This window comes from Camelus dromedarius, chromosome 3, assembly GCF_036321535.1.
Source record: "Camelus dromedarius isolate mCamDro1 chromosome 3, mCamDro1.pat, whole genome shotgun sequence".
Taxonomy (NCBI): Eukaryota; Metazoa; Chordata; class Mammalia; order Artiodactyla; family Camelidae; genus Camelus; species Camelus dromedarius.
Window position 1 is genome coordinate 993,026 of NC_087438.1, and position 68,744 is coordinate 1,061,769.

Consider the following 68,744-nt stretch of genomic DNA (forward strand, 5'->3'; position numbering starts at 1 on the left):
TCCATAATGAGAAGCCGGCGGAACCAGTGGGGTGGGGAGGGGAGTAAAAGCCACGTTGGCTTTAGTTTATAGGAGAGAAATCCAACCCGATGCGGTTTCAACCCCGCGAAATGCTGATCCGTGCGCGTGCCGCCAGCCCAGCAGGGCCTTCGCAGCCCAAGGTGCCCTGCGGCCTTAGGCCCGGCAGCGCGCCCTACCCAGTGGGAGCGCTTTGGGGAAAGCCCCACGAGGCGGTGAGAGTAGATCAGACAGTGCAGGAACACATGGAAAACAAGGGAGACTCAAAAATGAGCATTGCCGGCAGGTGGGCGATGCCCCTGGGGACGGCGTCCTAGAGTAGGAGGCCGCAGCCGCCCAGGAGCGCCCGCCCAGTGCCCGGGGAAAGGCTGCTCCGTCGTTCATGCTCAGGCTGGCTGTCCATCCGTCTGCAGCAGGAGCTCAAGTGAAACCCTGGGCCCTGCTCCGTGGATCAGGTTAGGGTTATGAAAAGTTATTTTCAGGTTTCTGGTGGCCGTTCAGTCCTCCTGCTAAGTCAGGAGAATCTGGGCCTTTCCTGGGGGGCTGGCACCACTCCCACAGCTGGGATTTGGGGCGGAAGAGGCCCGGTCTAACCTTGGTGGCACCAGGGGCAGGGCTTATGTCATCGTCTGGTCAGTTCGGGCTCCCAGGGCAGTGGGGCACCTGGATGCCCATAGCCCTCTGCCCTCGAAGGCCTCATCTGGAGGGCTCTTGGGGCACAGGGCACCCTTGTCACCCCCTCTATAAATGCAAGGACCGAGTGCAGTGGGCCCCCAAGCTCGTGACTCCCCGGCCGGCCGTCCTGGGTGCGCTTGGTCCTGTTGCTCCCGTGTGTCCATGTCCAGTGTCACGTTCTGTGGGAACCCCTGCAGGAAGCAGTTCCGCCTCCCCTGCTGGGGAAGCCCGCCTGCCCGCTTCTGGGGTGAAGGCATCTCAGGGGTCTGGGCTGGTGGCAAAGGGCCAGGGCCAGTTTCATCTTGGCTACTGCCACCCTGGGGGACCTGGGCTGGACGGGCTGCACTCCGGGCCATCACGGAGGGGCAGGGACAGGAGAATCCTGCCAGCTGGGGTCCTGGATGGAGGGTCATGCCAAAGACCTGCCCCTGGGGCAGCATACAGCCCACCTACCTGGGCCCTCTCCCTCCCCACTCTGGGTGACGGTGCTGCTGACTCCAAAGCTGTGCGCTCTCACCGTCTCTCAGAGACCATCCTGCTGGGCAGTGCGATGCCCTCTGCTCCTCGTACAGAGTAGCCTTCGTTCCTGCGGCATCAGTGGAACCTGCGACCTGGTCACAAATCCACGCCGGCATGACTTAGCTCTTTCCCACAGGGGCGACCTGGGTTTCTAGGTTCTTCTGCCTTCAAGAACCAATGGGAGGGAGAGACATCCCCTCCCCCATCTCAGCGCATCCTTCAGGCCCCCTGCTAATTTCCAACACCCACGTAAGCTGCACATCGGGGCTGACGCCAGGGCGGTTTCACAACGCTCACCCCCCAGAAGCTGGGATTCCACCTTCAGGGGTTGAGAACAGTGGGTCGGCCAGGGTGGGGGCTCTGACTGCAAGCGCGGGTGTCTAAGTCACCGCGGAGATGTGGATGAGCACCCCGGGGCCGCAAGGGCATGTGTCCTGCACTTCCCGGGACGGCGGTGGCAGCCACCCCTCCAGGCCCTCCTCCACCCCCCGCACTTGCCCCTCCTTGGGGCCTCTGGGGACCTCGGAACGCTCTCTGCGCAATGGCTTTGTCTTGACCCCCGCGTCAGCGCCCACCTGGAGATCAGGGACTAGCTGGCTTCACGCAGAACACAGGGGGTCTCCTTCAGTTCCACACGTGCCCGGCCTGCCCTGCCTGGAGGGGCCGCTCCCCCAGGGGGGCTACCAGTTGCCTTTGGTGCAAGGGGGTTGGGGGGCAGGGTGGATGCCTCTGAGGATCCGGAAGCAGGAAGCCCCAGAGGGAGGAAGAGGTGTCCATGGGGAGGGGTCACCATGGACGCTGAGACCTGCAGACCCTCCCTACTGATCACAAGGGCTCCTATTAAAGGTCTGGCCCTCCAGGGGTCGTGGACAGAAGCAGAGCAGAGGGTTGGCCTCAGGTGTGTTTGTTCCCACATAGTTATGGGTTAGGTAGGTGCACACCAGGCCCTTCCCAGGGTCCCATTGTCTCCGCTTGGCAGGTGGAGGGCACAGCCGGCCATCAGCTCTGCAGGCACCCCGGGCAGCAGTGGCCCCACACGCCCGCATGTGCGTCCGTGGATGGGGATTGGCCTGGACGCTCACTGACCAGCTGTGAGTACTTGGGAGGGGCCCTGGGAAGGAGAAAGCAGTGGATGTGCATGAGGGTTACCGCCCTGGGCCAGTGGCGGGGGCCGAACCGTCCTGACCGTGTCCCCGCGTGGGCAGTGACTGGCTGGGCTGGAAGTCCAGGGGCATGGTCCCAGCTGCGGCCTCTCGGCTCCTCTCCCTGGAGGGTGGCCTGTCAGGCTGCCGTGGGCAGTCGTGGTGGGCCAGCTCAGCCTGCACTGCAGCAGAGCCTGCTCCTGGGTCTGGGGGGCGGCAGCAGCCCCGGCCCGCGGTGCCTCCTCCTGCCGCGGGTTGGAAGCCGGGTTCACAGGTGTTTTCTGGCCCACTTCACTTGCAGCCTGCCTGTGGGTTCTGCCTCGGCTGCACAAATGTTGTTGAAGGGGCGTCACGGGCCCCGCCGAGAGCTGCGTGGCCGCCCGGCCGATTCCCCAGTGTATCTCTGACTGGGGAGACCTTCCAGCGGGGCCGCGGGGCCGCGGGAGGCGAGTCTGCCGGGTGGGCGCTGGCCTGTGGAGGACGCGCAGAGACTTCGTCCCTCGGCAGCTGTGGCGTCTCCCCCGCCCTGCCCTTCTGCCCGGAGAGTCTCCACTGCCCGGGTGGGATCCAGGTGCCGGGGCCAAAGCACGAGGGCCGGGACCTCTGAGCTCCGTCCAGTGGTAGTAGGGGGGGGGCGCACGCCCCGGGCAGCTGACGGGACAGCCCTCCCGCGGGGGCTGCACACCCAGGTCTCCAGGTCCCAGCAGTGGGGGGGTGGTGGTGGGGCGTGCGTGTCCCGGGAAAGCCCGGTGTCCATAGAGGGCAGTCTTGGCGCACTGAACGGACGGCCGCCGCGCCCAGGGCCGCTTGTGTTCTCACTTAGCAGAAAAATGTGCTATAGATTCGCCATTACAGCAAAATCAACATGGCTTTTTTATTAAGAATGTCCCAGAGCCAGCTATTTGTGTTTGTGTCACAGCTGTGGATGGTGTTCCTTTCAGGACAAACAGCGTTCCCTCTTTGCTGCAGAAGAAGGCTGTGTTGGTTGGAAGTGAGAGCGAGCAGCTGCAAAGCTGAGCCTGCCTGGACGGTGAGAAAACACTGGGCACAGCCGGCCCCAGATGGAGGGGAGCAGCGGGACAGCGCGTCCACTCTCCGGATTTCCTGGCGGGAAGAGGGAAGCCCCATCTGCAGACTCGGACACAGAGGCCTGGCCTCTGGGCCAGGGAGAGACGGGCAACGGAGCCTGTCCCATCCCTTGCTCCTCCTGATGCCACCATGACCACCATGCCACTGCCAGGTCAGGCCCGGCCAGGGCCAGAGCACCTGCAGGTCCGCTCTGCAGAGTGTCTGGCACTGACCCCAGGAGGCGCGTCCTGGGGGGCGGCACCTCTGCAGCTCTAGAGGGCAGTCCTTTCACCAAAAAGACCAGGTTGGACCCACCGATGAGCCTAATCTTTTAGAGGAAGTTGACGGGCAGAGAAAGAATTATCAGGGAAGGGAGGGACTTTGAGTAAAGCAAATTGGATGGGGGTGGGCCTCATCCAATCAGCTGAAGGCCTTTAGAACAAAGACAGGTTTCTCCTCAGCCTGTAACACAGAAGTCCTGCCTGAGTTCCTGGCCTGCCAGTCTGCTCTGCAGATTCCCCGTCAGCCCCCAGCACATCCTGAGCCGCTTCCTTAGAGTCTGTGTGTAGAAGAACACATACATGACTACTGGTTCTGGTTCTCTGAGAGCTCTGGCTACTTCAGCCCTGAGGACACCTGTGTCCTCAGCCAGTGGGCCAGAGCGAGATCACACGGCCATGCCGAGCTGCTCTGCAGGCCCGGACAGTGGACGTCTCATCTGTCCTACCCCCGAGGTGGGCGGGGGGCGCTGGGGCGTCTGCTGTGTCCTCTGCGCTCTGCAGTCCACGCAGTCCAGATGCGGTGGGATCACAGAGGACCAGGAGCTCCGAGCTGCCCCTACCCCCCTATGACACGAGTCTGGAATGGTCCCGAAAGACCAAGGTGATTTCTGGAGCCCACTTTGCACGCTTGAGAGCTTCACCTGCAGGGACCTGGCTCCAGGTTGTTTTCAGAACGTTCAGATAAAGGAGAGGAGCGAGCCTTCCCATGACTCATCCGTCCCCCAAATTCTGCTTTTGTTCGATTACCCACGACCTCACAAGGAACGAGGCTGACAGAGTTTTAAACTCCTTTTGCTCACGGTCATCACTGGCCCTCTATATGGCCAGGTTTGAAGGAACAATACAGTGATTTTAAGAAAAAAGGAAACAATTCTAGGTTGAATGGGAAATGCATTCCTAATGAAATCTGTTACGTTTCTAGGTACGTAGTGTCCTCCTATGAGTGAAATGAAACGCTGCGGTGGATCGGGCACGCGCGGTTGACCGAGTGCAGCATCGCCGACAGACAGAGGCCCCAGAGCGCTAAGCGAGCAGGGGCACTTCAGAGTCAGCTCCATGTTCTACGCACGGAACTTGTTGCCCCACGTGCTGAGAAATCAGGTGGCTTCAAAGGGGGCTCTACTTTTTTTTCTTTTAAAGCAGAAAATCAGGTGCCTCACTTCGGCTAAGCTATTGTTTTGGTTGGGAGTGAGAGAAAGAGATGAAAAAACACTTCATTAAAAAGCAGCAAAGCCGATGGAAATTAAATCCTATAAAAATAGAAGCCACATCTGGACTAACATCTCGAGAGCCAACCGGGTATCTGCACCAATGAAGCACAGCCCTGTCCTAACTCCTGCCAGTTCGCTTGGTGTGACGCAGAAGTGAAGGGTCCTTCCTGCAGGAAGGACCTGCACCCGGTGGGGGCGTCAGATGGGGCGACACCTGGAGACACGCACCCGGGGGCCAAGGGAAGGTTCCCTGGGGATCTGTGAAAGCACCTCCGCCTGGTCTGACTGTCGCAGGTGGTGGCCGAGGGGCTGGTCCCTGGCCTAGGGGGTGGGGGTGGCAGCAGAGTCTCTGAGGGTGTGGTCCGGGTTCCTGCGCCCACCTGGATGGAAGCAAGACCCCTGCTACGGGACCGGGAGCCCACCAGCCCCGGAGGAGGGTGCAGGCGAGACGCCGGGTGGCAGGAGGCAGGGAGGGGAGGCTCACCTGTCAGGTCAGGGAGCGGCACCCACGTCTGGATTAGGGTGTCCGGGGGAGCCCCGACTCTGCTGTGGTTGTCCAGGGTCAGCTCAGACTGTTGGAGGCTGCCTGGGAGGCTGAAGGTCCAGGGAAGCCCTGTTTGTCCAGGGAAGGGAGGACAAGGCTAGAAGAAGACGGCTCGTCTGCCCAGCATAGTGTCCGGGTGCTGGCGACCTGGGGTCCTGAGCTTGCGGTCACAGAAAGAGCTGCAGCTCTGGGCACCGAGCCAGCAAGGATGGGGACTGACATGGAGCAGGACTGGCAGGGATGGGCGAGCCACTGTGAGGGCAGCCGGGAGGAGTGAAGCAGCTGCCTTGGTCCCTCCGCTGCCCCCGGGCCTCAGTGACCGCCTCTCAGTGGAGGCCGGACTTCCTGAGGGGATGGCGAGGATGTGCCGCCACCACGATAGTGATGGCCTGGTGTCTGGACAGCGTCCACGGGCCGGCGAGCTGTCCACTGAAGAAGCCAGGACACTTGTTTCTCACAGTCCTGCAGGCTGGATGTCCAAGATCACAGTGCCAGCTGATTTGGTTTCCGATGAGGCCTCCTTTCTGGCTTTTAGACAGCCACCTTCTCGTCCTCACATGGACCCCTGGCGTGCGCGCAGAGCAAGTGAGCGAGAAAGAGAGTTTCTGGTGTCTCTCACGAGCCACCAGTCCCATCAGATCAGGACCCCGTCCTTATGGTCTCATTTATCCTAATCGCTTCCTCAGAGCCTCATCTCCCAGTACAGCCTCACTGGGGGGCTAGAGTTTTAACTTACGAGTTTGGGTGGAGTGGGGGTTGGGGGTGCACGTTCAACCTGCAGCTGAATTTCCCACGTAAGAGCCGTCAGCCACGAGGCCTGGACTCCTGGCTCCTCCGTCAGGTCACAGCTGCCCTGGGCATCCCTTCTGCACCTGTGTCCCCTGTGTCCCCTGTGCCCTGGAGGAGAAGTGCTGGAAACCACCCCTCAGACCCCCTTGGTTCACGGCGAATGCCCAGCACAGCGAGGAACCGGGGGTGGAAGGGAGGGAGGAAGGGAAGGGGGAAGGGAGGAGGAAGGGAAGCTCGTCTCCTGTCACTGGCATCCCAAATCCCGCGCTCCGAGAGCACGGTCATCTGCAGAGACGACATACAGAAGCAGAGGACAGAAAGAAATGGCGCGGTTCAGCTCATGTGTGTTAGTGAGGTGAAGCCCCGAAAGCAGCGTGGTTGGAAGGGAAGAGAGGGCAGCAGTGCCCACTGACGGAGGGCAACTATCACCCCAGCCAGCGGGGAGTGTGCTCCCTGGGTGAGTGGACACAAAGAACAGTTCAGGGCCTGGTGGAGTCAAAAGGAAGGTGCCCGAAGCAAAAACAGACACACAGATCAACGGAACAGGATAAAAAGTCCAGAAATAAATCCACGCATTTATGGTCAATTGATCTATGACAAAGGAGGCAAGAACACACAATGGAGAAAAGACAGTCTCTTCAGTAAGTGGTGCTGGGAAACCTGGACGGCTCCATGTAAAAGAATGAAACTAGAACATTCTCTAACACTGTATGCAAAAATAAACTCAGAATGGATTAAAGACCTAAATGTAAGACCAGATACTATAAAACGCCTGGAGGAAAACATAGGCAGAATTGTCTTGGACATAGATCACAGCAATGTATTTTTGAACCAGCTCCTGCAGTGATGGAAATAAAAGCAAAAATAAACAAATGGGGTCTAATTAAACTTAAAAGGTTTTGCACAGCTAAGGACACCATAAATAAAATGAAAGAGAGCCTACATAATGGGAGAAAATGTTTGCAAATGATGGGACTGACAATGGGCTAACTTCCAAAACATACAAACAGCTTATACACCTTAATATTAAAAAAAAAACAAGTAACCCAATCAAAAAATGGGCAGAAGACCTAAATAGACACCTCTCCAAAGAAGACATGCAGATGGCCAACAGGCATCTCTAATTGTTAGAACAACGCAAATCAAAACGACAACGAGGTATCACCTCACAGCAGCCAGAACGGCCATCATTAAAAAGTCTACAAGTAATAAATGCTGCAGAGGGTGTGGAGAAAAGGGAAACCCTCCTACATCGTCAGTGAGAATGTAAACTGGTGCAGCCACTATGGAGGACAGTACAGAAGTTCCTTAAAAAACTAAAAATAGATTTACCATATGATCCAGCAATCCCACTCCTGGGCATATATTCAGAGGGAACCTTAACAAAAAGAAACATGCATCCCAGTGTTCACAGCAGCACTATTTAAAATAGCCAAGGCATGGAAACCACCCAAATATCCATCAACAGATGACTGGATAAAGAAGATGTGGTATATTTATACAATGGAATACTACTCAGCCATAAAAAGAATAAACGAATACCATTTTCAGCAATATGGATGGACCTGGAGATCATCATTCTAAGTGAAGTAAGCCAGAAAGAGAAAGAAAAATACCAGATGATATCACTTATATGTGCAATCTAAAAAAAGGGGACACGAACGAATTTATCTACAAAACAGAAACAGACTTACAGACAGAGAGAATAAACTTATGGTTACCAGAGGGTAAAGGGGGATTTCAAGAGTGAATGAACACAGTGGAACAGAACTCATATTTAAATCTGTAATTTAAGAAATATAAGAAAAGCCATTCTCCATATTGAAAGATGTTATCATGTGTCCAAGAAAATGGACTTGGAACATTAAAATCAAATACAAAATTGGTGGTAGGCAGCTAAAATAGCTCTTAGAAGGAAACTTGTAACTTTAACACCAAAACCAGACATAAAGGAAAGTCTCTCAACAGTTTTCTCCGCTTCCTCCTGGAGAAGCGAGTGAAAGAGGGGTATTGAGGTCAAGGTAAGTAAGGAAAAAAAGAAATGATAAACGTAGACAAGAAAATCAATGAAGTCTAAGACAGCCAACAGAGAAAAATCTACAAACCCAGAATCTGTTCTTTGTAAAGGTTGATAAAACTGGTAAGACTTGAACAGAACAGATGAAAAAACAGAAGAAGACAGAAATCACCAGGAGCAGGAGCAGAGGCGGCACCACCCCAGACCCAGCGGGCACCGAGGGCACTGCGGGCATGGGAGCGGTCCTGTGCTCGAGCACCTGACAACCTGGGTGAGCTGGCACCTTCCGAAAGGCACAAGCTTCCAAAGCAAACTCCAGGAAAACTAGAAAATGTGCAGCCTTGTGTTTGTTCAAGACAGTGGGTTAATAATTAAATAGCTTCTTACAAAGGAAATAAACAAGTTTTTACAAAGAAAACGCCAGGCCCCAAATCCCTCACTGGTGAATCCTATCAAGCACATGAGGGGGCGACATCAATCCTACGGAAACGCGTTCAGAAATCAGGGGAGGTGTCACTTCCACGCGTGTTTTATGAGGTTACTATAACCAAGATTCCACAGCCAAAGACATCGCAAGTTTATGGAGCAGTATCTTCTGTGAATATAAATGTAAAAGTCATTAGCAAAACACGAGTATGTCAAATCCTGTAACACGTAACAAGATTAATACACCAAGATCCAGCTGGCTGTGTCCTGGGCATGGAAGGCTGGTCTAGCATAAGAGCAATCAAGGCAGCTCACCACGGTCAGAGGTCGAGGGAGAGCAGCTATCAGCTATTTCAGCAGATGCAATAAGCCACTTGACAAAATGCAACCGCTGTTTATAACCTTAAAAAACTCTTAGCAAACGAGGAAAAGCAGTTTTTCCAACTGGATCGAGGGCTCTCAGGGCAGCTCATCAGTGCTGCACAGAGGTCTTGCCCGTGCAATCAGACAGGAACAAGACGCAAGAAGTCAGATTCGAACGAATGAGGGAAGGCGCTGAACACCAGCTGGTCTACACTAAGCGATTCCCCTTATGTGAGATCCTTGGCCAAGCCGTGCTGGTGAGCCCAGACCTCGGGCAGGCGGCTGGGGCAGGGGGGGCTGCCGGGAGCGCCCGCCGTGCGGAGGTCAGTCCCCGTTCCTACAGAGCCCATGTCTGTTTTCTCAGAAGGCTGGGGTAATATATAATAGTTTCCTTTTAACCCTGTATGTGATCTCCGAGTTTCCAGAAGCAACTATGAATTGTGCTTGTAATTCAAAATATCAAATGACCCAGTGCAGTCCCAGAAGTCAGACTATGATCTGCAGTGATCTCATCCTGCAGATTCTTAGATCTCCTCCTGCAGAGGAGCGATGTGAAGGCCGCCCGTCTTCCGAGCTGCTTGGGGGGCTCTTTCTAGAAGAGCGATGTCTCAGAACGCACTGGGGTGAGGGGGGAGGTGGGGTGGGGGGTGGGGGTGCTGGGCTCCGACGGCCATCGAGTTGGTCGGAAACTGGACCCCCAGCGCCGGGGGGGAGGTGCTAGTTGGAGCTCCTCGCATCAGACCCTGGAGGCGAGGGCCGCGTGCTGTCCTTTCTTCTGCGGTGCAGGGTCCTCACGGGGTCTCTCTAGGACGCAGTCCTCAAGCTGTCGTGGGTGCGCCCTGGTTTGGGCACATGGGGCTTCCGGGACCTCGCAGTTGGTCCACCTCCGGTGGCTGCCACACCCACACACTCTTTTGGTTTCTCCCCCAGCGCCCGCCCACCCTGGCCACGGTGGGGGCGGGGAGGGGCAGGCTCAGTCCCATGGCCTCCACCCCTGAAACCCTGAGGGGGACCCAGCTCTTTTCCTGGGACAGATCACTCTGTCTCCACTTCCCTCTGGCCCTCTCCCCCAGACCCCCACCTGGACGGTCGGGGCAGGACAGGGTGGGCGGCAGTGTCTGTAAGGACTCCCCGAGCCTCAGAGCACATGGAATCGCCTCCTCCAGGACCTCCCAGAGACAGTGGGCAGGGAGCCCACTGTGAGCACAGACCTTGCCAGGCGGAGACGAGGGACCTCAGGAGCCTGGCTGGACGTGTGTTAGTTGGGGGTGTGCACTCAGCCCGGAGGACGTGCACCCCTGTTTCACCCAGAGAGCCCCTGCGAGTCCCCGCGTGGCTGCAGCAGCGAGCGGCCGCTGTGCTTAATGAGACAGAGGGCATGTGCCGCGGGCTGAGCAGTGTGCCCCCCGCCCCACAAAAATTCCACAGGTGACCCCTGGCCCCACTGCAGCCGTGCTGGAGATGGGCTGTAAGGAGGCCACTGGAGTTAGAGGGGGCGGGCGTGGAGGCCCCAATCCCACAGGACCCTGTCCTTAAAAGAAGCAGCGACCAGCACACGGACACACAGGGAGGGAGGACCGCTGAGGACGCTCCAAGGAGAGGGGCTGCTGCAGAAGCCAGTCCCGCTGTAGCCTCGGTCTCGGGCTCCAGGCTCCAGGACGTGGGAACAGAAATGTGTGATGCATGAGCCGCCCAGCATGCGGTTTTCTGTCCTCGCAGCCCCAGCTGACCAAGCTGGGTGATGACCAAGGAGGACAGTGGCTCGGGGAGTGGGTGGGATCTTGGGGACGTCAGGAGACCCAGCTCCTCACCCGGCCAGGCGGCGTGGAGTGAGTCTGCTGCTGTCGGTGTCCGATTCTTTGTCTCAGTGGTGGACACTGAAGGACACGGCCCTGCCTCTGCTTCTGCCATCGCCGAAAGTGAGCGCCATGAAACACCGGCTGGTGCGAGGCCATGCCTGCTAGCCCGGAGCCGCTGCAGAGGCAAGGGGGCCCCACGCAGTGGTAAGCTGGCTCCGAGGGGCGGCAAAGCGTCAGGTGTCTCCCCGGCTCCAGACGTGCAGGTGTGGAGGCTGGGCTGGGCCTTCCTGAGCCACCCCGGGACTCCCCCGCCCTCCAGCCAGAATGCTGCTCTTGCGGGGTGACCACAGGCTGCGCTGAAGACTGACATCTGTCCACTGCTGTCTGTCCCAAGCCAGCCCTCTGTCCTGGAGAGGGCAGGGTGTGTGTGTGTGCATACACATGAGTGTATGCACATGGTGCATGTGTGTGGGCGTGTGCACACATGTGTGGCTAGACGTGTGATGTCTGTGCATGTGTACATGTTTGCACCTGTGGTGCACACACGGGTGTGTGTGGGCATGTGTGTGCACACGGTGTGTGCGTGCATGTGTGTATGCGTGTGCATGTGTATCCAGTATATGGCATGTGCACATAAGGGTAGGTGTGTGTGTACATGTGAGTGCATGTGGACACCCACATCCATGTGTGTGTGCATCCGTGTTGCACGCTGCGGTGCTGTCCGGGTGCCCTTTCCCAGGAGGAGTGGCAGTTCCAGGTCTCACCCTCATCCCCATGGGCCAGGGGCTGGGTTTCTGTCCCCTAAGCCCCAGGCCCGTTTTCCCCAGACAGCCAGATAGATCAGGCTGGCTCCACCGGGGGTAACCAGTTCCCCGAACTGACTTGTTTCTCCTGAACACGAGCTGCTGTTTGGTTCTAATGAGTGGCTTTTCCTAAAGAGAAACAATAACGGCGGGGAACCGTAAGGAGATTCTGCAGACTTGTAATCACACGTGTCAAACACCGCGCCGCGCTTTCCCTGGAAGGCAGAAGCCCTGGGAAATAACACGGGGCAGGTGCCGCCACGGTGCTGCCTTGACAGAAGTTAATTCTAAACTAAGTGTTCCCTGAAAGGAAAGCGGCAAACGTTTCTACATGTCGATCATTTGTCCTTGGAGGGCACGGAACAAATACGTTTTTTAATGCGCGACACCGGCATTATTCCGGGTGGCCTCGGGCTATGTGCTGTTTTCCAGTTTGCGGAATTGGAGGCAAAGAAAACAGCTCCGCATTAAGAGGAACGCGGAGTGCCAGCTAATCGTCGCCTCGTGGAAGTCACCTGCCAGCAGAGGCACGGGGCCCGGCGCCCGGAGCCGGGGGGAGAGGCCGGAGGCAGCACACGATGGACGGGCCTGAAACGGCGGGTGGCGGCCGTGCTCACTGGAGGGCTCACTCCCGGATCCAGAGAGGCAAACAGCGCCACCAGAGCGGGGCTCCTTACGGCTGGGGCACCCGCCACCGTCCGCTCACAGCCTCTTCTGCACATCTGGGGAAAGCCAGCTGCACTCCCCTGGGAAAGAGCACAGGGAGCAAATGCTGCACACAGGTTCAGGGGCCACAGAGCCCGGCTCCTCTGGGGAGGCACCCTTCAGAGGAGGGCAGTGTCTGTCCTGGGGGCAGCTCCCCTCCCAAGGCCACAGGCCCCACGGGGTGGGTTAGCTCAACCCCGGGTGTCTCCTCTCCAAACTGGCCTTGGGATGTTTCCACGCTGCGGCTCTGGCTTGCAGCCACGCCCACACCTGCACTTTCTGGGAGAAGCTGGGGGTGGGGGTGCCCAAGAGGGGCCAAGGTGGGTGCGCAGCTGCTGCCGCGGCAAGCAGGAGTCCTGGCTGGGGTTTAAACTTGGAGGTGCCCTCACTTTTCCTGAGGACTGTGTCTCCATCCGCCTGCCCTGGAGCCAGGGTCCCGGCCCTCTCAGCCCAGACTCCCGGGGGCCTTCGTCACTGGCCTCCAGCCACCCTCCTCACCCCCAGAACAGTCTGGGAGGGCCCAGCTCACAGGGCAGACAGTCCCCTGGACCTTGTTGGGGGGGGGACCCCGACAGCGTCGCCCGGGGGACGTCAGAAGCTGACTGGTCCAGGCTGGGGCACATGTGTCCTCCTGCCCACGGCCTCCTGAGTGCCAGCTCTGGGCCCCCAGGACGGTGCCTGTGGCTTAGGGTGACGGTGCCTGGGGTTGTGAGTCGAGGAGCCGGAAAATGCAGCCCAGGAATTCCCGCAGAAACATTCTAGATCTCTGCCCTCCCCCTCCCCTCTTCTTCCCCAGGCCCCTCCCCCGGCCCCTGCCCAGTACCCCGGTTCCTGCAGGGATGTCCCCCTCTCACCCTGCCTCTCCTGCATTCACACATGCCCACAATGTGTGTGCACGTGACTACGGGTCCAGCCAGGATATGGCCTTGTGGTCCCTTCCTCCTGCAGGCTGGGCCACACTCAGCTTTCTGGCCTGGAGGTGCCCTGACCTCAGCCCTGGGAGAGTCACACTCAACCCTGACCAAGTGGAGCGTCTGATCCTTGTCTCAGGAATGTCATGGGGACCCTGAAGGCAGCCCAACTAGGGTGCAGCTGGACAGCAAACCCTTGGGACAAGCCTGTGGCGTCCTCAGTGCGGGATCTGGCCACTCCACTCCCCTCCCCTCCATGCTCCAAAATCTGCAGTTCGGTCAAAGCAGTTTTCCTCTGCTGTGCAATTCAGATGGGCACACTCATGTACAAACATGTCCACAAGCACATATACCATGTGAACGCACACACGCACACACATGTGCTCATACCACATGCATGCAGACACCAACATGAGAACACACACGTACACCTCCCCCCCACAAGCACACCACACAGTGCACACCCACCCGTGTGCATACGCCACACAGCGCGTGAAGGCATCACATATGTGCATGTGCATATATGCAGACACACATGTGCACACACGTGCACACGTGTACCACTCACGTGTGCGCACACACACGTTCTGCCTTTCTGAAGGGGTCCCTTCTTTGAAGGTTGGCCGTGCCCCCTGGGGTGACCGTGTCCCTGGAAGGCCCTGTGGGATGGTCCTGAACCTGGGCTCTGCACCCAGTGTTACTAAAGGTTCTGGGAAAGGCCAGGTGTGCTTGGAGGAACGTGTCCCAGGACGTGGTTTTTAAAACAACGTGTCACCCCTCTGTTTGCAGGTCACAAGGACCAGAGTCACTCCATGTCGCCCCAGGCTCTGTGTTGGAAAGGGTGGGCTAGTGAGGCCAGATTCTTATTAATGCGGGGAATCGGGGCTGGGAGTCTGGCTAGTGCGCCTGCTCCGTGGGCCCCGGCTCTCACCTGTAAATAACAGTGGTGGCAGGTCCCCTGTCAGCACCGCTGATGGACGGTCCCTTCCCCGCCATTACAGCCTGTGACTGTGGGAAAATTAATTTAAGTGGTAGTTAATTTCTAATGAATTCCACTCAAGCGGCTAATATGGTCCCTCAGTGCTATGGTAACCTTCATGGATCATTGCGTTATGTAAATAAATTCTACTTTACGCCAGTTTATTAGAAAAGAGAGTGAGACTGGGGAGTCTGGCGAAATCTTGTCTGCAACGTGCACAACGAACCCTCCCCAGAACTTTCAAAGGGGGAGAAACGAAACCGCGTCCGGAGTTCTCCCGCACACTGAGCCCCCCTGGGTGACTAAGCCACCCGCCTTCGTGCCCTGGGGGAGTATTTCCCAATTTGCTTTGTTGCTGTGTTCCAAGGAGGAAGAGGGGTGCTTTGGCCTTAGAACTGGGGTGGATTCCATAACAAACCTCCAAGTGTCTTCTCTGAAACCTCCAAGGCTGGCCTGGGGAGAAGTCTGCGGGCTGGGGCCCGGGGCGCAGGCAAGGACAAAAGGGGAGGAAAGCTGGGCAGGGCGGAGGCCCCCGCCTCTCCGTGGGTGGACGTGTGCTCCGGGGAGGGCGGGGCAGGGGGGCTTCGGCACCCCGCAGGGAGTAAGCGTGGAGCCACTCGCTGACCCTCCAGGGGCCAGTCTGTGTGCAGAGGGGCTCCGGGCAGAATCCGATGAGGGGCGGGGACCACAGCCGGCACCCAGGGGTGTTGGAGTTCACCCGACGACTTGGGGTCACCTCTCTGTGTTTCCAGCTCAGGCAGCCTTAACAACAGACTTCAGAGGGGTGGCTTAAACAGCAAGATGTCCTGAGGCTGGACATCGGAGACCATGGTGCGGGTGGACTCCGTCTCTGGCAAGCGCTCCTTCCAGATCTGCAGACGGCCGGCCGGCTGCTGCCCGTGTCGGAACTACAAACACAGTAAACGGTACGAAACAGCAGTGCCGCTGACCGCGTCCCCGCCCCCCAGAGGAGCTGCGCCTCAGTCTCTCCAACCTCTCTCCCCACTCTCCTGGCCTCCCCCAGGGCTGGTTTCCAGTGATCCCTCACCCCTGTCCTGGGAGAGCTGCCCCCTCACCCTGGGCGTGGGGGTGGCCGTCTCCCCATGCAGGCCCCAAAAGGCATCCTCCAGAGCCCCATCCACGTGCCTCAGGTGCCAGGCCGCGGGGTAAACACACGCGTGAGACAGGGTCGTGCTCTGCGGCAGGAACACCGAGGGTGTGACGGCAAAGGAAGCGGGCCAAGCCCGCCCCAGCCTGGAGCTGCTCCTGGCAAGTCCCGGAGGACCTGGAGGAGGCAGTGGCTGGGGACAGGCAAGCCGCCTGGGTTCCTGGGTCTGCATTTGCTCCTCAAGGAAGCAGGGGTCTGATCAGAGCTGGAGGGGCCAGGCCATTCCTGGAAGGGGCTGGCTTTGAGCTGTGGGGTCCAGCAGGCTCCGGGCACCATGTATGTGAGGGGCCCCTGCAGCGACCACTGGACCCAGCGGGATGTGAGGGCGAGGGGCGACCCGGCAGCAGCCTTGGTCTGGGGGTGAAGCCCCCAACCTCGTGGGGCATGGGTGCCCCTGTGTGTGGGCCTGGTTGCAAAGGACGTGCAGGGGCAACGGAGCCCCACTTGGCCACCCGGTGTATCGGGCCTTGGACCTCAGAGGTGGCCATCTTCCACCTTGGGCTTGGATTCTAGTTTCTGGCACCTGAAATAGAATTCAGTTCTAGAAAGATTACAGCTAATATTGAGAATATGCAAAAAAAAAAAAATAACCTGTCACAAATTCATGGTAACAGGCAAAGGGCTCAGTCCACAAACTGTCAAAGGCTGTGGCCGGGCAGGATGGAGGATCAAGGCCACACGCCCTCCCCTAGCAGCTCCCTGACCCCCCATCAACCCGTGTCCCCCACGCAGGACCAGATCAGTGTGGAGCCGCAGCCGCGGGGGCAGGGAGGATGTTGAGGACCAGAGCTCCTTCCTGCGGCGGCCCTGGACCGAGGACGCGGGTCGTCCCTGGACCGAGGACACGGCCCTGCACAGTGAGGTGAGCACATAGCCTGGGCTCCGTCTGCTGTCTCAGATTCAGACGCCCCGTGACTCGATGGCACTCGTGATCGGGTGACTCAGGGCTGTGCTCCTGGCTGAAGTCACCTCTGCATTCTTAAGGGGGCGAAAGGCCGGCTCAGACGCCGGCGTCTTTCCCAAGTTCTCTGTCCCTCTGTCATGGGAGGTTCTGAGATTCCACTTTTTATTTATTTATGTATGTATTTATTTTTAGTGTTATCTCAGGAATGTATTTTATTTTATTTATTTAGTTTTAAAATTTTCATTTTATTTTATTTTTTATTTCTTACTGCCACCACCTTGTGCCCTGAGGTTGCCGTTAAAATGGCAACCAGGCACCACGAATCCAGGTGCTGAGAGGACAGAGAACGACCGGGAAACCTGGGCACGGAGAGCCGCCGCAGCAGCCCGCAGGGCCCCCGACGGCCCTGCCCACACAGGCGCGCCACCACTGAGCGTCTGGCTCACACCGCTGCTGCTCCCAGCCCCCCGGGTCTTGCCGTGGACACAGTGTAGAGCTGAACACGTGGCTTCAGGTGACCCGGTGGGACTATTTTGCTGCAGGAACTCACACACCTACCAAGTGTTTAGCAGAGCGTGTGATGCAAAACGGATAAATCAGTGGAGTCCAAAGCCTGACTCACTGACCAGAGAAGACCCCTTTCTTCTATCGCGAATGTCATGTTAGGTGATTAAACCGATAGAAGTGCTAAGTGAAAAACTGTGGCTTCGTTTTAGGATAGGTGATTACACGTTATTATTATTACTACAGAAAGAACCATTGTGTCTTCAGGCAGAAATCGGAGGAGAAAGCCACGCTCTAGACGTCCCGAGAGCCAGCGGACGGGCTGCCAGGGCTTCTGCACAGTAACCCCTATTATGTTGGGTAAAACCGCACCCCGGTGTCAGGAAAAGCACGCATCACTTTCTGAGGAGGAGGCGATGAATCTTTCATGATGCCAGCCAGGTGAGGAATCTGCCTGAGCCCCGCACGTGGGGGCTGCCTGGCTGGACCCCTGAGGCGCGCCGGGGCCAGCTTCCTGACAGCTCTTTCTGCGTATCCACACAGCCAAAGTCAATTTCTCATGCAATGCAAAACAGCTCCCTTTGTTCTGTAAATGTCTCATTTTTTTCCCTGTGTTTTTTAAAACAGAAAAATGACAAGTAGGAACTTGGAGGAAAAAAAAAAAACCAAAAACCTGACCTCTAATTGGAAGTCATAACCACTGATTACAAAATGGGACAAAACACCTCATGAATGAAAAAGGGAAAGAAAAATATTCATATAGATGCAAAAAAATGCCCTAAATCAAAAGTAACGCTTGCAATAGCTTATACCAACTTGCTGAGGAAATCGGGGCAGGACCGCGTGGGGACAGAATGGGGGTGCCCCGCGTTTGCCAACAGGAGCCACCATCCAGACGCAGCCTCAAGTTAGGACGGTGCACAAAACCGGGGCAGGCACGGGAGCTACAGGGCCTTGCTTGTAGATTCAAGGACGAAACCAAAGGGTGGTTCAGGAGCTGAGGGTCGTGCCCGATTCCTAGGAGAGAAACTGGCTCTGGGGTCCGACAGACAGACAACACCGCAGCCTCGGGCGGCGTGCGTTTTGAACAATTCAAGTATATCATCTATTAACGAGAATTTAAATGAAATTTGTTTAAAAAAATTCGATACCACTTGCAGTGCATTGAACAGCACCTCCCCCCCAAGTGTATGTCTACTCAGCCTCTGAGAACGTGACCTCTTCTAGAAGCAGGGTCTCTGCGGATGTGATTAGGGATCTTGAGGTGAGGTCATCCCGCTTTCCGATGCTTTCACTTGCCAAGTCTGATCACTTGTTACAGCAGCGCCAGGGGAGTGGTCTCGCCCTCCCGTAAGAGCAGTTAGTGAAATACGTTAATTTCTTCTTTATTTTCCATCTTAAACGTGTACCCACTTGGCGTGCACGAGGGAGGGCTCTTTCTAAAGCCAGTCGGCACGTAACGCAAGAGAATAAAATACGATTCTACTCCTGTCCACCCTGCCACGCAGGAGGAAGGCGCACAGCCACCCGGAGCTGCTGTGTCAGAGGAAGGATTTCTCACTGAAAACACAACCCTGATGTTTCTCTCTCATTCTTCCCAAAGAATAAATTCTTCCTCACGATGAGAAAACTGATTCAATGAGTTCTTAAGGCTTTAAATGTTAAATTTAGGGAAAGTTCATCTTTTCAAGATCTAAATTTTGCAGCAACAACCAGAAGTCAAGAACGGCCTGGGTGACGGGGGGAGGAAGGATGGGGTCCTTCTCAGGAAAGCATCCAGAGGTCGGAGGAAGGTCTCAAACAGCCTGCCTGGTGCGATCTGATTCGAAAGCGTGTTCAGTCGGGTGGGGAGGGAAGTGCCTGCTGGGGGGTGAGGCGGGGGTGTGAGGTTCTCTTTAAATCTTCTTTGTGTTTATTTACATTCTTCTTTTTAATGAATACGTGTTCAAAGGTCTTTAGAGCAGAAATGAAAACCCTAAGGCCTCGGCAGGCTGCTTGCTAAGCTGACACCACGACGTCCACTCACACACGACGTGGGCTGGGGGTCAGAGACCACTTGCCGTAGAGAGTGTTCCAGAACAGGGTGGGCGAACGTCTTCTGGAAAAGGCCAGAGAGCAGAATTGTAGGTCCTCCGAGACGGCTGCTCAGCGTGCCTTGCAGGGGGAGCGCCCACCAGGAGCGTGTCCCAGTAAAACTTTATTGACAAGACAAGACAGGCTGTGGCCAGGGCTGCCCACCTCTGGCTAGACAAGCGAGAGGCAGCTGTCTTCTCCACCGCACGTTGCAGGGTCAGAGCAGGGCAGGAGGGGAGAAGAGGAGCTACCATGTGACCCAGCAGTGCCCCTCACTCCTGGGTGTTTACCCAAAGAAAACAAAAATACCAAAAAAACTCTGTTATATGTGGAATCTAGGGGAAAAAAACACCCCAAACTGATAGGAGAGAGTGAGCAGGCGGTGGCCAGAGGTGGGGGTGGGGGCGGGCGAAGTGGGTATAGGAGGGGTCAGAAGATAAGATACAAACTTTTAATTACAAAATAAATGCACGTCCTGGGGATGTCATTCACCACGTGGTGACAGAAGTTAGTAACACCATAGTGCGTAATTGAAAATTGCTAGAGTAAATCTTAGAAGTTCTGATGGTAAGAAAAAAAATGCTGTAACTGTGGGCAGTGACGGATGCGGACTAGACTTACTGTGGTGACCATCCTGTAACACACAGACACTGAATCGGTGTTGTACACCTGAAGCTGATACACTGTTATATACATCAATTACACCTCAGGAAAAAAGACAGAAGCGTTTAAGAATGGATTATACTGGGTTCAAACATCTAGCGAGTTCTGTGGCTCATGGTCCAGTGACCCTGCAGCCCCCAAAAAGAAAGGAGGAAGGGAACCGTGCAGATGCGGGCAGGTGCCTGCAGCCAGGTGCAGGCAGGAAGTGGCTCACTAAGCCAGCTTAAACCAGAAAGGGGAGAGGGTCCTGGTGGGGCAGGGAGCTGCAGGGTCTGAGTGCAGAGCAGGGCCTGGGTCAGTCTCTCTTCAACGAGACCTGGGAGCTGCTCCAACCGTGGGGGTGGTCCTGGCGTGGGCACCTGGGTTGGGCCCCGCACACATGGACCCTGACTGGACAGAGCCCACAGTGTTGGCGACCACGCCTGCTAAGGAAGGGGCCACGCCCCCTGCAAGGGAGAGAACTGGGGACGGGATGGGGGCCTGCCCGGGCTGGGTGTCTCTTTCCCTCTCACACTCTTACACACTCAAATTCTTTTCAACAAGCAGATTGTTCACAAATTTTTACGTTTTCCTCCTAGGTATCAATTATAAAAGTAAAATATAAACATAATTCCTCAAGAAAAAAACCCAAAAACCTACAGCAAAAAATGAAGCCTTTCGCTCCATTCCCGCCCCCTCCTGCTCTCCCCTCCAGGGGCACAAATAATTGCTGTTTTGGTGTTTGTTGTCCCAGAACTTTCCTTACACTGTTACTTAAATATTTTTACTTGGAAAAACATGTGGTTAGATTCAAAAGTTTTTTACATAAATGAAAACATGCTTTGCACACTGATGTCCGATTTTTTTACATTTAACACTAAGAAATATGACCGGCTGGCATCTGTGACAGCTGAGAGCCCTGGCGTTTGTCTGAGGCCAAGTGCCCTCCCCTCCCGGGATCATGTCATCTTTGACTTAACCTTCACCCCCTCTGGCTTTGACTAGTTTCCATTCATCTGTCAAGACAAACGCTGCTGCTGAGAGCAGCCTTCTGGATTCTTCTTTGTGGGCAAGTATTTTGCTGATAAGGCCCAGAGTGGGGTCGGGAAGGACTTGTGTTTACATGTAGAAGTCGCCCGTCTGGCCTCTGGAGGCACCACTACCAGCGGGCTACAGGAACTTCTGTTCACAGCCAGCTTTCCACCTGGATAACCAGGAAACTAACTTTTGCACATCTAATGGCAAACACGCACTTCATTTAATTTTATTCTCATTTCCTGATTACTAGCGAGATCGACTGTAGTTCACGTGTTTGCTCGGACACCGCCTGTCCCTGTCTTTGCCCCATTTTTGTTGGCTCCTTTGATCTTTCTTACGGGTATGCAGTGCCTTTTGTACCTGAGATCTTCACCGTTTTGTGCGGGCTGTCTGTGCATGGGTTTCCCCGCCTGTCTTGCTCTGTAGAATGTGAGTCTCCCCTTGGCCTGAGGAACTGGCTGAGGCCCCAAGCAGAAGGTCGCGAGATGGACAGAATGTGTCAGAACATGTGCTCAGACCTCAGACCAAATTGAGACTGATCACTCCAGCAGAGAATGACTCAAAGCTCAGAGGCAACCCTGTGACAGGGGACATCAGGGCCCTGCATGTCACTGGCTCCAGGTCAGTCTGCAGAGTCCCTGACAGCAGTTCCACTGCCTCAGTTCACACCCACTGCACACACGTGTGTACACACACACACCACCCATGCATACACAGACACACGTGCACAAACTCTTTTCAAGTCTCAGACCACGGATGACAACATGTTTAACTGATACCCAAAATACCTTTATGTATGTATAAACAAGTTAAACTTCCCGTGACTTAAAGATTTCTAAGGGCCTTGGGACAATTGTTGGGAATAGCGTTCGAATCCCGGGGAAGCAGCGGTGTGGCTGAACGCAGAGACAGGACTGAAAGCACCACGAGGAAGGTCTCTGTGCGGAGCCTGCTCTGACGCGGCGGGATCAGGCCAGGTTTCTCTCCATCCTGTTATGCCCTCTACCCCAGCAAACACAGCTCCTACAGGAGGCAAAAGGCGCGCCCCCCCAGGTGGGGCTCTGGCCTGACTGGCCCTGGGGCTGCAAGAGGTGAGGTGCCAGCGGCAGGCCAGCAGATCTGAGTCCACAGGAGGTTTACACTTTTCCTTTCCATGAGGCGACACCACCTCCTAAGGCAGGGGCACGACTCTGCACGGGGCTTGGCAGTCCGGGGGCCTACATCCGTCTCTGCTTGTGCTTCGGGTTGGTCTTGCAGTAGACGAACCAGCGCCCGCGCCTCTTCACCAGGTAGCAGTCCCTGCAGCGCTTCTTGAGGACGCCCTTGGTCTTGAAGCCCAGAGCGGGCTGCAGGCCCAGCACGAGGCGGGCGGACAGGAGCGGGGCCGCAGGTGCGGCGCGCAGGGGCCCCAGCGAGAGCGAGGAGAGGGGGCGACCGCACAGACGGAGCAGGGGGCCCGCGGAGGAAACCACTTTCCTTAGGAGAGCAGCTGCCATGCTGTGGCTGGACCTGGGGGAGAGGGGAAGGCTTGTACGGCTTCCAGCGCCTCCTGCGTCCCGTTCAGACGTCCTTTCCCCGCGTCCCTGCGCTCGGGATCACGGGCTCCGGCGCCGCGCTCGGGGTCCAGCGCGCCCCGCGCCCCGGCCCTGCCCCCGTCCACGGGACCCCTGGGCGGCCAGTCCGCGGGGTAGGGGGCAGGGGGCAGGGGGCACGCGGTCCGGGCCGGGGCCGGGCCTGCAGAGTCAGCACCAGTGAGGCCGCTGCCCACTGCGGCGACCTCGGCCCAGAGCCCACCCGGGAAACCGAAGCCAGGGATCCCCGGGACGCCCCCTCCCGGAGCCCCGAACCCCAGCCTGCCCTGCCCCCAGCCCTGGGGACCCCAGGGACAGCCCCACCTGGAAAGAACGCACCCGCGCCCGCCGGCAGAGCGCCTCGCCAGCCCCTGCGCCTGCGCCCTCGCCCGGGCCTGCGCAGTGGGGCGGCGACGCTGCCGCCCGGACTGTTGCCAGGAAGCAAGATGGCGGCAGGGTCACGTGGCGGTCCCCGCCGGGCTGGGCGCAGAGGCGGAGCCGCGGGATGCTCGGGCCCGAAGGCTCTGAGTTTCTCCTCCGCAGACTGCATTCCCTTCCCAGGCCCCCAAGCCCTCCGCCCCAGACGCCCCCAGCCCTGTGGACCACCGGGAATTTTAGGTTTGGGGGTGTTCCTGGGAGGGGGGGAGGGGTGCAAAAATGAGAATTAAAGTAGGTATCTAGAATGAAAAAGAAGTCACAACCAAGTAGACGTTTTAAAAACTGATAAATAGCAACGTCAGAACAAAGTCTAGAAAAACCACATGCTTGTATTAAGTGGACATCCTGGGAGAAATGTGGCGACGCTCAGGAAAACACGTGGAAATAGGCCCTGATCCGAACCGGTTGCAATTAAATTTTTTTTCCTCCAACATTTTATGAAAACTGTCCAACATAGAGAAAAGTTGAAGGACATTTATGGCGAACACCCAGGTACTCACTGCCCAGATTCCATGATGATACTGCCGCACGTGCCTTTCCGCGATGGGTCCGCGTGGACACATCTACTCTCCATGCACACGAAGGTGAGCTGCAGACGGAGTTCACCTGCGCGGCTCCATGGCACTGCAAGGCGCACTGCTGACTTGGCAGAGCGCTGTGGCACCTGCCCAGGTGGTGAGCTCGGGCCTGCCTCTGAGCACCGATCTGGGGATACCTTTCCGTTCCGGGAGGTATTCTGTGCACTGTAGCCTCTCATCGCCTCGTCGGCTTCTCCACCTCCCCAGAGTCCAAGCTGTGGATGCCCTCAGCTTCTGAGGGGTGGGGTGCGTGACCCTACCCCAGCTCTAGGACTGTCCCCTGCGCCCATCATCCTCGCCCTTGGTGGGCCTGGCCGTGTAAGCTGACCCTCCCGACGAGTCTGTGCACAGGCGGTTTGGAGGAGGCCATGAGAAGCAGGAGAGAAGCAAGGCCGGAACCCTGAGCCGAGGTCCTGCCTGTTCGTGCTCCAGAGCAGCAGGCCTTTCGGGGCTGACCTGCATGGGGATACCATTGACTGTGCCTTACTGGTAGTTGCACTGGGCTCTGCTGCAGAAACCCCAAAACAGGTCATCCCCGCGGCCACACAGAAAAGCGCACCGCGTAACATGATGTACTTCCAAGTTCCTCTCTAAGCAAGGACCCTTCTTCAATATTCACCAACATTCGCTATGTAACCCCCACATGATTATCGATTACCATCGAATGTAAGCACTGCATCTTCCGTATCCATGTTCCCTCGCCTGCCCCTGGTAAGTGGAGCAGTCACTAAGTGCTAACGTTGCACGCAGCTTCCCGCCTTACCCCGCCGGGCTGAGCCCCCGCCCGCCGCTGCACCTGTCCGCCGCACCTGCCTGACCGCACTGCGCCTGCGCTCCTCCCAAGGGCGAGATAAGTCCCGACCAAGCCGGCCCTGCGGAAGCCGTGCGCATGCGTCGGCGCTCGGAGCGTCGGCGCGCGGGGTCGAAGGTCAGCCGGCAATATGGCGGCGGCGGCGGTGACCTTTCTCCGGCTGCTGGGCCGGGGTGGCGCGGCGGCGCGGAGCCTGCCCAGGGGCGCCCGGTGCTTCGGGGTGCGGACCTCGCCGTCCGGGGAGAAGGTCACGCATACCGGCCAGGTAACCGCCGCGGCGCGGAAGGGCGCCCAAGTGGGCCCCCAGATCCCGCGGTCCAGTACCCTGTGTCCCTGGTCCCCCTGGTCCCCTGTGTTCCCCCGCGGTCCAGCTTCCCGGGGCCCCAGGCCCCACAGTCCCTTCCTCCAGTGCCCCTGACGCCCCAGGCCCAGCGCCCGCGGTCCAGTCTCCGGTGTCCCGCCCCGCATTGCTCCCGGCCCAGCCCCCGCAGGGGTACCGAGGGGCTCAGGCGTGCACGGCGTGTTCGCAGCTACTGTAGGGTCTGGTCCTAGAGCTTCTGCGACTGTAAAACAAGGCTGTTCCCCGGGGTAGCTCCTTGGTTACTGTGGGCAGGCTGCCGCCGGAGTCAGAAAGTGCCGATTGTAAGGGTCAAGTCTTATAATGTTTGTACAGTATTAAATACCACATTTTTACAACTCGGGGTCTGCTGTACCCTAAACTACAAAAACAGAGGTAGACGATAATTATAACCTGAAAGATGAGACAGTGGGTTCCTACGTTGTCAAGACATCACCAGGCAGGTTCAGAGAGAAGGAAGCTCTGGGCCCTGCCTGCTTGGAGGTTGGGGTGCCCCCCTCCCCTGAGCTGCTCTCTCCTCTACTCCCCCCCCCCCCCCGCTCCTTCCGGTTCGCATTGCTGCCTGTTGTCCTCTTAGGAATCCTGCTGTAAAATGCTACACTCACGCCCCATGTGTGTGATCCTGAACGGCCTAACCATTAAGGAAACACTTTTCCTGTGAGGTTTATGATTGATGTAAGATACAGAACTGGGCAGTAAAAGTCACACACTGTCTTTTTCTTTGCAGGTTTATGAGGATGAAGACTACAGAAAAGTTCGATTTGTAGGTCGCCAGAAAGAGGTACGTAAAAGATGTAAAAGAGAGGTGAGCTCATAAAACTTACGTAACCAGCAAGACATGAAAACGAATATGTGGACTTTAAGTAAATTCAGGTTGTGAGCAGTTCAGGAGCTCTGGAATTCTGCGTTTCTTCTAAACGTTAAACATGTCTGTTTCTGTTTTTCCCCCTGAAATACGCAGCGTGACGCCCTGCAAGGATAGTTGTGGGCTGTGTATAAATGGGAGCGACCTTTTTTCCATCCCTGCGCTACACCCCCTTTAAAAATTGCTCTTCCAGTCACTTTTGGAGCTGTGTTTTCTGTGGTTCGCTCCCCATACATTAGACTGGCTCTTTCAGGGACTTGAGTGGTCAAGCTGAAGACGGCACGGGGCGGGTCTTCCCTGAAACACCAGTGCGACTGCTGGGCGCTGGGGTCCTTCCGCCTCAGGAGCCTGCTCTCTTCCTGCTTCCTCCCCTCGTGCCTGCCGGCTCCGGAGTCTGCACCCCCTCCACCGCCCTTCTCAGCTGTCCCTGAACTGCGTCTCCCCTCTGACCTTGGTTACGTCGTCCATTCCCGTGTCTGGTTACTACTTCCAGGCCCGCTCCGGCTGTGCTCTGGGGCGGGGCGGGTGGCGGGAAGGAGTCTGGTGCTCTGGATGGAGCACTTCCGGCAGATGGGGTCCTGAAGCCCTGGGGCCAGCCTTGCGGCCTGGCCCCCAGCTCCCAGCTCAGCCTGTCACAAACTCCTCTCTGCTGGGAGCTCTCCCTTTGGCTTCTGGCTTCTGATTGTCCTTGCAGGGGACAATGGGGGAGCAACTTCAAACCAAACCAACCAAACCAAACGTCTAAGATCAGAGCTAGTGAGGCCAGTGACAGCTGAATGGAGGAGGCAGTGCTGGTGGTGTCCCCTTGCCGTGACCATCTGCTCACTCCGGTCCTGAACCGCTGCGACCCTTGACCCCATCCCCACCCGGGGTTTCTGGGACCTTTTCCTGTGGCAGATCATGAGTGTTGGGGGACACTTGTCCGTGTTGTAAATCTTGCAGCGGGTCTGTCACGATGACTAGGCACCCTGCTCTGGCCCTTGTTTTTACAACAGAAAGTGGTGTTTCGTAGTATTTAAAATTGTTTTTGTTTTCCAAGAGAGCATTGTTTTAAAAGACCTTTAGGTATACTGACAAGTTGCACAGAGTGTGTAGTGTTCCCACGTGCCCCCCTTCCCCCCGCAGTTCCCCTGTCATGCACATCTTGCCAGAATGTGCTGCCTTTGTTAGAACTGACAGCTTTGAACGCTTGCAGACTATTGATACTTTACGACTAACTCGAGTCCATGGTTTACCCGGACTCGGGTCCCTCTCTGTGTTGCACGTTCTGTGGATTTGGCCAAATGCACAGTGCCTTGTATCCGATGTTGTGGCGTCACACAGGGTCTTCCCCTGTGCTCCGCCTCCGCCTGCCTGTCCCTGACAGCCGCTGATCTTACTGCCCCTACAGTTCCGTGTAGTTTTAGAAACGCGTGCTCCTGCCCGTGGTCTGAGGAACAAGAGAGCAGGAAGCTGGACGGTTGAGCTGCCTTTTCAGGGGCCTGGGGCTCTTTGCATCCCCACCGTTTCAGGAACAGATGTTAATCATGGGTTTGGGGTCAGGTCGCAAGGGAGCTGCCACCGTGAGAGATGGGCTGTCCTGCGTCAGTTGAAGGTGTCAGACACCTGTGATGGGCCTGGGAGCTGGTTAGTGTGGCCTTTGTGACACATCTGTCACTCGGGGAGACTGTGTATCATTTATGCTGAGGCTTCATTGGAGTGGCACATGGCTTCGTGTGGCAGAGGCGGGGAGGACATCACCCGCCCAGAGCCGTCATCGCAGGGCTGGTTCGGGGCTGGTAAACTAAACAGCGCCCGGCCGCGTGGCTGGTGTGACCTGGCGGAGCTGCACTTCGGGTAGCTCCCTGCTCCCTCTGCAAATAGAAATCTAAGGAGAAGCCTTACAGAAGTGTCATCTGTGGTTGGCAAGGCTTTCTGAAAACAAGGGTGTTGCCCACGTTCTGTGGGCTCAGGACGTCAGCTGGGAGAGGGTGGGGGCCCCGCATCTCCTTGTGAGTGAGGGACTCTGCTCGGGACCGTGCTCCTGGACGGACGGAGCCAGCAGGCCCCTGAGAAACAGCTGCCAGACTGACTGCTCGTCCTCGTTTCAAATGTTATTAAAACTGCATGGTCTCCCCCTGCCCCCCCCTTATTTATAGAGATTGGTCTGTGCTGACTCTCTTGTTTCCTCCTCTTCGCTGCAGCGTTTGGCCTCTCTCTGCAGGTGGGATTCTGGGCCTGCAGGGTGGGTGGCCCTGACCCTCCAGGACCCACCTGGCACAGCCCTTCTCACCTGTGTGATGGACAGATACTAAGATCATTCACCTCAGATGGCGTTTACTCGCGAGCATCTCCTCTGCGTCCAGCCATCTCTCCCGTCGCTGTGTTGTCTCCAGGGGCGTCTGCAAGGGGACGGGGGTCCCACCCTGACTGGATTTGTCCTCTGTCACTGTGTCCCAATCCCATGGCCCTCTGGCCACCAGAGATGTGTGACCTTCAAGATGTGGTCGTGCTGTTTTCCATCCTGGGTGGGTTGATGGTGTGGAGGAGACACTGAGGTTTCAGAGGTGCCGGCGGGTGGGTAACCCTTGGAGCCCAGCTGTGGGACACAGACCTCGGCTGCTGACCCGGCGGCCACCGCAGGCACTTTCAAAGGGAGAGGCCGGGGCAGGGAGGGGTGCTGGGTTTTCCTCACGGGACTGTGGAGCACCTGGGGTGCAGGGCCAGCTGGGCGTGGGGGCAGGCTCCTGACTGGGGCTCCGAGGCACATCTGGGACCATGTGGGCCCGTCAGCTCTGTCCTGTGCCCCAGGTGCTCAGGACACCACGTTAGTGCTGTCTCCCCCGTGCCCACCGAGGCCGACTCCAGGCGTGTCCCCTGTCCAGCTTTTCACGTTGGCCGCGGTAGGGGGTCGTGAGATGAACTGTTTGCCAAGCCAGGATGCGCGAATGGCTGCTTTGCAACTTTTGCAAAAATGAAGCTGCGTGCAGTGGGGGGAATTGTGCAGTGGCCTCCCCCCAGGTGCCTGGTCAGTCCCAGTGCTCATGGCCAGGGTGCTCCCGGGCACCCCTGCTGCCTGTCCTGAAGCCGGGCTGGGACGCGGTGTCCTCGGGTCCGAAACCCGCCAGGGCACACCCCCAGAAGGTGTCACGTCTGCAGCGGCAGCGCCACACCCGAACTTAACCGTGGTTCTTTGAAATTAAGTATCTTGGTGGTGATAAATAGTCCCAATCGTGTCATATTTTTAATGATTTTGCAGCTTGTTGGACTCCGAATCCAAATGAGTTCTGTGCATTGTGGTTGTCAAAGTGCTCAGTTTCTCTTAACCTGCAGGCGCCCACACGTCCCTCCCCCCGCCTGGGGGGCCCCTGTCGTCCAGGGCCCACAGTGGCCTGGCCGCGGCCGTCTCTCCCGGCGGCCCTGCCCTCTGGAGGGGGCAGCCGGCTAGGAGGCAGCAGCGGCAGCAGATCTGACCCTAGCGGGGAGCTGCTGCGGTGGCGGCGGGCCCGTGGGCCCTTGCCTGGGCACTCCTGGCTCTGGTTCCGGTTCCTCTGCTGTGGGCGACCGTCTCCGGGTCTGCAGCTCTGGCGGGAGGGTCGATGCTCTCCCTGCTCTTAGTGTGAGCGCTGGTGCGGGGCGGGACCGGCTCCCCGCCGAAGGCGGCCGAGAGCTCCCTTCTTTCCCTTCATTTACCACCTTGAAAATAATGCGTTGATTCCCTGCAGTAAGGAAGCAAATGGTTTAAAAACCTCTCTGGGGACCATGGATGTAATCGTATTGTTGTGTTTCGGGCCTTTGCAGTCATGGTGCCCTCGTCCCCCAGGAGCCCTCGGGCCCAGGTGCCCTCGCATCCAGGTGCCCTCGCCCCCAGGACCCTCGCTTCTCAGGTGCCTCGTCTGTCACCCCTTGTGGAGCAGCCGTCGGGGTCTGGGGCTTCCTCCCCCAGCACAGCGTGGCTCAGGCTCACCTGTCACGTGTCCTGCCTGGGGCCCAGAACCAGCTGAGTTTTCAGAACCCTGTCCTGTCAGAGTGAGTGGGAGAGGCGGGGCTCCCTGCCCTGGGGCTAGTCGCTGCCTCTGGTCTTTTCCAGCAGGTGAGGGGTGGGGAACAGGCGACAGGCCGGTGGGGTGGGATGTTAGTATCCGCGAATCCAGTCAAAGGCAGGTGAGAATTTCCTGTTCTTGCAGTTCTTGCAACTTTTCTGTGAGTTTGAAATTATAGCCAACTGAAAAGCGACTGCGCACGTGTGTTAAGTTGCCGTGTGCCTGGGAGATGCACGGTGATGATACTTCAGTCGAGTGGAGCGGTCTGCGCCCTTCCTGGGAGTGCGCGAACATCCGTGGGCGCTGCCTGCGTGACTTTAAACTCCGTGCACGTGTCTAGTTTCTGCACTTGTCTGTACAGGCTTTTCTGTCTCTCTTGCTCCAGGTGAATGAGAACTTTGCCATCGATCTGATAGCAGAGCAGCCTGTGAGCGAAGTCGGGAGTCGAGTCATATCGTGTGACGGCGGCGGGGGCGCCCTGGGCCACCCGCGAGTCTACATAAACCTGGTAATGCACAGCCCGACCTGTCCTGTCCTGCCCACCCCCCACGGCACTCTCCCGCCTGGCCTTGGCGCAGACCGCACGAACGATAGGGACTGAGCCACGGTGTCCAGGGCACCTCTTGTCTGACCCATGTGTGATGCCTTAGTGTCACCAGCGCTGCGCCACCTTCCTCCCAAACACGTGGGGTGTGTCTTTCCCCAGGAACCCTTGCCTCGGCGCCTGTGTTTATGTCCCTGAGGGATGCACACATGGAGCCTTGGAGAGCCGCACGCAGGGCAGGGGCCGAGGAGGCCCCACGCAGTAACGCCCGCGTGCGGGCGGGGGAGGGGAGGCTGTCGGCAGGACCCACCGCCGCCCCTTCTGCTGAGTCCAGGCTGGACACCAGCCCTGCGGGTGGGCCTCTGCTCAGCACCCTGCCCTCCAGTCCTTCCAGGGTGCAGCCTGCCTCGTGGGCTGGGAGGGTGGACAAGGACTCAGCCGTGGGGCCGGCAGTGGCTGCGTGCTGACACTTTTCTGTCCTTGCGGCATTGCTGGAGGTGACTGCATGTTCCAGGGCGAGGAGCCTGTGCCCCAGCAAGTCGGGTGGAGCCGGGGACCCCCGGCACAGCCACGCACGCCCGGCATTTGGCAGTGAGCTCAGAGCTGCCCCAGCACCCCTTGGTGGCGGTGTGTACTTCTGGGGTCTGAAGTCTACACCTGTCTAGATTTGAAGTGGAACTTAAACAGGAACTCTTTCCTTTTGAATTTTTTAGGACAAAGAAACAAAGACAGGGACGTGCGGCTACTGTGGCCTGCAGTTCAGACAGCACCACCACTAGGGCGGCGCGGCAGGCCGGCGAAGGGGGCGCTCTCCTGGACGGCCGCGCACGGCTCAGCTCTCCCCGACGGCTCGGAAGTCGCACATTCACCTAGGAGGGGGGCTCGGAGAAGGTCCCCTCTGTGGTCCTGTCCCCTCTGGGGTCCTGCCGGGTGCTTCTGGGCTGCGGGGAGGGTGCCATGGCCACGCGAGGCTGGAGCTCCTGGCCCGTCTCCGACCTGCGGTCACACTTTCCTTCCGTCTGATGGGTGGTCCAGCGTCTTCAGTCCCAGGAAGTTCAATATCCATTTGAAGGTGGTGGTAGTCACACGTGGGCCGGGTTAAGTACAGTCTGAATATTTTAAAGAGTCGTAATTATGATGTATTGTAAAACAAAAATAAAAATAAGGCTGAAGAAAGAAGGAGGAGGCTTGGCTGGGAATCGGGGGGGAAGGTGATGACAAGCCGAGGGGTCTCCCCAGAGCAGAGGCCTGGGTTGAGGAGAGCCTGTGGGTGGGTCACAGGGGCACAGTGAGTGAGAGAGCACATTCACCTGGTGAGAGGGGACACGTGGTGAGTTCTGATTATTGTAAATGAGGCGGTGAAACTCTAAACTTTAGAGAAGAGAAACCCATTTAAGCTTCTGGATGAAGAACAGAACCATAATGGGAGCTACCAGAGGGGCGCCCGGTGCTCCATGGTCAGACCTGGGAGCCGGACGACAGTGCCCACCGTCAGGGGTCCTGGGCGTGGCTACAGTGGTGTTCACCCGTCAGGGAGGGGCATCTCTGTGGACAGGGAGGATTAGGGGGCTGCTCCTGGCTCCAGGCAGTCCCTGGGGGGGGTGGTGAGTGGGGCCGCGCAGCTCCGTGGGCTGGTGTGCGCAGTGGGTACAGCCCCAGCTCCTCGGGTGGGAGCTGCCGGGCTGGGCGGTCCGGCGGTGGGCCTGGGCTGGCCCTGCGAGTGGTCTGGGAGGTGGAGGCTCGGAGAGGAGGTGGGGATGGGCGTCCTGGGGTCTCGGTGGGGCCGGGGGGTGGTGCTAGGGGGAGCCTGGAGTAGGTGAGAGCCCGTCAGCCTGACCAGGGCAGTGGGTGCACGATGATTTCAAGCACTGAGAACATGCCTGAGTGGGAAGGGGCCGCTGAGGGGGCGCGGCTGGAAATGGGTGCAGAGAGTGCATGGGGTTGGGGTGACAGGTCCCGCACACAGGGAGGCCTCGGAACCTGGGCCAGACGGCGCAGCGGCCGGTGGGAGGGCCAGGCCGAGCCCCGGGCTGCAGGGGTCCTTCTGCCTGTGACCTGCCGAGGGTCTAGGCTCACGTGGGTGTCGGCTTTTGCCCGGTGCTTTCCCTTCACCTCTGGAACTCGGTGCTTTTTCCTGTAAGCGCCTGACGCAGTGAACTGCACTGATGGCTCTAAAGTGAACCTCTGCTTTCCCGGGGGAGCCCAGACCCTTCCCTGTGCTGTCCCCTCTGTCTGTCCTGAGGTCTTGGCACCAGGGTCGTGCTCACCTGCAGTTGGGGGGCCCCCATTTTCTGATCAAGAACCCCGGGAAGTCCTCTGGGCCTGGCCTGGCCAGCTGTGGGCAGACCGGCCGCAGCTCTGACTCCCGTGGTGGTTCAGGGCTCCGCTTTCTTCTCGAGCTGGTTTTGGTAGCTGGTGGCTTTTTCCCCTGGAATTTCACTGTTTTACCTAAGTTTTCAACGTTGCTGGCATGAAGCTGCGGGGTGTCTACGCTCCCGTCCGTGACGGAGGCTGTGCTCTTGGTTCTGTGACTCACCCGTGCCCGGCACGAGCCTCTCACGAGTGTGAGTCGTTTTCGTCTCGAACAAGACATCCTGCCTTGAGTCTCCTCTGTTGGTGTGTCGTTTGGCTGCACCGACTTCATTAAGTATTTTCATGGTTTTTTTTTTTTCAGTCCTTCTCAACATTAATGTATGTTTATGTTTTTGTCTCCAACATACAATATACTTGGTATATTGTACACTAAATACACCTGGTTTTTATCCAGTTTAAAATCCTGTCTCCCAGCTGGAGAGTTCAGTCCATTTTTACGTCATGTAACGGCTGACGTGTTGAGGTTCAAATCCACCGCTTCGTTCTGTCCCGTCTGTCCCAGCACTTTTTTGCTTCTCTTTCTCCTTTGCTTGAAAGAATTTGTGTTTTCATTCTCTTTTCCCTGTAATACAAGTTGATTTTTCTTCAAAACAGAAAAGTCAGGTGAACACTGGGAAACATGATGGCAGCTCATTAGATTAAAAAATTCTTAACACACCAGTTGCAGTCGGTGTCAGCGGCTGCCTTTGCACGTGACGACCACCGGGCTTCACCACCTACCCTCCTCCCTTAGAACCCTCTGGGAAGGTCCTCCGTTCCCCCATGGGTCCCATGCGGGTGGGAGGGGTCAGCCGCTGCGCCCAGGGCTGGGGACCTGATTGCTTCTGCTGCTCCCCCCATCCCCAGCAATGAGCAGGAGCGGGTCCGCTTGACGTCCTCCTTGCACAGTCCCTGCGCTTCCAGGCCCTGCTTCTGCCCACCCAGTTGGATCCACCTGCAGGGCCGCTCTAGGGGGTGAGTGAGCAGGGATGGCAGGCAGGCAGCTGGCTGTCAGGAGTCAAGTGCACTTTCCCATGAGCCAGGCTGGGCCTGCCCCCCACGTCGTGTTTGGACTGCAGGTACGAAGGAGTTGCAGCGGGCTCTGCCGTGTGAGGGGTGTGAGGTCAGGGATCCACCCCAACCTCAGCCCCAAGCGTGCAGATGGGTGATGACCAGAGTCTGCCCCGGCCAGTCCAGGTGTGCACACCCACGGCACCTGTGCGAGGCCAGGTGGGTCAGGGCCTCGCCCGGGGCGCTGAGGTCACTGACATGGGGGTGAGCTCAGTGCTGTCCTGGGGGGCCCAGGCCGCCCCCTCTGCCTGGCCATGCTGGGTCCCACTGGGCCAGAACGAGGGGCGGGGGCTCCTGGGAGGGCTTCACCTGTACGTGCGCAGCGGTTCCTTGGTTTTATGGCGGATGTTTGATCTGGTTCCCCATCCTGCAGTGAGCTGGTGACTCACGTCAGCCCTCGGGTGGCTGTCATGGGTGCAGGGCCCCTTGTCCCGGCTTCAGTCACCTGCTGCCAACTTCCTTCTGACAGTACTAAGTGGGTACTTTCAGAGGTAATTCGTAAGTGACACATTTCTAGGCATCCTGAGCAGTGCGATGCGGTCTCCCATCTCTTGCCCCGTCCCGTCCCGCCCACGAGAGAATCGGCCCTGTGCCCGCGTGTCCACCCGGAATCACTTGCCGCTTCTCGGTCGGCAGCTGTGGTGTCTCGATACAGCGGTGCTTGTGTTCAGGTGACCCTGGTTTTGCCTAGCAGTGGCCCCGGCATGTAAGCGTATGTGCGGGAAAACACAGCAGACGTGGGGCGGGGCACTGTCTGTGGCTTCAGGCCTCCTCTGGGCATCTTGGAAAGTATCTGCGGGTGAGGGGGGGGCCAGTGAGTCTGGGTATCCAGGCAGAAACGTGCTGTTTCCTGTGGCTGGTGCTTCACTCACTCTCAGGGAGGCCGGAAGCCTGAGTCATGGGGTCCCAGGGCCTCTCGGGGCCTCGATTCCCCCCGAGGGCCAAGCCAGTGGTGTTTCCAGCCCCCCCAGCTTCTGGAGGTGCCCACAGTCCTTGGAACTCCTGGGGTGGTGGTCCCCCATCTCTGCCGCCCCTCCCCACGTCTTTGTCTCCACGTGGCCACCTTGTAAGGACACCTGTCCTTGGGTTTAGAATGGCCTTGTCTTAGTTAATTACACCTGCAAAGACTGATTTCCAGATAAGGTCCAGTCAGAGGTTCTAGGGGGGCATGAGTCTGGGGGACGCTCACCCCCAGGACAGGGAACAGGGTGTGCTCTCACTGCTCTCCCAGGACAGCGCTGGGAAAGCAGGCGGGAGGAAGGCTGGGTTCTGCGGCCACTGCCCGGGAGGGGTGGCGGGGCTTGTGCTCGGATGCCCGCCGGGTGCGCAGTGCAGGCTCCACACCCGGGGACCAGCCCGCTGACACTGAGGTGGGCGTCACTGCCCAGCGCCCCCCCGGGGCTCAGCAGAGTGGTGCCGGGGAGCGGCTTCCCCAGGCGAGGAGACAAAAGTAGGGATGTTTTCTTTCTCTCTGTGAAACAATCTTCGGAATAAACACACACACTGGAGTATTTGCGGAAGAAAGTAAGTAAGTGGCATGGCCGCCTGCCAGTTCACCTCGAGACAAAAAAACGGCAAGAATTGTTTCTGAGGTGAAATGGAAGAAAGGCAAACCCATTCACCGGGAGTGCTGGGGAGCAGGGTTTCATCGGGGGTCCAGCTGCCCCGGGGAGGGGCCGCTCCCACCGAGGGTCAGACGTCACGTGGTTTGTGACCCTGCAGCTCGGGGGCATCGGTGTCTCCAGTTCAGTGCACGGCAGGTGCATGTGTGCCCGTGTCCCTGTGCCCACCTTCCCGGGAGCCTGCCCGCCCTGCCCCTCCCCGCACGGTCCCGCCCGGCCCCGCCCCGCCGTGCAGGTGAGGAAAGTAAGCCAGAAGAGGGTGCAGCTCCGGAACGTCTGTGAATGGCCCAGACCGTCCAGCACCCCCAGGACCGCAGAGGGGCTGGTCCTCGGCCCTGGAGCTGGATCTGCACCGGACCGGGTTGACTCGCCTTCCTCTCCTGGGGTCACTGAAAGCAAAAGTCCAAATGCAACCGGTTGACTTTTGCCGAGAGGAACCGTGTCACCTGGATGGAAGGTGAGGTTTTATGCAGCGAGTCCATGGAGACGGGACCCCACGCAGACCCCAGGGCGCTCGCCTGCTGTGGAAGCAGCGATTTATCAGCAGGTTCAGGGGCCTCACTGAGGTCTGGTCTTGTAAGTGCCCTTGGCTTCCTGGAAACAGGCCCCCCAGCCCCGTGGCCTCCAGGCTGAAACTACGGTCAATTCTCAGCACAGCCCAGAGGAAAAATACACTACCTGCCCCTGGGAGCCCCTTAGACACACCCTCCTCCTCCAGGTGTCAGGGCCCTCCTGACCCCTGCTGCACAGGCGGGGTGGCTCGGAGGGCAGGTGGGAGGCCGCACCGGGCACCCAGGATCTGGCTCCGGCCGCGGGAGGGACGGCAGCTGTGCAGACAGGTGGACGTGACGGTGTCCACAGGAATGAGGCGGGGATGCTGAGGAAGGGGTCCTGCGGGACTCCGTCCACCACTCGAGGGGCCACAGCACCCCTCGCTGAGAACTGCCCTCCATGCACCAGGACTGACATCGGGAGGTGCTGTCCTGCCACCGGGCCCCGTGCCAGCAGGTGACAGGACTCCAGGACAGCGGAGACCTTCAGGACCCAGGGTGTGGTTCCGAGTGACCAGTATCCACCCGCTGCTCTCCGAGGCTGTGGTCAGAGCTTTGGGACAATTCTTCACACGAGGACAAGAAAGATGGACAGAAGCTCAGAAGTTACCTGACTTGCACGGCAAAAACAAAACCAAAACTGACTCTGTCTCCATCTCCAGGTCTATGGAGCCTGGAGAGAGGGCGAGGCTGGGTGTGGAGGGACCCCCACCTGCGTGATGCGATCAATACATGGTCCTTCCCAAGGACACGTTGGCCCGTCTGCGGAGTGACTGGGAGCTGGGGAGGAGATGGCTTTTCCTGGACTGTGGAAGGCGGGTCTGAGGAGACGCCTGGGACAGCTGCACTGAGCAGAAGGACCGGGAACGGATGCCCAACCCGCCTTCCCAGGAGCAGCAGGCCACACAGTTCACCTGGAAAGGAGGGGCACGCGGAGTTAGGACTGGCCACTCCTGGACCTTTGGAAATGACATTGACCTGGCTGTGGGTCAGGCCTGGAAGAGGTGGAACTGGATGACCCGGGACAAAGCATCGGCTAAAGGATAGGCCGGGGGGATCAGCACCAGCATGGCCTCGGGCGGGTGGCTGTCGGCTGTGTGGGGGTCTCAACACCGTGTGTATATACCCTGCCCAGTGCTGGCACCGCGGGCCCAGAACCTGCCATGGGGGAGGGACCAAGCTGTGCGAGGGCCTCTCGGGGGCCCCTCCCTCCCACCAGGCCTGGCAGAGGCTCGTCTCCCCAGCTCAGAGACCAACGCTGGGCGCTGGCTGTGCCACCTTCCCTCACGGGCCAGCCAGGGCCTCGGTGAGCCGGTTCCATCAGGCCCCCTCCACTCTGGAGTGGGGATTCCTTCCCACTGGGAGCGGCACTCCCTCCCGGTCCCTAAAGGAGTCTCGCCCGTGAACCGGTGTCTGCACTGCTGGGCTTCATGTGACCCCAGCACCACATCTCACCAGGCTCTCGCCCCAACATCCAACCTGATGGAAGGGAGACACCGAGCTGGACGCCAGGTGAGATGGCACTTTAGGGTGAGGAGCTCACGGGACCCTGCTCTGCAGGGAGCAGCTGGGAAACATGGGGCCGTCTGTACAAATGGCGGCCGTCGGACGAGGTGGCCACTGCCACTTAAACCCACACAGAGTATGGAACGTGATGGCCTGATCGATCGTGTCCAAGTGTCATTTTTTAGGCTGAGTTCTTTTAGCAAAATGACTCTCTACCCACCTACTTTAAATTTTCTCCGACGTGTCAGTGCCGTCTGCTGGGCAGAGGCGCAGAGGTAGGCGCTGTCACTGCAGAGAGAATTACCTGCCAGAACTACACTCATCCTTCTCCACCTCGTGTCCAGACGTGGGCGTGAGAGGCTTTCAGACGTGAGGACTTTGAGGCCCTGTGAATGGAGGGTGGAGCGTGCGTGGCTGCCCCCTCCTGAGATCTGGAGCCTCGTGGACGGGCTGCGACGTAGGTGAAACAGGCTCACTGGACTCCAGCCCCCAGACACGTTGTTTCAGGGCAGATGTTGTCTTCAGGGTGGACACAGCAGCATGCGGGGAGCAGGACAGACTGGGGGGCAAAGGTCAGCACCCCGGGGCGGCTGTGTCTGCCCGGGGCTCTGAGGGAGCTGGGGCCCCCGTGCCCACGGGACATGAAGACAGGGACTGCCAGCCTTGGCCGGGAGCCTGTCCTTGGGGGACGGTGCACCCCGACCTCTTGGGGGCCACACTGCCTCTCATTTCTCCTTAGGGGATGGAGGGCGCAGGCTTTGAGGTCAGACCCGTCCCCGGGGGATCCACCACCTGCTCACCTGTGTGGAGCTGCAGGACCGGCCCCACCGTGGGGGTGCCAGGGGCACCCTCGAGTCCAGGAGAGATGGACAAAGGCCACCAAACGTGTTTCCAGGACAGACACAGAGACGGGGGCAGGAGAGAGAGGAAGGGCGCCTCGTGAGGAGAGCTGTTGGAGTGACCGGGACGGAAGGCCTGTCCCCTCCGAGGAGACATCTCCATGTCAGGAGGTGGGCGGTGCTGCAGGGGCCGGGGTGGCCGAGGGGGCTGGTCACTGCACTGGGGGCTCCTCTCCCAGGCAGACCTGGAGCGGCAGGGCGGGGGGGTGCACCTGCCCCAGAGCACCTGCCCCAGAGCTGCCCCCTGGGCCCCCGCCTCCCCATCCCCCCGACAAAGCGCCCCCCCTCTGTGTCTGCTGGCTCTGCGGCTCAGGAGTGAGGACAACGGAAACGAACACCACTTCCTCAGACTCGGCTGGGTACGTGGGGGCCTGCTGGATTTCAGGTTTTCGCCTGGATCCGCGCTTACCTTCCAGTCCCTGAAAGTCTGTGGCCTTGAACCCTCCGCTTTGTCCTGAAACCCTTGAGGTTTCATCTGGAACAAGTATTAATTCTCCTGTAATAAACTTAAAAAAAAAGGCAAACCGTCTGCAGTTTAGGGGTTTCTAGAGAGGATGAAGAAAGGCCCCAAAGCCACAGCCAAGTCCGTCTCTCCCGGGCGGAGGGCGCGCGGCGCTCACATCGGTTACCTGCTCTGCAGCCGCCCCGGCCGGACCGGACCGCTCGGAACCCGGCGGCCTCTGGCTACGGCGGTCGACTTTCTGCTGCGACCTGATCTGAGGAAACACTTCACGTAAAGTGAGATGCTCAGGGACCCACCTGCTCACCTGGGGGACCTTGCCTGCTCTAGACCCACTGGGTATGGACACCGTCGGCCCAGCCTGAGGACAGGCCGCTGGACGGGGTCTGGGTGTGGGCCCTGCCAGCCCCGGCCTATCCACCAGGGGGCAGTGGTGCATAATCGTGGCCGCCGGTCCCGGAGGGTCGGCCCCTGGGCCGTGACCACAGAGCCCAGCAGCCCTTTAAGCTGCTGACACCCGGCAGGTCCACAGCAGAAAGGCTGAGACCCTTCGGGAATGATGCGGCCTCTCAGACCTGCGGGGAAGAGGCACGGATGCACGGGCCCACATCCTGAGGAGTCTCAGCTCCATTCTGCAGACAAAGCCGCGGAGGCCCCGCAGGAGGCTGGTCCTGGCCTTGACCCTAGGGCCGGTGCTGGGTCCCCTGGTCCCCTCCCCAGCGTGTCCTTCAGCTCCAGCGACCCGCCGGAGCCGTCTGGCAGGACGTGCTGACCCCGGGAGGCTTCCTCTGGCCAGCCCAGTGGCACGTCCAGTCCCGCGGGTGGGCACTGGGAGGCGACTGTGGAGGGAGGGCTGCTGGGCTGCAGCTCCTGTCATGAGGCCCACGGGCTCTGCGGCCGTAGCAGGGCTGGGCTTCCAGGTGGACACCACCTCCTGCCTGGTGTCTCAGCCAGGAGGCACCTCCTTCCCAGGGGGATGATTGGCCGGGCCTAGAAGCGACCTTGCCAGCCAGGACCCCCACGGCGGGCCGGACCTCCTGCTGGCTGGGCTCCTGCCTCGCTGGCTGCTCAGCGTGTTCTCTGCGCGCTTCTCGTAAAACGGAGCCGCCGAGGCTCCCAACCATCGGGGCGTCTTGCTTGGAGGGGGGCTGTGGGCGGGGGCCCGGGTCCCTGCGTCCCTGCGTGACTAGCGGCTGGACCCTCCCGTCTGGGAGACGCTCTTTCCTTGTTCCAAACCGCGCTGGCTTCCTCGGAGGCTGGGATCAGTATTACAGTACTAATTTATTAGACTTGGGGAGATTTTAAATTTCATTCTTGTGCAGTTATTTAAAATTTAAAATGATAACGTCTAACCCAATTAAATTTCAGCTGATCGCTCTCCAAATGCACAGTCTTATAAAATATGAATCAGGAGCCTTAGGAACTCTTGATAACAACTTAATCTCCACGTCGGTGATCTGCTCTGGGGCCCTCCTGTCACAGTGCGGACCTCAGGAAGCAGAGAAAGAGACAGAGAGCAGGCCGATCCAATTCTGAGGATTCTCACCCATCAGACTCAAAGTTCCAGGACCATTTCATGCACGTACAATTTCTTCTCCTGTTTTGTAATAATTATGCTTTTTTATTTGACCTTTCTCTTGGGGGATTTCTGGCATTTTCATAATTTAGAGGCTCCAGTGGAGACAGCCTGTTTTCAGCCTCGCACAGCGTCAGCAGGGGGACCATGGGGGGGCGCGACCCCACCCTGTCATCCCGCAGCCCTGCCTCCCAACTGGTTCGCGTGTGTAGACCCAACAGCCTGCCAGCCTCCGACAGTGAACTTCCCTTTCCAGGAACACACAGCACGGGTGGCCCTGCCCGAGGGCCTGGAAATCCACCGGGTCCCACCAGGCCGGGAAGTCAGCAGGACCCCCGCTGGACCCTCGATGAGATGCTGGGCAGAGCCTGGCTCCTGGGGTTGGTCCAAGCGGAACTCAAATCCCGGCTTGCTAGGGACCAGCTGGGGCAGGGGCCTCTCGTGGGCGCCCGCCCCCTCGCCTGCAATGTGAGATTATGGGAGGCCCTCCCGGTAGAGTGGCCTTGGCAGTAAGTTGTCTGGAAGCTCGGAGCCAGTGCCCCCAGCGGGTGTGGACAGGGGACCCGGGCTCCAGAGCCTTCGCTCACTCGCTCGCCCACAGGTGGCAGGGACCAGGCTGGGCCCAGGTGTGGGGAGCCAGGGAGGTCAGACTGCCCAGTGGAACAGGGGGGGTCACCTCAACTAGAAAGTTGACATGACAGAGCCGGGAGTCCGGCCTCCCTCTCCAGGTGATGATCCGATTCAAACACAGAGGAACCTTGCTGCCAACAAAAGGCCTGGGAATCAGCTGTGCTCGGGATGTCCCCACCGCAGGCGAGGCCACGGGGGCCCCGCCCGGCCAGCAGCTGCCCCGCCCGGCTCCGCAGCGCTTGTCTGGAGAATCGAGGAGCAGTCAAGGAGACACGTGACTGCCGTTTAACTTCGCTGTGATGCTGCGTGTCCCCTGACTTGGTAGGTATGTCGGTGGTGCGTGGTGGGGTTGGGCTGGAGCTCTGAGGCCCAGTGCAGGCTGGCTGGGTGCTGGGAGCTCACTGGAGCGGCCGTGCTCTCGGACACGGCTCCCTGCCAGGCCAGTCTCCTCTCCAGGTGGGCACCTGGGTCCCAGGGTGTGGCCCTGGGACCAGCAGCACACAGCGGCCCGAGACGTGCCTGTCTCTGCGCTGGAGCCCTGGTGCCCTGTGGCCACCCCCTTGGCAACTGCCCCAGGGGGCACAAAAGCAGGGATCTGGGCATGTCACCCAGCTTGGGCTAGAGCCCCTTCATTTGGCTCCTGAAGAGATCAGATCCTGGGGTGAGAGCCAGCTCGAGGAAACAGTCCCTCTGCTGAGGGGAAGCTGGAAAGCTGCGTCTCACGTTTCGTTTGCTTTTACTGTTTATACAAATACAGAGAAATTGTTGCGACGAGTGAGGACCAGCACAGGTCGGGAGCCCAGCACTCAGCCGACCAAGGAAACGGCCGTGCGAGGAAAACGGACGGACGGGGTCTCGGGCGGGTCTCTGTGGACATGGCGTGGCCTGAGCAACTGGTCACATGGAACTAAGTCGGCAGAGGCCTGGACCCGCCGTGCCGTCAGGGCCTGCAGACGTGGGGGGCCCCTGCCGTGCGGTGCAGCCTGCGGCCAGCGAGGTGGTCAGAGGGTGACTGGGTCCTGCGGGGCCACCCTGAGTGCGTGGAGCTGAGACCCGATGAGCCCTGGACTTTCAGACTCGGACACGGTGGTGGGGGGCCAGGGCAGGGGAGCCCGATGCCCAGAACAGCCCCGGGTTCGTCAGCTCCTCGGGAGCATCTCGGTGCCTCAGCTGCACCCGCGACTCAGGCAGAGCCTGGCAGATGTGGGTGTGCCACGCCTGCTCCAGTGAGCCCGTGTGCCCTCCTCCCAGCCCCCAGCCCCCAGCCCAGGACGGACAGGCTCCTCTCCGTCTCTGACCCGACGGGGGGCCACCCACCTGGCGGCCTGCTTGCTCGTTGCTCTCCGGCTCCCCCACCTGAACTTAGCACCCCCCACCTCAACCTGGGGCCCCTCCTCACCTTGTGCGCCTCCCTGGCTGCTTGGACACCCTGTGGCGACAGGGGTCAGCCCTGAGGGTAGGTCAGCCCAGCGTGGATTGAGGGACGCAGCTTGGGTCCCAGGCGAGTGAAGTATTTCGTAGCCTCCAATTGTCTGCGTTGGTCTTTGAAGCCTGGAGGGACGGGAAACAGCTAGCCCCCACTGGGGACTCGGGCTCTCGTGGGCCGGGGAGCCCGTCTGTCCTTCAGGCCCCAGGACTGTCCATGGGGGGGCCTCAGGGCTACCTGTCCCCCCAAAGCCACCTTAAAGACTTGCATGCTCCCCACCTCAGAAGTGGCCGGTTCACTTCCCCTGCATCTCTTGTCATACAGGCGGCGGTCACTTTTCTTCGTTTTCTGACTGTACTGTCTCCTGGCTAGCTTGCTCACCTGCCCACCGATGCTGGACTCGAGGGGCTGAGAACCGGCTCTGGAGCCTGGGGTGACTGGGGCCTGGGCTGTTTGGGGGAGACGGTGAGAGGGTCTGCCGAGGGAGGGGCGGGGGGCTGGCCCTGGGCGTCCAGCCCCGACTCTAACCATGCAGGTCTTGAGCCGGTGGGGCTGCCAGACCAGCCCCTGCGAGTTTGTAAAGGGTCCTGTGTGTGGACCAGGGCAAGCCCTCCCGGCTGCGTGGTGCCTGGGGCTCCCCCCGCACCCCACCCTCACCCACAGCACCACCTGCTCGCTGCCTGGGGCCCGCTGCCCCGTCCTGAGTCCCGCGGGGCTGCTTGGAGTCCGTCACCCACAGGGCCCGGCCCGTCTGGGTCCCAGGCAGACGCGCCGCTTTCTGGCCGGCCTGGGCCTGGCCGTCATGGCCTGTCTGCTGACCGGTCTGATCGCCGCGCAGTCTTGCTGCCTGTTAGGTGTAAGCAAGGGTTTGAAAAATCCCCCCTTCTCCTCTGTCAGCCATTTGGCTCTATACTGGGGGGTCTTTTTAACGGCTCCCCTGGGAGTTCCATGAGGCTCCCCTAATTTTTACAGCATTAGATTAGTCCTTCGCCAGCCCTCGAAGGCTGCAAGGACAGACAGCAGCTGACTGAGTCTGGCCACTCCCGCCTCCTTGTTGCCCACACGTCTCTTCCACTTGTTACAAACGCACAGGCTGTTGCGTTCATCGTCTCCGTGGTCAGGCCTTGTCTCCCCCTTTCAGAGCAGGTCACTTCTTCCGGAACGTCTGCGCTTCCATCAGGGGCCATCTCCCTTCATCGTAAAGAATGTCCTGTAGTGTTTCTCAGGGTGGTGAGTGTCCCAGGTTTTATCTGCCCTGGTTTCTGTGAGATGCCCCCACTGGTGCCGAAGTCTGGGCAGCAGGCCTGCTCCTCGGTGCTTTAAAGGAGCCGCTCTGGCGTCTGCTGGCCCCACGCCTTCGGGTGTCATCCCTCTTCCTCCGGGAGCGTGTGGCCCTGCGGGGGCTGCCTCCTCCCCGCAGGCGCCTGCTCCTACGGGCCGTGCACCTTTGCGGTGGTTCGCAGCATTGGGACAAACCCAGTACCTGCTCGTCCTGCTGGACCCGTAGTCGCTCCTTTAGAACAGACGGGGGTCATGGTGCTGACGGAGGCGCATGTGCTGTGAGGACGTCGTGGGCGTCGCCAGGGTCCCCAGGGCTGTTCTGGAAACTGACAGGCCTCTCGGTGCGCGAGATTCAGCTTTTGCCTCCGCCTGGCCAACACGTTTCAATCTTTTCCAAGCTGATTGGCAAAAAGCAAGATCTTCTTTCTCTGGATCAGAGGATTTTTTCATTTTTTCCCACCACCAGTCAATCTGATCCTGTATCCACGCACAGGTTCTTGCTGAGACCAAGCCGCCCTCGGGGTAGGGGTGTCCACCCTGGTCTAAGTGCTTCCTGCCGGCTGAGGCCGGGGTGGGGGTGGTCTGCGGGAAGTGGGCTCACCTGCGTCTCCCACCCTCCCCGAGGGGCTCAGGCTCAGGCTCACCCCCATGACCTCCAGAGCCCTCCCCAGTGTCACCGCTCACCCAGACCCACCCCAGGTACCGCACACGGTCCTGGAGACACACAGAGGAGGATGCCTGATGTGGGCAACAGGGAGGTGGGACGAGACTTTCCCTCTGGAATGTGGAGCGCCTTCCTGCAGGATTTGTGACTTTCTGCTGTCCGCTTGTCTTGAGGTCCACCTGAAGAGGAGTGAGAGTTTAAGCTGCCAGTTCTGAGAGCCATTTTCGAAGGCCAGGAGGTGGAAGCAAGCCAAGCGTCCCGAAAGTGCGTGCATCTTACTTGCTGGACTGAGTAACGCTGGAGCCCTTCTGGGAAGTGTCCCGGGCAGGTGCAGCCCTCGGCTTGGGGTGATGCGTTTTGATTTAAATGGGGTTCTTTCAGCCCAGCATCCTGGTCGCACTGACCCTCCTGTGCCCGTTGTTCAGTGAGCCCCGTCATGACAGCCTTGCTGTTTACCTGGTACCGAAACCTTTACAGGAGCGACCTACACGTATCTGTGTTATTTTGCCCTGGTGTGGGCACTGATCCCGAGGGTGCTGGTGTGTCCTCGCCGGTTCCCCAGCGGCAAACACACACCACTGTCCATCTGCCGGATTCCCACTCCCTCTCCATCCTGACCCACTGCGGCCTGGCCTCAGGAGTCCCCCCGACCTGTCCTGCCCCTGGAGCACCTGGCCCGAGCCTGTGTCTCCACCCCCTTCTCCAAGGGACTGAGCTTCCTTGGGGTTCACGGAAGGCCTTTATGTGGGGGTGCGCTGCCTCAGGCTCCGGCAGACACGTGTTGTTCTGCGACCTCGAATGCGAATTCCACTTACACAAAACACACATCTTAGCCATGGGGTTCAGCAGACAATCTGGGCGGCCGCTAATTTGCAACTTCTTATTTTACTGAGTTTCACGAGAAACAAAAGAAGCAAACACTTTCCATCATAGCCACTGACTTTAAAAAAAGCCATGTGTCCCTTCTCATTTTCATTATCTGTCTGTTTCTCAGGTCCCCATGCAAGTGTGACTTTTCTAACGATCTTGCTTGACCATGGACAGCACTCAGCTGAGTCTCTAAATTTTACACGGGAGGGAAGTGCAGCTCGGAAAGAATCACTGCTGTGCCCAGGGCTGCAGAGCGAGGTGTCCGACGCCCCAATGGCGGGGCCCCACCCGAGCTCCTCCCGGCCTCGCTGGGCACAGGTGTCCCGGCCACCAGTCTCAGCGACGCTCCTTCCGCCGGCGAGCCCCGCACCGCGCAGCCCACTGAGTCCTGGGCGGCCTCGTTTGCCCGAGTGTGTGGTGCTCACGCATGAGCGGCCAGAGTGTAAATGTGGTAAATATTTTATTTAGAATAGTCCTCACCAGCTTGACGGGCTCATTTCCAATTTTTCTCTCTGTCATTCTGTTGCACACACAGAGCCACACGCACACACGCAGTCACGCGCAGTCACATGCACACACGCATTTGCGCGCACACACTCCTCAGCAGTCCCCGAGCCGCGGTTTTGTGCTTGGCATCACCTTCCTTGGCCAACACCATAAATGCCTTTGCAACCAGAGCTGACAGCCCCCCGCCCCCGAAATCTTCCAGAAGGTTCTCTTGGAATTTCTCCCCCTGGCTGGCCTTGCTGGCCGCTGGCCAGGGGCTGAAGGGCAGCCCCGGCAGAGGGCGCTGGAGCGTGAGGGGCTGCCCCAAGCGGTTAGCAGAGCTCAGGGAGGCAGCACGGAGGACGTGGGAAGATTCGCAGGCCCCAGCGGCGCCTGGGCGTCCGCGGTCGTGTGGGTGGTTTCCTCTGGTTCTGGCTCCAGGTCTCTCCAAAGACGCGAGCTTGAGGGACGTTTGTTCATCACACCAGCGGGCTCTCACCTCGCACAGACCCCAGACTCCCTCCTGCCCCACGCCCAGGCGCCAAGTCTCTGCGGTGAGAGCCAGTGTTTCCCCAGGTGGCTCAGCGAGTGATGTGCACTCTTGGAATTCCATCTGGTGTGGCATTAAGACCAGGAGAGAACGAAATAAGCCACTCAAGATAGAAGAAAAACGCCTTTGACAGATGACTTCACATCCGCTTACGACGCCGTTGGAACCAGAAATGAGCCAAACAAGCAGAACTCGTCCCTGGTCCTAAAGCCCTTTGCTCTCCACCTGTCTGCACCTGTCTGTCCTCCCACCTCCCAGCGCCTCCACCTGTGCGGCTGTTCCTCCTTTGACCCCCTGGGCCAGGGTCCCCGACGGCCAGGTGGGGGGATGGGGGTGCCAGGACCCCGTGTGGGCTGGGACCAGGGAGGGCGGCCCCAGGTCCACGTCTAGGGGCTGGGGGTGCGAGCCCCCCGCCCTGGGCAGAGCTCAGGGAGGAGGCTCGGGGCCAGGAAGCCCAGCCTCCGGCTGCAGAACATGTGCCAGTGAGGACGTGGCCCCTTGTCCAGAAGCAGGAACGAGGCTTCCTCCTCTCTTCCAGGCCGCCCTCGAGACTGTGTGTGTGTGTGCACACATACGTGCCTGTGCGTGTTTTAACAGCTTCATTGAGAGAGAATTCACAAAACATTACAATCCATCCACTTAAGATGTACAATTCAATGGTCTTTGGTATATTACATTATTTGTTTAATTATGGTATAATATTAACACAAAATTTACCATCTTACCCATTTTTAAGTGTACACTTGTGGCATTAAGCACGTCCACAAAGGTGGGTGGGCGACCATCACCACGATTTCCAGAGCTGTTTTATCTTCAGCTCCTTCCCCGAGGACAAAGCTCCACGTGGCGGGGCCCGCGGCGCTCAGTATGGTGCCTAGTGCGGGGGGTGAGCAGTGGGGGGACAGCCCCCGGGGTTGGAGATGTTCTTTCGGGAAATGTGGCCAGAAGTGGCCTGCCAGGCTGAGGATCTGTGGCCCCCAGAGCTTCCTCTATGAGACTGGGAGAAGGGGGCTCCTCTGCAGCCTCAAAGGGCCCAGGAGGAGCCTGGGGGCCGGTGCCAAGTGGGGAGAAACGTGCCTCCCTGGGGCCCAGGCAGCGTGGATGTCACTCCTCGCTGGGTCCCGGACCCCTTGCACCAGCCCAGGGGCTCCCAGAGGCCGGCGGTGTCCTACGCACCATGACGTCCTACCCTCCACGGCGTCCTGCCCGCCACGGCGCCCTGCGCACCATGACGTCCTGCCCTCCACGGTGCCCTGCGCACCACGGTGCCCGCACCACGGAAAGTGCTCCAAGGGGCAGGAGGATTCACAGCAGTGAAGATGACAGTTCCAACCAGGCCCATCTTTGAGCCGCATCGCCGTGGGCGCCGCCTGCCCGCGTCCTGTCCTGAGGCTTCATTTTCAAATGCTGCCAGAAAACGCCTGAGAAAACAGCTTTGCTCCCAGAAGTCCTCGCGGAGAGGATGGAACCCACCTCCTCTGGCGCCTCTTCACTCTCGTGAGAGGACAAATGAAGATGAAGCTGAGCGCTGTTCAGCAAACGTGGGGTTTCTCCTTCGATTCCCCGCATTCTGAGGGGAGGTGGCCCTTGCTCTGGTCGCCTGGAGCTTCCACTTGTCACTCAGGGTGATGGGGACACAGCGTGACGTGTTCCCTCCTGCAGAGAGTGTGGTGGGGCCCCAGGAGGAGCGCCGACTTCGGGGGAGCTGAGAGGCCTCGGTCAGAACACAAGCCAAACTCCTAAAAAGGAAAACACAGCTTGCTGGGGCTACAACCCCTGCCCTGGCCAGAAATCAGAAATCTCACCCAAACCCCAGACCGAGGCACGAGCAACGGAAACTCTGCAGAGGGAACGGGGCATTGTCTCAGAATGTGCTCTGCGAGGGGACCAGGGACGGGCCTGCAGAGCCGCCTCCCGCCCTCCCGGCAGGTCTGAATCCCAGTCTGGGCGTCCTGCGGAAATCAGCCGCTGGGGACGGAAAAACCAAGAAAACGGAGCCAGGGTTCCCTGGCCAGGGCCACGGTGGGCTCCGCATGGGGATGCTTGCTGGCGAGCTGGGCGGTACGTTTGTTTTGTAACCAAGGCCTTGAAGACTGAGAGACACGCGGGTCTGCGCACCCGGCCCGGCGAGGAGCAGAGAGGTCGGCCTGCCTGGGTCCCCTGCCCTTGTCACAGGATGGAGCAGCAGGGTCCCCCTTCTGACAGGTCTGGTCGAACGCCTTGGAGGTGGATAGACTGGTAGTTGACAGGGGGAGAGAGAGAGCTGTTGCACAGAAGTCAGGGTGGGATCGTGGCCAGGGCGTCAATTTAACGACGCAGACTTCGAAGTTCCCCTGTCGTGAGGCTGAGTTTGCTCCGTGCCCCGGAGGCGATGGCTTTTTAAAGCCCTGGACGGTGGGTAAGTTCCCAGGAAGTGGGCTGTGGACTGGGCCGCCTGCGGAGACTGGCGCTGGGTCCCAGGGACATCCGTCCTCCTCGTCATGAGGAGGATTTACTCCCCCGCTTCCTCGCGGGGCTGGGGGCTGCTGCTCAGCACCCTGGCCGCCGCGGTGGGTGCGTGAGACCCGGTCTCAGGTTCACAGGAGCTTGGGGGAGGGCAAGGATGCTGACACGGATCCTTCGGGGCAGCTGGGCTTGGAGGGGAAAGGGAACTGACTCATTTCACTTCACACATATTTGCATTTTGCAAATTTTACTTGTAATTTTGTGATACAAGAAAATAATGAGGAATTGCTTCCCAGACCCCTTCACCAAAATCACCCCCCCGACGGCGCCACAGGGCAGCCCTGGCCCCTGTGGTGTGACTGTGTGGGCAGCCCCCTGAGTGCCCCTCCCCGCACCTGCCGCCGGGTGACCACACGCCGTGCCTCATCTGAGACGGGCTGGCCGGTGTGACTCTTTCCCCAGACTCTCCCTCAAGCCGCCCAGTGTGTCATTGACGTGACGGAAACACATCAGACTCCAGGTTAACCCCCCGCCCCGTCGTGTGAGGTGACAAGGACTTAGAGCTGGCCCAGGTCAGACCTCATCCTCCAGAGGAACCACCCTGTGGATAACAGAAGGCGAGCGAGTCTCCGCGGAGGGCAGCAGCCTGGTGGTCAGGGAAGGGTGGGAGCACCGTCTTAGAGCGGTGCTGCTCCGGCTGGGGTCCGCAGAGCCGTGGGTGTCCCAGAGACGTGTTCAGAGGTCCACGCGCTCAGAACATCTTCATAATACTGAGATGTTGCGTCAGTTTCCCGTGATTTCTACGACACATTCCACAGACTGGACAGCTTAAAACGACAGATTTATTCTCTCTCAGTCCGGAGGCTCAGAGGGAGAATCTGTTCCGGGCCTGTCTCCAGCTTCCCGCTGGTGGTTCCTGGGAATCCATGGTGTCCCTTGATTTACGGACACATCACCCTGACCTCTGCCTCCGTCTTCACACGTGTCTCCCTCCCTGTGTCTCAAACTCCCTCTCCTTATAAAGAGTCCTTGGCTTTGGGTCTCCTCTTGACTATGTCTGCAAGGATCCTATTTCCAAATAAGGTCACAGCCCCAGGCTCCAGGAGCATGTGACTTCGTGGGACACTACTCGCTCAGCACAGGTGTTACTTGCTTTCTTCACTGTGCTGACCTCTGCACCAATGGAGCAAGTCAGTGGTGGGTCAAGTCAGTGGTGGGTCAAGTCATGGGGGGTTAATCACGGTGGGTAACATCACGACACCTTAGCAGGGAAGCAAGCTTTGCTGGAGGGCCTGGCACTCTCCATCTCCCGGCACTCACAGTGACAGAGCGCCAGCTCCACTTAGGGTTGGCCCTGATGAGTGTGGTGTCAGCTGTGTTGAATCTTGACCAGTGACTGCATCTTTCTAATAGTCCCTGAGACAGAATGGGAAGCGTGAAGGCATGGTCGGCTCGAGGCGTGTGACTGAATTGCGAGCTGACCTCCTGGTCTTTTCCAGAAACACCATTTTCACTGGGAAAAAAACAACGAAAAAGCTAGTTATTTGAACATTTCCTGGAAACCAAATGAAGTAAGTCTGTCACTTCAGGGAGAACAGTGAACAGGGCTTGTTTTCCATGAAAAGTCTGAGCTTTCCAACCCGCACAAGGGTTTTGGAAAAGCCGTATCGGCCGCGGTGTGCCTGGTACTTGCCGACACTGCCAGACCTTTCTGATGAGATCAGCTGACACGTGGAAGATCTGTTTAGCTACACAAACCACTAATTTGCTAATGTCAGTGCAGGTTGTTACAGCCCTGAGCACGGGGAAGAGGCCCATTCACACCGCGAGCTTGACCAATGGGTTTTAATGTCACAGCATAACGTTTATTGCTATGGTTTCCGGCTTTATTTTGTGACTAGGCTTTAGGAAATGCTAATTTGTCAAGGTTTAGCATAATATCAAAGAAGAATAGTCCACATGGTCTGAAATTACTATTAAAATACACCTCTCTCTCCCAGCTGCGTGTCTGTCTGGGGCCTGGTTTTCTTGGCGTGTTTCACCTAAAACAGCACGTGACGCTGGACCGACTGCGGACGCGCGTGAGAGGTCAGCAGTCGGCTCTCGCCAGACATCAGAGCGATTGCAAAAACGTCAGGCAACGCACTCTTGTCACCGTGTATCTTGCAAAATTATTTTTAGTAAAAATATGCCATTTGTGCTAACAGGTAATAGTTTTGTTTTTATTCCTGAATAAATTAGTAAAGATTTTTAAGTGATCGGTTGTAATTTCCAACAGGGCAACTAGCAGTAGACATAACCCAGAGAAACCAAAGCGCCTTGGGGGCCTCAGGAGTACGTAGGGCTAAAGGGCGGAAGATTTGAGAACTGCTGCCGTGAGGACCCGCCTGTGCCCTTCAGGGGTTTCTGTTTGGTCGTCTGGGAAGAGCCCCCTCCCTCCATCACCCAAGTGGACTGAGGTCTGTGTTGTGTCAGCGGAGGGCCAGGCTGCAGCGAGCGCACACTGTGCGCTGAACAGGAGACAGGCCTTTCCTGAAACAGAGCGGTGACAACTTGGCACGACCTGCTTTCCTCACCAGAGGACTGACAGTGCCGTCCCCGGAACTCAGGGCGATAGTGAGGTTTCACTGTGTCTGTAGGAAATGCCTTTTTGCTCCATGAAGCTCTTTAGAAATCGACACATGAAGCTCGTTGATAACGGTCCCATTTGGGACAGAAAACAGAAGGACGCCACCCCGGGCGGTGCGTTTACAGATCCGAGGGGCGCGGGCGGGTGCTGTGGTTCTCACGTGGGCCCACGTCTCCGACCGAAGGCGGTCTGTTAGGTTCCCATCCGTTCTCACTGCTGCACTCAAGGTTAGCAGTGAGCGCTGCACGGGCGTGTTTGATGCAAGTGTTACCGCGATCGAGGCTCCGATGTCTCCCGCCAGCACTGGGCCGATGGGTCTGGGCCGATGGGTCTGGCCCGAGGGTCTGCATTACTCTGCCTGATGTCCACGCGACACTTACTGTGGACAGTGTTTCGCTGTAGGACCGATGCAGAGGTGAATGCAGGGAGACTGGCTGAAGTGTGGGGAAGGGCAAACGCTCAGAATCCTCCACGCAGGGCTGGGAAGCCAGTGTCACCAGCCCCGGCCTTCAGCACCCTGTGTGCATTGCCACGTGCCTTCCTAAGGCTGAGAATTCTCCTTCCCTGCTGGGGTGCGAGCTGAGCCAGTGTCTTCTCCAGCAAAGGAGCTGGTGTATCAGTTATGGATTCCCACCATAATGGTGCATAACAAACACGCCCGAACTCAGCAGCTTGGAGCAACGAGCAGTGAATTTGTTTATTAGTGTTTGTCTGCAGCAGGCTGGGCTCTGAGGGCAGCCCCCCGGGCCCTGGCTGGGTCTGGGGCACCCCAGTTGGCTGTGGCTTAATGTAGGGTGGTCTCTGTGGCAGACTGAGGGGGACTGGGGGGGACCCAGCCCTGTGATCCTAATGCTGAGGGTTTCCTGCCTGTGTCAGTCTCTGCTCCCTTCCTGATTAAAGTTCTCCCCCCGGACCAGCAGGCTAGCCAGCTGATTGGCAGGAGGGGGGCTTGGTTTAAATATTTTACTCTAAGGTGGTGTCCAGTCAGGGTCCAGTGAAACACTGAACCCACCCCAAGTATTCCAGAGGGAGAAACGCAAGGTGAGGAATTGATGACACGGAGGTGGGAGGGCTGAGAAGCTGATGGGGCGCCTTTCAGCCACCCCAGCAGTCTTGGGGACACAGCCCAGCCCCACCCACCAGCCTGGGCCGGGCTGGGAGAAGCTGGAACTTGGGAAGAAGTGGGGACTGGGGAAATTATTTGCTCGTCCCTCCCTGACCCCAGTAGGAAAGCGCTGCCAGGCCATCCCGGGGCTGGTGCAGGACAGAGGAGGGGCAGGAGTCTGAGGACGGACGGGCCGCTGGGCTGAAGGAGAGCCTGGCCTCCTGGGCCGACGGAGAGCCCGGCCTCCTGGGCCCAAAGGCAAGGGCATTTAATGAGCAGAGCTGCTCCCCAGTGGCACCCTGGCCTGGGGGTGGGAGCACTGGGCAGGGTGAGGGAGCAGCCCTCGCCTCCCCCGCCCAGTGCCTGGGGGTTCAGAGCCTAGCCCCCTCTCCCCGTGCGCAGCCCCCTTCTGAAGCGTGCGCCGAGCGGGGCTGACTGCGGAGCCAGCCTCGCAAAGAAGAGCGGGCCCCCCACCTTCGCTTGCAGCCACGAGGCCGCTTCCTGCAGCCGCCTTCCGCGGAGGGGTCTCGCCCCTGGGAAGCTGTGCCCCCAGAAGACGGCCCCTCGTCCTCCACGACACCCAAACGACACCTGCCCCTCTTCTTACTTCTCTGGGTACTTTCTTGGAAACAAGGGACTTTGCAGGAGCATCGCCGTGCCAACTCAGGGAGCCTCATCCCGTCTTCGGTCCCCGGCCGCGCGGACGTCAATGTCGGCGCTAATGGCCTATTTGCGGTGATGGGGTTTGTTTCAATCAGGCTCAGCCTCTCCCCCAACAGCGGGAGGCGCCTCATGAGCGGTGTCGCTGATGCTCCCGCTGATTTAGGTCCAGGGCGGCCTGTCGGGCGCCTCCCTCCACACACGCTCTGCGCACTCAGGGTGACGGATGGCACCTCTGTTAATAAGTGGAGCTTGTTCTGTGGTCAGAATGGCCGTCGCGCGCCCTGGGGGCGGCCCGACCCGGGAGGGGCTGACTCCGAAAGTTCGTTTCCCTGCGTCAGTGGTTTGCGCTCGTGTGGACCTGCCAACAGGAGCAGAGCGGCTGAGGGATGGGGGAAGCTGCCTCGGTGACTTCACGTGGAGCCCACACGGGAAAGGTTTCCTGGCATAAAACTGACTCCCGGGTCCAGCTGAAGATTCCAGAGCTGCGTCTCCCCTCTGGCCGCTCCGGCAGTGGGTGGGCCCGCTGCTCCCTCGAGCCACAGGCTCCCTGGTGGGGCCAAGGCCGGCAGGCATGGACCCGGGGGAGCTCTGTGGGGCCGGCAACGCTAACACAGCAGAAGCAGGTGGCTCTCGAAAAAGGTCAGAGGTGAGACTCTCTGGGGCCTACCCCCCCAGTTGCCCGCTTTCTAGGCCACTCTGACCCCGACCTCCCCAGGGGCCCCCAGTCTCTGTCTCTCCTCCCTTGGCCTCCCAGCTGCCTTACTCTTGAGATGCCTCCTAAGGGGCCTCGCGGTCCTGGGAAAACACCCTGATGGGTAGGGTGTAGCCGGCAGACCTTCGGAGGCCTTTGCCTCCCAGCCTGCCCCCCTTCTGATGGAGCAGGTGTGCCCCGTGGTCCACTGTCCCTGCAGCCTGGCTGCGGGCCCCAGGCCCACCCTGACCGGGCTGCCAGGGACAGACCACACCTCCCTCCGTCCTGGCACTTGATGCTCCTGGTCGCTTCCTTCTAAGGGCGGATCCTCTGTCAGTGCCGGGCAGAGAGGACCTGCTGTCGGGGGTCCCCTCCTCTGTCCTCACTGCTCAACTCCGAGCAGCAGCCCAGCCGCCTGGGGCCCCTCAGAGGAGCCGTGTCAGGAAGCAGACTGAAATGTCCGGGTCCCAGAGCCGTCCTGAGCCTGGCCTGCTGCGACTCCGTGGGCAGGCCTCCCTCTGGGCGATGTCACCTTGTGCCTCCCACGTCGCTGGGCAGCTGGGATTCCAGCAGGACGTCGGAGGGGTCCCCGTGCTGGTGGTCCTCACTGCGAGGCACCTGCGCCCTGAGGGTGAAGGCCTCTGTGCTTCCACCAAACAGTATTATCTGAATCACAAAATCAGTGATTTCTATGAAAAGAGAAACACAATCTTCAAAAAGCGATGGTTACAAAGACTTAAATCCCTAAGGACCAGACAGCACAGGACGAGACTGGCCTCACTAGTTTCGGTTCAGGACGAACCAAGTCCACACCCCCACCCCCTGCCACTCTGATTCCGTCTTCACACGAGCCTCCCAGTCGCCCTGTGGACGCAGGAGCGCAGACGCTGGAGAAACCACATAGACGGGCCCACGGTCAAGACCGGGCCGTAGGACACAGCACAGACCCGGGGTCGGTGTGGACACCGCCCGTCACAGCGACGACACATTCAGACCCACAGGCCCAGGGCCGAGTGCCAGGCAGGGCCCAGGCTGGACCCTTCCTGAGGAAGACCTGCAGGGAGGAGGGCCGGGCCTGCTGTCCCCTGGACCGAGGAGTGGCACCTCCCGATCTCTGCCTAATGACGCCCGTGGAGCCCAAGGCCCAGGAGGGCCCGGCCCCCCCATCATGGCTGCGCAGGAGGCGGCAGCTGGAGGCCTGGCCGGGCCCTGTCCCTGCCCTCTGCTGGCCGGCAGGAGGGTTTCTGGGGGTCTCTGCGTGGGGCCTGGAGGCCAGGCCCTGCTCTGAGGAGGTGACGGGTGTGTCCCCTGGGGCCCATTTGCATGAATCAAAGCCAGACCCATGGGGAAAGAGAGGCACCCTCGCCGGCGGCCTGTCCTGCCCAGTCCAGACAGAGGCAGCTGTGTTTGGGGCAGTCCCGCTGTGATATCAGGACGCCCCTCCTGCTGGGAGATGTAGACCCAGGATTCTGGACGCAGGAGTCACGGGTCTACAGCTGTGTCCAGGGTGTGTGAAGGCAGGTGGGGGCTGGGGCACATTTCCCTCCCTGCAGCTCGTGTACCTGAGCTGGACCCTGCAGGGCCTTCCTGGGACAGACCCCCATGTCCTCTGCCTGCCTCTTCTCTGTAGAAAAACTTTAGCCTCCTAAACCTCCCCAAGTTCCAAAGAATAAATGTAATCAGCGAAGTGAGAAAACACAGGAAAAAAACAGTCAAGCAAGACAAACTAGTCATAGTTCAGCCGCTAAACAAAGTCAAGGACTCTCAGCTCCTCCTCAAGGGCTGTGGGCAATGCTCCGAGCCTCGTCCTTTGAGCTGTTCTGCAGACACCGAGGCCCCCACCTGGGGGAAGAGGCTGACTGCGTGCTGCCCCCTGCCCGTGGACCCAGATCAGCTGGAACCAGAAGGGGGATGATGCCGACGCCCGGTGACCTCCCCACCGACCACTCAGAACAGCGTCCACGAGCTGACCACGCCCCCCACAGCCCCTCCCGCCCCCGTCTTTAAACCCTCCCCTGAGAGCGGTGGGGAGTTCAGGCCCTTTGAGCTCCAGCTGCCTGGACCTCTTGCTGGACACCTGCAATAAATGCTGCACTTCCCCTCACCACCACCTGGGGGCAGTAGGTGGGTGTCACTGCGCAGGCGAGTGGACCCAAGTTTGGCTCAGTGACACCGGGGGCTGTGCAGGTGGGCGTGAAACTCCCCCACATGACCGAGAAGCCTGCGGTGGGGCAGTTGTGAGGACCCATGTATGTTTGAGGCCCACAGAGGGCCTCTCCTTCAAGGTCGTGTGTCCCTTAATCACGTGGGCTGATGGGGCCTTCACCCGTCTCCGGGGTGGCCGTGCAGCCTGAGCGAGGCCCTGGTCTCTTCACGGAGCTGGTGCGCCGGACGGGGGCAGCTGGTGTCATCTGGGTTCCACTTTGGTCTCATCTGGGTTCCACTTTGGTCTCTGTTGTGGCTGAACTGTGTCCCCCAAAGTCACATGTTGGTGTCCCAACTCCCAGAAGCTCAGGAAGGGACTGTGTTTGGAGACCAGCTCTCCAGATTAAGCTAAAATGAGCTCTTCGGGGTGGGCCCTAACCCCACAGGCCTGGGGTCCCTGTAAGAAGGGGAGATGTGGATGCAGACGGGCACAGAGGGCCGCGCTCGTGAGGACACGGGGCGGAGGCAGCCGTCTGCACTCCCAGGAGAGGGGCCTCGGAGCAAGCCCTGCGGACACCTGCGTCTCGGACTTGCGGCCCTAAGGACTGGAGACACGAACGTCTGTGGTTGGAGCCGCCCTGTCTGCGGGGTCGTTAGCCCCCAGCTGCTGAGACAGCCCTCAGCGTGTCCAGGCCCCACCTTCCAGGTGGCTTTCTGCCTCCACCGAGAGGCTGGTGCTAAGGGGACGGTAGGGAGGGAGTGACAGGGGTCCTGCTGGCACCTCAGGTCCCTCAGCTTGGTCTCCAGGGGCTCGGGGACCCTCTCAGCCCCGCCAGCCCCTCCTCCTGTGTCAGCCTGGCAGCCACACCTCAGGGTCACTTTTCTCCAAGTCAGTGTTGACCAGGGGACACACAGCCACCCCACCGCACCGTCGGCCTCCCAGCGCTCGGCAAGCAGGGGAGGGGCCAGCCACCCGCCGGGCCTGCGCACAGGGGGCTCCCTGTTTGGAGCTGGAAGGCCTCGCGCGCCTGCCGCAAGCAGTCCACTCGCGGCCGGGCCACCGCGGGAGTTCTCCCCCCGGCGCCTGTGAGAGGCAGCCCGGCAGCTCACGGGAGCCGAGGGCCCGCGGCCTGCCCCCAAGGAGCGCCCCACGGGCCGAGCTCCTGGCGCTGTTTCCGTGGGAGGGAGGCTCTGGGGAGGAAGCCAAGGCCCCCAGATCTGCCCGGCGTCTCGGGCCAGACTCACCAGGGCCGTGTCCCTCCGGCTGTGGTCAGAAGGCCTCCTTGGAGGTGAGGAGGATGCTGGGGCCCTGGGGCTCGCTGCCTGGGGGAGCCCAGGGCCTCGGGGGCCTAGAGGCCCCAGGGCTGCCCGCGTAGGACTGATGACGGGGCCGCTGTCCAGGCCCTCCTAGCGTGGGGGGGTCCCAGGGCTCAAGGGCCCTCAGGGGTCCAGGCCCACCTGCGCTCCCGGCATACAGGTGAGCCCCCTCTGACCACCAGACACCAGCAGCTGGAGACCCGAGGGGGGCTGGCGCGTGAAAGGGTGGCAGCCTGGCAGCCCTGGCCTGTCCCTCCACCTTGGGGGGTGACAGCACCCCGACCCTGGCAGCCCCAGCCCACGGCTCCCCACGCCTCTCTGGAGCCAGAGCCCCAGGGGCCCCCAGCACGTCTTAGCCTCCGACAGCCCTCTCCACTGTCCTCTGGTGGGTGGGGGGGGGGGGACAGGGGCGGGGGCAGTGGGGAGGGGCTGGCGGAGGCAGACATCCGAGCATGTCCTGGGACCTGGGCTGCGAGGTGGCTCAGGGAAGTGGGTCCCGTCCTGCAGCCGGGCTGAGAGCACCGGTCTCCCGCAGGCCCTTCCCCGCCTCGCCTGGCGGCCGGGCCCAACTTGCCCTGGACCAGGTGGTGGTGGACTTGCCACACGCGGGTCCCCGTGGGGTCAGGAGGCTTTCCTGGCTGAGCCCTGCCGCCGCTCCCGCCTTCAGGTTCCATGCATCTCCCTAAGGAGCCAAGGCCAAGCCGGGCCCTCCTGAGCCCGCCTGACACGGCCCACGGGAGAAAGGGAGGCAGGCGGGGAGTAGCTGGGGGGCCCAGGGACCCTCGAGCAGGTGCCTGGAGCCTTAGCAAGTTGAGGAGATGACTGCGGGCAGGAGGGGGACACGTAAGCACCTCCGTGTTGTGGGGCCGCCTGTCCACGCGGGCCCCGGGTCCCAGGGCCGCGCTCCTGCGCTGGCTGGGAGCCCAGGCGCGTGAGCCTCTTGGGCCGCTGCCTGCTGCCCCCCGCCTGGCCGTCCTCCTCGGGCTCCTGTCTCCCCCCCGTCGCCCACCGCCGCCCCAGCCCCAGCACGCAGCGCAGCCTCGAGTCCCACGCCGCACACAGAGCACGGCTCTCCCTCCTCCAGGCAGGTGGCAGGGGTTCCTCCGCCCGTGCCTGGTGTGACAGCGCCGGGTCACAGACACTGACTTGTCCCCCAGCCATCACTGGGAATTAAAATGAACGGTCGTCCTGACACGAGGGGAGACGGGCCTCAGACGCCCGACGGGTCCCACTCGCAGCAGGAAACCTGCAATCAAATTCTAACAAAAGGTCACATTTGCAATAAGTAAAGAGGAAACACTGGTAATTGGTTCTGGAGCCCGTTAATACCTCTGCAGCCTCTGAGAGGCAACCTGATGGACTTGAAACCCTTTTGTTCAGGTAATTAAAAATGAGATTTCATTATATCATTAAAAATGAGGGCACGCGAGCTGTTTTCTCTGCTGTGTGATGTTGTCGCAGGGGGAGTGTGTACCCAGGCAGGCCTGGCCCTCGTTGCGGGCATAAATGGAGCTCTCAGGTCCCCAGAACCCCCCACCTGCTCGGATGGAGGCGGCAGTCAGGAGGCTGGGGGGCACCACAGGGCCCAGGGGTGTTGGGGGGCCGGGGGAGAAAGGGCGGACTCAGGCTCTAAACCGGTCCTGCGCTGCCTCGTTTCCTACACGAGAGATCATCCGTGGACTCGATTATAAGGCAAGTGGAGGAGACTCAGGGTCCGACTCCTGGGGCCCCGGCCGTCCTCCCACGGGCAAGGGTGGTGCACGGCTGTGGCGGCCCCAGACACAGGGCGGTGGTGTGAGGGGGCAGTTTGAGGATCAGGGTGCTGGCCTGGCCACGTCCCCAGGACTAAAAGGTGATGCCCCACCTCTCCACCCTCACGACGGCCCCCCGGAAAATCAGATGAAACCTCTGTATCATGAAATCTCACCACGTATAGAAACCGGGGTGAGAAATCACATCTAAAAAGAAAGACACGTTTTGTGAGTCCTGTTTGTTGGTGTGATTGTTTCTTTTATTTCAATCCCAATGGTGAAATATTTGCGGGCACTTTTCTTTTTCCCTTTTCCAGTTTTATCAGGCAGAACTATTACCGTCCGACCGCACGTGCACATCACACTGCATGTAAACACACGTGCACGGTACATACATGAAGGAAGCGGGCACTTTGTTCAAACTGTGATGTGGCGGCTTCGCAGACGACAAGCAGAGTCTCAGCCGCGTGGGAACTGCTGTTCAGAATTCAGCGTCCCTTCAACGTCCCCACAGTGCGCTGGCTGCCGCGTGCAGACCCGCCATGTGCCGCCCCTTGGTGCCTCGACGGCCTCTGTCCCCTGAGGACCTGGCCACACGAGGTCCTGCCCACTTCTTGGTGCCCAGGATTGGGGCCCCTCGTCAACCCTCCTGCAAACCCAATTGTCATCTTTTGATGAAACAGTTTTTGTTACTTAACAGAAGAAAAATCATAATATTCCAGATCTTTCTTTCTCTTTTTTCAGTTGAGGTGCAGCCAGTTTGCGGTGTCGTGCCAGCCTCTGGGGCACGGCACGGTGCTTCGGCCAGACGTGAACAGACCTGTACTTGCTTTCATGCTCTTTTCCACTGTACTCCCTACAAGGGGTTGAATACAGTCCCCTGAGCTGCACAGTAGGGCCTTGCTGTTTATCTAGTTTATACACAGCAGCGTGTGTCTGTAAATCTTGGACTCCCGGCTCATCCCTTCCCACCCCTTCCCCCTTGGTAACCATGTCTGTCCTACTCTGTGTCTGTGAGTCTGCTTCTGTTTTGTGAGTAAGTTCATTTGTGTCATTTTTTAAGATTCCGCATGTACGTGATGTCGTGTGGCGTCTGTCTTCCTCTGTCTGGTTTACGTTACTGAGTGTGACCGCCGCCAGGTCCGTCCATGCTGCTGCAGATGGCATTATTTCATCCTTCATGGCTGAGTAGTGTATTCTCTTGGTAAACACAATTTTTCATGAGACCCATTCAGTTTGTAAATGTAACAATTAGTTTCCACCCAGATTTTAAAATTAAAAAAATACTGAAGTACGTATTTTTTTTTTTTTGGCCTTAACAAAACTACTTATTAACTAAATCCCAATTTTATGTAAAAATAAAATTCTGTGCCAGAGAAGTTATGGTTATTTCCTTGTATATTTCCCGTAATAATTTGGATTTCAGCATTCAATTGCGTTTTTAACTGCACATAAGAAACAAGGCGTTTAAAGTTTTCTCCTATTGTTTGCAATTTGTTTTCTTCAACTTGTTGGTGAAATTAGCCAAAATATTTGAAGATAGCAAATTCTGCAAAAAGATTTTTTTTGTCGTTAAAAAGACCCCACAAACGGACTGTAATTTCCCAGCTAATTTCATTGCCTTTAAGTGCTCGCTGGCTTCTCTGACCCATGTACTCTGCACTGAGAATGCTGATGCCTCCGATCACAGGTGTTCTGTGAACTTTGACAACCACGTTGAGCAAAGGCACTGGTGGAGGGGTAGAGACCTGAAAGCCACTTTTCTTACCCTAAAAGCAAGTGACCAACAGAAGCCCTCCCTTTTTGATGAATGTGTCCGGGGACCCCCAGGACCGTTTCTGCGTGGCAGAGGACCGGAGTCCAGGAGCAGTTCCGGGGAAGCCAGAGGGACCCCCACGGCCCAGGGTGGGGGGCTCTGTCCAGCTCCAGCTCCCACGCGGGATGCGGGTGTGGTGGGAGCTGCCGCCCGCCGTGCATTCAGCCTCAAACCACAAGAAAGAGAAGTTTCACAAAGGTCGCGCATGCTCAGCTAAACGAAGCTTAACGTGTCCTGGAATCATCGTTTGCCAAGAAAGATAGACGTGTGTGTGTTTTCCACGCTCACAAATGCCACACTGAGTTCCAAGTAATTACAGCCCCGGGGCCCTTCTGCAGGGCCCCAGGCCTCCCTGTGCCACCCTTGGTGTGGAGGGTCCACGCTTCTCACGAGAGCTGAGTGGCCCGGCCGGGGGACAGCTCTGGACCAGGCCTCCATTCTAGCAAACGCTGCTGGCCCCACCTCACCTGGGAGACCCCTGCCCTGTCACTCACACTCCCCGGGGACATGGTCACTTCAAGGCTTCACCCCTGAGCCCACGACCCCCACTCACCGTCCTGGGGTGTCAGAGAGCCCCACCTGTGGGCAGGCTCCGCGGACGCTGGCCCTCCCGGCCTGCACCCCTCTTCCCTGTGCAGACTGGAGCCCAGGCGGCAGGGTCGCAGGGGCCCAGAGGGCAAGGCTCCAGCTGTGCTCCCAGCTCACAGGACCCACGTGGGGCGGGGGGCCTCTGCCCCTCGGACCGGGGCCTGAGGGCTCTGACCCCCGGAAGAAAGAGTGGCCTTTCCAGTACGTGCAGAGGGGCCACGTGAGCAGGCAGCCACCCCGTGGCCAGCCGGGCCTCTTCCTTCTCCGCCTGGCCTCGCTTCCCAGGGTCCTCCTTCAGGGGGTGATGGGCAAGGGGGGGGGGGGAGGGAAGTGACGCCTCTGGCCGCTCAGCCCCAGGCGACCCCAGGCTTCTGCGTCCTGGCTGGACAGACCCAAGCCCGAGCCCTGCTCTTGACTTCCCTTCAACTCTCCAGACCTGGCCGGAGGCTGGTGCGCTGCCCAGCGTGAACCCGTCCGCGGCTGTGTCGTCGCTCCCGTTTCTGCAGGGGGACCGAGCAGCCCACAGCCCTGAGAGTCTCTGCAACAAGTAGTTTTAACCGTCTTTAATTTGGAAAATGTCCCCTAAACCCGATCTTGACTTTAGAAGGACAAATGAAAGAGGCAGCTCAGCCGCAGCTGCGTCGGCGTCGCGAGTCGTGGCCTCACGCACGTAGTTTAAAAATTATTTACCATCAGCCGCACCGGAACTCCCTTATTTTTAAGAAAAGTCAAACAAGTAGAGTATGACATAAAAAAAACTGCCTTCCCTAAAAATATTATATTAATCATTTCAGTCGGAAACAATCTTTGTGTTCATGAGACTCGGATTTTAATATATGAGAGTCAAGTTAATTTCTACTCACGTGAGAGTAAAACCACGTGCGAACGTGGAGGACGCGACCCCCGCAGTGCAGCCTCGCACCTGCACACGTGCGTCCCTGGAAGCCTGACGGGGGCTGCGGCCACGCCGACCCGACCCGTCCCGTCAGGCAGGTTTCCTGGTCGCGTGGCCGCAGAGCTCTCTTATTAAGCCAATTGCTGTCACTCACAAGATTTAAAGAAAATCCACGTCTTAATTTCAGGGAAATTGTTTATTTACTGTGAATCCAGAAGCCTGTTAGAATCAGTTCTCGTGATTCATGTTCTCGTTTTGAGCAGGGACACTTCGGGACGGGCAGCGGAGGACCTCTCCACTCGGAGAGCGGATCTAGGCGTGGAAGCTGGACACGTGCGAACAGGCCAGGCCGGGCGGCAGGCCCCGGGCAGGGGCCCGGCAGCCGGCTGGCCAGGCAGCCGCGAAGGCCTGCTCTGGGATTCTGACGCCAAACCCGTCTGAGTCTCAGCTTTCAGCCGCCCCGTTGTCCCTGAAACCTCACGAAGGTGATGGTCCAGTGCACTGTTTCCCGGGGAAGCTGGTGGAACTCTCAGGCCACAAACGATCGGGCAAACCCCCGCCGCCCCCGCGAAAACCTCGTGCAAAGCGTGGGTGGGACGCCTGCCTGCCTGGTTTGGTTCAGTTCCCTCAGAGCCCACGCCGCCCTGAAGGAGGTTTGGAACCCACAGCGGATCTTCCCTCCGGGCGGGCCTTCCTCTGCGGGTCGTAGGAAGCGTTTCTGACGGTGGCCGACATCCGTCTCGGGGGGAGAAGGTGTGGTCTGGTCCGCGGCAGCGATGCAGCCCCGGGGCGCCTCCCGGAAGGCGGGCTGGGCCTTCACCGGAGCGCGCAGCCAGCCCTCCGAGACGGCCGCGCTCGGGGCGGCCGTCACAAACCCGCGGCGTGGTTTGTTTTTGGAGGTGAGGGTGTCCTCCGGTGTCTAATTGGTAGAGAAGCTCATTCTTCCCATTTTCAAACGCAACCAGCTTCGAAGATTTTTCGCTCACCCAGGGGCTGGGACCAGAGAAATGCTGGGCTTATAAAGTCATTTGTTCTTCTGTTGTGATTGTATTCACGACGGAAGGGTGACGGAAAGGTCAGCTGTAACTCTGCTGTTGCGTTTTAGCTTCGAAAAAATGTAATATTGATCCATAAGAAAATGGAAAAGCAGGACTATTAGCGCCTCGCTTGACCTTCTCCGCCCTTTGCCCCGGCCCGCGGACTCTCCCCCAGACGCTACGTCTCCCGCGCGGGGGTTGTCCTGGGTGCTCTCCTCACAGCTGATACACGACCCTCTCCCCCTCTGATGTCGCCGTGTGTCTGGTTTCCTTGCTCCAGGTTCTCTGCCGCCGGACCAGCGCCTCCGGCCGTTGGTTTGAGCGGAGCCCCTGAAGGGTCACGTGGACGGCACTTCATATCTGTCATCTTGCTGGGCGCTGGGGTCCATCACCATTTGAGACGGGAGAGCCCTCTGCAGACGAGGGCTGGCCTCCATGCGTGCCGGGGACGGGGACCCAGCCTCCCGGGGGAGCTGGGTGGGTACCGGGGAGCGTGTCCCTGGCAGGATGCAGAGGTCAGGATGGGTCCGTGGAGACTGCGCTCCCCTGTGCAGAGACGTGGACCCTGTGCCAGCTCAGGCTGGGAGGGTGTTGAATACACCCTGACGGGGCTCCTGAGGTGAAGTGTGCAAACCCAGGAGGGTCCCCTGGTCGAGCCCCCACCACACAGAGACGTCAGACTCTGTCCCCACTGACGCTGGGGGGGATTGGAGCCAGGCTGTCCCGCTCCACGTGTCGGGGGCGGTGTGAACCCCCCCGGTCCCCCTGAGGCCTCGGGAGGGGGCGGGACGGATGCTGAGCTCAGGTGTCCGGGGCTCAGTGCTTTGGGCTCAGTGGGGCCTGAGCTGGGCTGAGTGGCGGCTCCCAAAGCCACGTCCTGCTGGAGCCTGTGACTGTGGCCTCGTTTGGAAATCGGGTCTTGGCAGATGTCATCAGGTTAGGATGGTTGTAGTGGACGAGGGTGGGCCTTAAATCCAATGGGACTGGTGTCCTTATAAAAGGGACATTTGGGCAAAGACACGGGGAGAAGCCACGTGAAGAGAGAGGCAGAGCCTGGGGAAGGGGTCCACAGCTGACAGTCACCAAGGAACGCCAGAGCCGCGGGACAGAGGCCTGGGTTGGACCCCCCGAGAGCCTCCCGAGGGGCAGCCCTGCCGCCCCGTGGTCTCTGGCTTCTGGGCTCCACCCCCAGAACTGGGAGAAATCACATTGCTGTCGCTGTAAGCCACCTGGTTTGTGGAAACCAACACAGAGTCAAAGGGCAGAGGGGTCCCGGCTGCCTCCCTGGTAATGAGGGGAGAAGACCCCCTTCAGTGCCCCTCCCCCCGCGGCCCCTCCCCCACGGCTCCTCCAGATCCTCTGTGACCACACAGGTTACAGGCAGGAGCTGCCTGTTCACCTGCTGGGCGGGTGACGTCCGGGCCCCTCACGGGGGAGGCCAGACCCCACCTTGGGCAGGCACCTGCCGTGCCTTGTCCTCTGGGGCCCATGACTGTCCTTTCCGGGGACCCCTTGGTGCTTGGTTCTGCAGGGTCAGGAGATGCAGGAATCCGTGTGACTTAGCGTGAATCGGTGTGGACCAGGGGTGGGGGGGCTCTGTGGGCAGCAGCGGGGCTGTGGCCCGAGGCTCCCCTATCTCTGCTCTCCTCTGGGGCCCCTCTGTGCTCTGGCCCTTCTCAGGGGACAGCGGGCAGGAAGGGCAAAGATAAGGCCACTCGGGGGTTATCTGCTGACCCCTGGAGAGGCTGAGAGGGAAGTGTTGTCATCCTGGGGCACAGGGGGCCCTGACCCACTGTCAGCGCCACCACGGCCCCCCAGCCCCGCTGCCCTCCTCACACGGGTGCCTGAGTGAGTGAGCCCAACGGGCGGGTGGGGGGACAGGAGTGGGGAGCCCCAGCCGGAGCCCAAGGAGGAATCAGTGTCCAAAATAAAGGTGGTGACGGCAAGCCGCACTGCAGGCCACCCAGGGATGGCTCCTCCTTGGGCTTAAATCCGTGTTCTTCTGTTTTCCAGGAAACAGTAAGAACACTGGAAAGGCAGAAGGCAGCTTCTTTGTTAGAAAAAAACGGCATGGCACTGGACCGAGGTTCTGCGCTCATTTGTGTATAAACAGCCTCCTGCATGTGAAAGACTTTAAAAGCTTCTCCATTTACCCACAGCAACACAGCCCCACCTCATCCCAGAACCATCACGTGAGGGCGTCGTGTGAGGGGCAGAGAAGGAGCGGAGAGCAGGCGTTCCCCAGTGGTCACTGCTGTCCAGCTCCCTGTGGTCAGTTTACTAGCTGAGAGGAAGCTTCAGGACAAGTGTACTGCGCTAAGCAGCGCCCTTCCCAGTGGGCGGAGACGTCCACACACTGCTGTCCACACTTAGCGACGCACGGAGGGACCGCCGTGGGGTGGGGAGGTGTCTGCTGTCTAGCAGCCAAGGCAGCTCTGGAGCACCTGAAACGCGCTGTTTTAGCAAGCAGCCTGCACTTGTGTGGCGCAACGAATCCTTGAAACCCCTTAACAATAAAAGTGACTTAATGCTGCCCCCTGGAACTATGGCTGGTTTTTATATCATTATGAAGGCACCTTGCCGAGATTTTATAAGGCACATTTGATTATTCACGCCTTATACATGTGTTGCCAAAGTGAAACAATTTTTCAGGGTGGAAGAGGTGTGATTTACAATCTTTTAAGGAGGGTTTGCTGGATTATAAATTCCATTCTAGCTTAAAAACTTATCAAAATAATAAAAACCCTGATATCTAGATAGGCAAGCGAGGGGAAATGTATTCTTAACCAACATAAACCCATGAATTACGTTCTGTAAAGTCTGCTCAAGGAAACGAATTCCAGAGAGCTGAGAAATGTGTCTGCCGCGTGTGCGGGAACGCGGAGCCCACCAACCCCCGCGACTGCACAGAAGCCTCCACGTGAGCCCTTCGTCAGAGGAGCAGGAGAGATTGAAAATAAACCTGTGGTTTCTGTTAGGACGTGCGTGGGGGGAGGCGGCGGCGAAAGCCGGCGAGGGAAGGTCCAGAAGCGCCCGCAAGTGAAAGCAAACTGGACGGCGGCCGAGCCCGGGGCGCAGCACCCTGGAACCCTGGGCCTCTCTTCTCCGAAGGCGGCATGGGACAGTCAGAGCCACGTGCCCTGAGCATCCCGGCTTTGAGGGTGAGGTCGCAGTGGAAACCGGCCCCCCGGGAAGCTGCGTTAAGAGTTAAGCCTGGACTGGTCCAGCCTCTGACGCTGGGACTCCCTCCACGGTGTCCGAGGGGCTGACTCTGGTGGCTGTGCTCTGAGGAGGGGCCAGGGGTGGGCCCAGCGGCTGCGCTCGCATTGCAGCTGAAGGCCACCCCCTCACACAGAGCACCGCTTTCTCTTCTGAGTCCGCTTGCGAAATGCGTTGTGTCCAGGAAGATGGACCGTCAGACCCTCCGATGTTTTCCTGGGTGTCCCTGGTCCTGGAGGGCGGAGTCGGGGCCAGTCTGGCCCGCAGTGACCACACCAGGCTCCCCGGTGCCCCCGGTAAGGCCCTTTTCGGCTTGGCCCAGCCTGATGTGGGATGCTGTCTGTGACCTGGGTCCCATGGGTTGGACACGCTGCGTGGGGAGAGTGAGGAGCTGTCACGGGGTCCATGGAGCTTCTGGGTTGGAGGGTCCACTTCGGGATCTGTGGATTGGATGGCGTGATTCAGAGTCTTGTTTTTCTCAGTGACTCAGAATAAGAAATGACTCAGCTGGATAATTCGAGGTCGGATGTGGGAGCCGGAGGGCAGAGCCACAGGCTTGGCCGGGAAGGCCCCCCCACCCCACTCCTGCCCCCGGCTGCCTGACCCCGCCCTGTGCCACCTTTGCTCTTTGAATAAACTGTTGATGGATTTAACCTGCGTCTGTTCAGTTCCACGTGATAAGACTTGGTGCTACAGCTGATGTGACGAGTTCCCCGTTCCGGGGCTGTGGCCACGCCGTGGGCGGTTTCTCTGGCTTTTGGTCCCATGGGGGGGTCTGTTTAAATGCCCTGAGCTGAGGTCTGGGTGCTGGGGCAGAGGGCCAGCAATTGGAGGGCTGGCTACGGGCTGGATGGAGGGCAGGGCGGGCTCTGTCGTGGGCTCTGGGCCTAGGGTCACCTGTCCAGCTCAGGGGGCGGGGGTCCGAGAGGCAGTCTGCGGAGAGGCCCTATGTGCGGCCGCGGGGGCCTGGGAGTGGCTTCCGGGAAGAGGCCTTGGGGGTCTGGGGCTCCTCCTCCGCTCAGGGCGGGTGTCGGTTTCCTGGCCGTGGAGCCACTTCTCGTGCTGCGCTGACCTGGAGCCCGCAGCAGGGGGATGCTAAGGCAGCCCCCTGGCCCTCGTCTCCCCCCAATTCCCCACCCCAGGAAGGAGGCTCAGCAGCAGGACTTTGGCCGGGGGTCCACGCCCAGCACCTTCCCGGGTGGTCTGCCTCGCCCACCTCCCAGAGGGTGTCCCCTCTGCTCAGCGTGGGGAAATCCGGACTCACACGTGACCTGTAGAACACGGCAATGGTGGAGTGTGTGATTACATGCACCAGGCCACACGATCACGACTGTGTGCAATCACATGTGTGTGATTACATGTGCACGACCACACATGCAATTGCATTGCATGATGATCTGCACACAATTACATGCATGTGGTGACACCTGTGATCCCACCGGTGTGATGTCACAAGCATGACTGCATACACACGATCACGTGTGTAATTACAGCACACTGTCGCCTCACGGGGTCACGTTAGTGTCTGCACAGATTGCATGTATGTAAGTACACGCACGTTTACATTGCACGGTTATCCACACACGACTGCGCACGTGCGATCACGTGTCTGGTCACATGGCACGCGGCTGCGGTGCTGTCCTGTGAGGAGGCTTCTCCCTCGCTGGCTGTGAGGGAGCTCCAGGCACTGAAGGGACAGGGAACAGTCCCCTGTGTTCAGGCCCCACAGTCCAAGTGTCTGTGCGTGCACACACACTCACGCATGCTCACGCGTGCTCACTCGCACACGCACTCCCAGGGCTGCTGCCCCATCTCAGCGGGACCTGGCCGAGCCCTGTCTGCAGAGCTGAGTGTTCTGCCCTCGTGGCCTGGGAGCAGGATCAGAGGGCAGGTGTCAAGTCTGTTCTAGAAGAAGGTGCTGGAGAGCAAAAGGAGCAGGTCTGGGAAGGTTCATGAGCAAACAGGAACAGAGGTGAGTGTTTTCCACGAACGGCTTTGGGGTGGGCACAGGCGTGGGGGGGGGGCAGCACTTGACATGCATCTGCTGGCCTACGGCATCTGGACACAGCACGTCTTTACCGTTTATTTTTCCTGAATAATCGCTGTGTTCCGGTGGCCTTCTGGTGAACCATTTCCACTCTTAGGCTGGTCAGTCAATGTCTCAAGGCCTCCCTACCTCCTGGGCAACATGGGGGCCACGGTGATGCTGTGTACATCTGTCCCCCTCGCCCACTGCTGCTCTGTGGCCACAGCTCCCAGGCCTTGCTTCCCCAGCTGGGATTCCAGGGCAGCCTGGCCGCCAGACTCCTCCTGAGCCGCCGGTCCACCTCGAGGGCGGCCCGGTGCTGAGGGGCTTACAGGGGATACGCCCTCATCAGCCCCGGGGGACACCTCCAGCCACACCCAGGTCAGAGCTGCCGCAGCAAGAAGCGTGTGGCAGAGGGGCCACCAGGACGCCAGGCCCCTCCCCTCCCCTGATCTTTCCGGGAGCCCCATTCTAGCAGTGAAACAGACAAGGCTCAAAGTAAAGCGGCCACACTGGCCGCAGGTGCAGACCACACACTTCCTGAGCGGCAGTGGACAGCGGGGTCAGATGTGGGCAGCATCACCATGGCCCCCTCGGGTCCCTAGAGGTAGGGAGGCCTTGAGCCATTGACAGACTGGTGGTACCCATTGGCGTGTTTAGGGCATGTCTCCTCTGCATGTGGCACCGGAGGTCCTCTTTGCAGAGGT

The 68,744-nt window shown here is 59.2% G+C and overlaps 2 protein-coding genes across 3 annotated transcripts; one reads left to right on the forward strand and one right to left on the reverse strand.

Moving 5' to 3' along the window:
• Positions 1-21,346: 21,346 nt before the first annotated feature.
• Positions 21,347-23,992, reverse strand: MRPL36 (mitochondrial ribosomal protein L36). 2 transcript variants are annotated; one of them, XM_031442837.2, is made up of 3 exons: positions 23,976-23,992; positions 23,089-23,622; positions 21,347-22,088 (listed from the first exon to the last, which is right to left on the reverse strand). In XM_031442837.2, the coding sequence occupies exons 2-3, from the start codon at positions 23,343-23,345 to the stop codon at positions 21,797-21,799; spliced, it is 549 nt and encodes a 182-aa protein (XP_031298697.1). In that variant the 5' UTR covers positions 23,346-23,622; positions 23,976-23,992; the 3' UTR covers positions 21,347-21,796. The 2 variants fall into 2 exon arrangements, with proteins under 2 accessions (XP_031298697.1, XP_031298689.1); XM_031442829.2 differs by lacking the exon at positions 23,976-23,992 and adding an exon at positions 23,930-23,946.
• Positions 23,993-24,079: 87 nt separating this feature from the next.
• On the forward strand, positions 24,080-30,945 carry NDUFS6 (NADH:ubiquinone oxidoreductase subunit S6). Its single transcript, XM_031442846.2, has 4 exons — positions 24,080-24,242; positions 25,063-25,116; positions 29,608-29,730; positions 30,480-30,945. Exons 1-4 carry the CDS (start codon positions 24,108-24,110, stop codon positions 30,543-30,545), a joined length of 378 nt encoding a protein of 125 aa, XP_031298706.1. The 5' UTR covers positions 24,080-24,107; the 3' UTR covers positions 30,546-30,945.
• Positions 30,946-68,744: the final 37,799 nt, after the last annotated feature.

What these genes read in the sequence shown, in the direction of transcription:
- NDUFS6 (XM_031442846.2), top strand. Translation starts at nt 24,108, where the DNA reads ATGGCGGCGGCGGCGGTGACCTTTCTCCGGCTGCTGGGCCGGGGTGGC. An exon ending in AGGTCACGCATACCGGCCAG is followed by an intron (nt 24,243 to 25,062) that starts GTAACCGCCGCG and finishes TTTTCTTTGCAG; the next exon opens with GTTTATGAGGATGAAGACTA. An exon ending in TTGTAGGTCGCCAGAAAGAG is followed by an intron (nt 25,117 to 29,607) that starts GTACGTAAAAGA and finishes CTCTTGCTCCAG; the next exon opens with GTGAATGAGAACTTTGCCAT.
- MRPL36 (XM_031442837.2), bottom strand. Translation starts at nt 23,345, where the DNA reads ATGAGAGGCTACAGTGCACAGAATACCTCCCGGAACGGAAAGGTATCC. An exon ending in ATCATCATGGAATCTGGGCA is followed by an intron (nt 22,089 to 23,088) that starts GTGAGTACCTGG and finishes CCTCTCCCCCAG; the next exon opens with GTCCAGCCACAGCATGGCAG.